General features: G+C 45.6%; 1 protein-coding gene across 1 annotated transcript; it reads right to left on the bottom strand.

Annotated features, from left to right (window-relative positions):
• Positions 1-30,948: 30,948 nt before the first annotated feature.
• Positions 30,949-66,710, bottom strand: LOC124009658 (serine/threonine-protein kinase STK11-like). Its single transcript, XM_046321681.1, has 11 exons — positions 66,556-66,710; positions 64,201-65,171; positions 56,280-56,363; positions 52,915-53,004; positions 51,634-51,766; positions 50,836-50,972; positions 50,382-50,509; positions 43,375-43,432; positions 41,711-41,904; positions 40,040-40,249; positions 30,949-31,537 (listed from the first exon to the last, which is right to left on the bottom strand). The coding sequence occupies exons 2-10, from the start codon at positions 64,482-64,484 to the stop codon at positions 40,062-40,064; spliced, it is 1,296 nt and encodes a 431-aa protein (XP_046177637.1). The 5' UTR covers positions 64,485-65,171; positions 66,556-66,710; the 3' UTR covers positions 30,949-31,537; positions 40,040-40,061.
• Positions 66,711-70,288: the final 3,578 nt, after the last annotated feature.

Here is a 70,288-nt window from a genome sequence, read left to right as displayed (position 1 = left end):
TTGATGGAGAGGGAGAGATGTGGCTCGCTCATCACAGTAGCACATTGATGGAGAGGGAGAGATGTGGCTCGCTCATCACAGTAGCACATTGATGGAGAGGGAGAGATGTGGCTCGCTCATCACAGTAGCACATTGATGGAGAGGGAGAGATGTGGCTCGCTCATCACAGTAGCACATTGATGGAGAGGGAGAGATGTGGCTCGCTCATCACAGTAGCACATTGATGGAGAGGGAGAGATGTGGCTCGCTCATCACAGTAGCACATTGATGGAGAGGGAGAGATGTGGCTCATCACAGTAGCACATTGATGGAGAGGGAGAGATGTGGCTCATCACAGTAGCACATTGATGGAGAGGGAGAGATGTGGCTCGCTCATCACAGTAGCACATTGATGGAGAGGGAGAGATGTGGCTCGCTCATCACAGTAGCACATTGATGGAGAGGGAGAGATGTGGCTCATCACAGTAGCACATTGATGGAGAGGGAGAGATGTGGCTCGCTCATCACAGTAGCACATTGATGGAGAGGGAGAGATGTGGCTCGCTCATCACAGTAGCACATTGATGGAGAGGGAGAGATGTGGCTCGCTCATCACAGTAGCACATTGATGGAGAGGGAGAGATGTGGCTCGCTCATCACAGTAGCACATTGATGGAGAGGGAGAGATGTGGCTCGCTCATCACAGTAGCACATTGATGGAGAGGGAGAGATGCTCATCACAGTAGCACATTGATGGAGGGAGAGATGTGGCTCGCTCATCACAGTAGCACATTGATGGAGAGGGAGAGATGTGGCTCGCTCATCACAGTAGCACATTGATGGATGGAGGGAGAGATGTGGCTCGCTCATCACAGTAGCACATTGATGGAGAGGGAGAGATGTGGCTCGCTCATCACAGTAGCACATTGATGGAGAGGGAGAGATGTGGCTCGCTCATCACAGTAGCTCATCACAGTAGCACATTGATGGAGAGGGAGAGATGTGGCTCGCTCACACAGTAGCACATTGATGGAGAGGGAGAGATGTGGCTCGCTCATCACAGTAGCACATTGATGGAGAGATGGCTCATCACAGTAGATTGATGGAGAGGGAGAGATGTGGCTCGCTCATCACAGTAGCACATTGATGGAGAGGGAGAGATGTGGCTCGCTCATCACAGTAGCACATTGATGGAGAGGGAGAGATGTGGCTCGCTCATCACAGTAGCACATTGATGGAGAGGGAGAGATGTGGCTCGCTCATCACAGTAGAGATGGGAGGGAGAGATGTGGCTCGCTCATCACAGTAGCACATTGATGGAGAGGGAGAGATGTGGCTCGCTCATCACAGTAGCACATTGATGGAGAGGGAGAGATGTGGCTCGCTCATCACAGTAGCACATTGATGGAGATGTGGGCTCATCACAGTAGCACATTGATGGAGAGGGAGAGATGGCTCGCTCATCACAGTAGCACATTGATGGAGAGGGAGAGATGTGGCTCGCTCATCACAGTAGCACATTGATGGAGAGGGAGAGATGTGGCTCGCTCATCACAGTAGCACATTGATGGAGAGGGAGAGATGTGGCTCGCTCATCACAGTAGCACATTGATGGAGAGGGAGAGATGTGGCTCATCACAGTAGCACATTGATGGAGAGGGAGAGATGTGGCTCGCTCATCACAGTAGCACATTGATGGAGAGGGAGAGACATCACAGTAGCACATTGATGATCGCTCATCACAGTAGCACATTGATGGAGAGGGAGAGATGTGGCTCGCTCATCACAGTAGCACATTGATGGAGAGGGAGAGATGTGGCTCGCTCATCACAGTAGCACATTGATGGAGAGGGAGAGATGTGGCTCGCTCATCACAGTAGCACATTGATGGAGAGGGAGAGATGTGGCTCGCTCATCACAGTAGCACATTGATGGAGAGGGAGAGATGTGGCTCGCTCATCACAGTAGCACATTGATGGAGAGGGAGAGATGTGGGCTCATCACAGTAGCACATTGATGGAGATGGGAGGGAGATGTGGCTCGCTCATCACAGTAGCACATTGATGGAGAGGGAGAGATGTGGCTCGCTCATCACAGTAGCACATTGATGGAGAGGGAGAGATGGAGAGGGAGAGAGATGTGGCTCATCACAGTAGCACGCTCATCACAGTAGCACATTGATGGAGAGGGAGAGATGTGGCTCGCTCATCACAGTAGCACATTGATGGAGAGGGAGAGATGTGGGCTCATCACAGTAGCACATTGATGGAGAGGGAGAGATGTGGCTCGCTCATCACAGTAGCACATTGATGGAGAGGGAGAGATGTGGCTCGCTCATCACAGTAGCACATTGATGGAGAGGGAGAGATGTGGCTCGCTCATCACTCATCACAGTAGCACATTGATGGAGATGGGGAGAGATGTGGCTCGCTCATCACAGTAGCACATTGATGGAGAGGGAGAGATGTGGCTCGCTCATCACAGTAGCACATTGATGGAGAGGGAGAGAGCTCATCACAGTAGCACATTGATGGAGAGGGAGAGATGTGGCTCGCTCATCACAGTAGCACATTGATGGAGAGGGAGAGATGTGGCTCGCTCATCACAGTAGCACATTGATGGAGAGGCTCATCACAGTAGATTGATGGCTCGCTCATCACAGTAGCACATTGATGGAGAGGGAGAGATGTGGCTCGCTCATCACAGTAGCACATTGATGGAGAGGGAGAGATGCTCATCACAGTAGTGGCTCGCTCATCACAGTAGCACATTGATGGAGAGGGAGAGATGTGGCTCGCTCATCACAGTAGCACATTGATGGAGAGGGAGAGATGTGGCTCGCTCATCACAGTAGCACATTGATGGAGAGGAGAGATTGCTCATCACAGTAGCACATTGATGGAGAGGGGAGATGTGGCTCGCTCATCACAGTAGCACATTGATGGAGAGGGAGAGATGTGGCTCGCTCATCACAGTAGCACATTGATGGAGAGGGAGAGATGTGGCTCGCTCATCACAGTAGCACATTGATGGAGAGGGAGAGATGTGGCTCATCACAGTAGCACATTGATGGAGAGGGAGAGATGTGGCTCATCACAGTAGCACATTGATGGAGAGGGAGAGATTGAGTAGGATGGAGAGGAGAGATGTGGCTCGCTCATCACAGTAGCACATTGATGGAGAGGGAGAGATGTGGCTCGCTCATCACAGTAGCACATTGATGGAGAGGGAGAGATGTGGCTCGCTCATCACAGTAGCACATTGATGGAGAGGGAGAGATGTGGCTCGCTCATCACAGTAGCACATTGATGGAGAGGGAGAGATGTGGCTCGCTCATCACAGTAGCACATTGATGGATGGAGAGGGAGAGAGCTCATCACAGTAGCACATTGATGGAGAGGGAGAGATGTGGCTCGCTCATCACAGTAGCACACATTGATGGAGAGGGAGAGAGTGCACATTGATGGAGAGGGAGAGGCTCGCTCATCACAGTAGCACATTGATGGAGAGGGAGAGATGTGGCTCGCTCATCACAGTAGCACATTGATGGAGAGGGAGAGATGTGGCTCGCTCATCACAGTAGCACATTGATGGAGAGGGAGAGATGTGGCTCGCTCATCACAGTAGCACATTGATAGCACATTGATGGAGGGAGGAGAGATGTGGCTCGCTCATCACAGTAGCACATTGATGGAGAGGGAGAGATGTGGCTCGCTCATCACAGTAGCACATTGATGGAGAGGGAGAGATGTGGCTCGCTCACATCACAGTAGCACATTGATGGAGAGGGAGAGATGTGGCAGTCATTGATGGAGAGGGAGAGATGTGGCTCATCACAGTAGCACATTGATGGAGAGGGAGAGATGTGGCTCGCTCATCACAGTAGCAGATGTTGCTCATCACAGTAGAGATTGATGGAGGGAGAGATGTGGCTCGCTCATCACAGTAGCACATTGATGGAGAGGGAGAGATGTGGCTCGCTCATCACAGTAGCACATTGATGGAGAGGGAGAGATGTGGGCTCATCACAGTAGCACATTGATGGAGAGGGAGAGATGTGGCTCGCTCATCACAGTAGCACATTGATGGAGAGGGAGAGATGTGGCTCGCTCATCACAGTAGCACATTGATGGAGAGGGAGAGATGTGGCTCGCTCATCACAGTAGCACATTGATGGAGAGGGAGAGATGTGGCTCGCTCATCACAGTAGCACATTGATGGAGAGGGAGAGAGTAGTGGCTCGCTCATCACAGTAGCACATTGATGGAGAGGGAGAGATGTGGCTCGCATTGATCATCACAGTAGCACATTGATGGAGAGGGAGAGATGTGGCTCGCTCATCACAGTAGCACATTGATGGAGAGGGAGAGAGCTCATCACAGTACATTGATGGAGAGGGAGAGATGTGGCTCGCTCATCACAGTAGCACATTGATGGAGAGGGAGAGATGTGGCTCGCTCATCACAGTAGCACATTGATGGAGAGGGAGAGATGTGGCTCGCTCATCACAGTAGCACATTGATGGAGAGGGAGAGATGTGGCTCGCTCATCACAGTAGCACATTGATGGAGAGGAGAGATGTGGCTCGCTCATCACAGTAGCACATTGATGGAGAGGGAGAGATGTGGCTCGCTCATCACAGTAGCACATTGATGGAGAGGGAGAGATGTGGCACATTGATGGAGAGGAGAGATGCTCGCTCATCACAGTAGCACATTGATGGAGAGGGAGAGATGTGGCTCGCTCATCACAGTAGCACATTGATGGAGAGGGAGAGATGTGGCTCGCTCATCACAGTAGCACATTGATGGAGAGGGAGAGATGTGGCTCGCTCATCACAGTAGCACATTGATGGAGAGGGAGAGATGTGGGCTCATCACAGTAGCACATTGATGGAGAGGGAGAGATGTGGCTCGCTCATCACAGTAGCACATTGATGGAGAGGGAGAGATGTGGGCTCATCACAGTCGCTCATCACAGTAGCACATTGATGGAGAGGGAGAGAGCTCATCACAGTAGCACATTGATGGAGAGGGAGAGATGTGGCTAGCACATTGATGGAGAGGGAGAGATGTGGCTCATCACAGTAGCACATTGATGGAGAGGGAGAGATTGGCTCGCTCATCACAGTAGCACATTGATGGAGAGGGAGAGATGTGGCTCGCTCATCACAGTAGCACATTGATGGAGATTGATGGAGAGATGTGGCTCGCTCATCACAGTAGCACATTGATGGAGAGAGGAGAGATGTGGCTCGCTCATCACAGTAGCACATTGATGGAGAGGGAGAGGGAGAGATGTGGCTCGCTCATCACAGTAGCACATTGATGGAGAGGGAGAGATGTGGCTCGCTCATCACAGTAGCACATTGCTCATCACAGTAGCACATTGATGGAGAGGGAGAGATGTGGCTGCTCATCACAGTAGCACATTGATGGAGAGGGAGAGATGTGGCTCGCTCATCACAGTAGCACATTGATGGAGAGGGAGAGATGTGGCTCGCTCATCACAGTAGCACATTGATGGAGAGGGAGAGATGTGGCTCGCTCATCACAGTAGCACATTGATGGAGAGGGAGAGATGTGGCTCGCTCATCACAGTAGCACATTGATGGAGAGGGAGAGATGTGGCTCGCTCATCACAGTAGCAGGCCCCATCGAAAGATAAGTAAATTGGCTCCAAACGTTGCCCCCTTTTCTACCGGGAGCTTCTACCACCGGAAGATTAAGGTGTGTGCCTAATTTGCATCAAGGTTGTGTTGCTGTCAGATTGGAAACCCTCCAAAAACTCTTGTCCAGTCCATTTACTAGTCAGATATTAGGGACAGATCAAAATGTACTGGGGGAGGGATGGTTCAAAATAGTGGAAGGTTGTCAAAGTTCTCTTTTTGCTTTGGGGAAGGTTGTTGGTTTTTTGAGGGGGCACAGGGGAGGGTAGTCAAACAATGTCTTAACTTCCTTTTGATATTACCCTAATAAAGTTTAGAAATGTTTGTGAAGGTTTGGTATGGTGTGGCTATTATTAAGCTACAGCTACTGCAGGGCTATCATATGGAGGGAACGTGCCCTGGTGCTCCAACTGTTTCTGACAGTTGGAAGAAGATTGTTTTAGGCCCACTAGAGTTACACCTATAATCTAACAATATATCGCTTATCTTCATACCAAATATTCAGGTAGAAAAAGTACGAATTCTGTATGTCTGTATCTGTAGCCACAGTAGCCATTTGACATAAAGAAATGCATGTTGGTGTTGTAGCATGCCAACAGCATATCTCTCTCATATATCTCTCTCTGGGGTAAGCTATATACCAAATATATAGAAAAATATACGTCTGTATAGCCACAGTATATTTGACATAAAGAAATGCATGTTGGTGTTGTAGCATGCCAACAGCATATATATATATATATATATATATATATATATATATATATATATATATATATATATATATATATATATATATATATATATATATATATATGCACTACCATTCAACAGTTTGGGGTCACTTAGAAATTTCCTTGTTTATGAAAGAAAAGCACATTTGTTTTCCATTAAAATAAAAATGTTGAAAATGACTATTGTAGCTGGAAACGGCTGATTTTAAATGGAATATCTACATAGGCGTAGAGGCCCATTATCAGCAACCGTCACTCCTGTGTTCCAAAGGCACGTTGTGTTAGCTAATCTAAGTTTATCATTAGAAAACCCTCTTTCAATTATGTTAGCACAGCTGAAAACTGTCGTTCTGATTAAAGAAGCAATAAAACGGTCCTTCTTTAGACTAGTTGAGTATCTGGAGCATCAGCATTTGTGGGTTCAATTACAGGCTCAAAATGGCCAGAAACAAAGACCTTGCTTCTGAAACTCTTCATTCTATTCTTGTTCTGAGAAATGAAGGCTATTCCATGCGAGAAATTGCTAAGAAACTGAAGATCTGGTACAACGCTGTGTACTACTCCCTTCACAGAACAGAGCAAAAAATAAAAAGTGGGAGGCCCCGGTGCACAACTGAGCAAGAGGACAAGAACATTAGAGTTTCTGTTTGAGAAACAGATGCCTCACAAGTCCTCAAGTGGTAGTTTTATTAAATAGTACCCATAAACACCAGTCTCAACGTCAACAGTAAAGAGGCGACTCCGGGATGCTGGCCTTATAGGCAGAGTTCCTCTGTCCAGTGTCTGTGTTCTTTTGCCCATCTTAATCTTTTATTTTTATTGGCCAGTCTGAGATGTGGCTTTTTCTTTGCAATCCTGACTAGAAGGCCAGCATCCCAGAGTCGCCTCTTCGCTGTTGATGTTGAGACTGGTGTTTTGCGGGTTCAAAAAGTGTTGTAATTTCTGAACGGTTCACCCAATATGGATGACAATATCCTCAAATTAAAGCTGACAGTCTGCAATTTAACCTCATAATCATTATATAATTTCAAATCTAAAGTGCTGGAGTACAGAGCCAAAACAACAACAAAAATAATCATGTCCCAAAACTTTTGGAGCTCACTGTATATCAAATCAGGTAATGCCAAATTCCAGTCTGAAGGAAGTATGCTTTGAAATAATTTCCCTCAATCATCATCTGCATTTTTGTCACCCTCCCTTCTAACAAGTCCTCGTGAGCATAAGAGAGGGAAACGGAAGGCAAGTATGTGTTCCTGAGAGTCGTAGCTTTCAAGAATGGGGTCATAATATTTTGTAGAATAAACCGTTCAAACGCTAGAGCCAAAGTAATCAACATGCCACATGCGCGCTAAAAACCACAAAAAACACACCAGAAACCACACAATAGACAACCATCATATTGCTTGTCATTTCAGCACTGAATGCAGATCTTTTATTCATGTTCAGAATTTATCAAAGGACCAGTCTAAAGGAATAAACGGGCCGGATTTGACCCGCGGGCCACCAGTTGAATAGCCCTGATTTAGTCAGTTAATGTCTCGTGAATTGCCACTGAAAAATAGGTGACTGACTAATATTTTTGTTACTATTTTTATTGACGAAATTAACACTGCCCTGAGGTCAACATAGAAATGCCATTCACTTTTCAATCCATGATGATATTATCAAGATGATTTATATTTCATAATATGTATGCTGCTCCTTAGGTCTTACATGTTCACAAAAAAACATAGTATATATGTGTGTGTAAAACATCACAGGAACTTATTACATATGTGGCTAATGAGGGTTTTATGTGTGTCTAAGGGTAACATGAGCTGGTACAGTACCAATCAAAAGTTTGGACACACCTACTCATTTAAGGGTTTTTATTTATTTTTACTATTTTATACGTTGTAGAATAAAAATCCAAGACTTTTGGAAAAGCATTCCAGGTGAAGCTGGTTCAGAGAATACATCAAAGCGGGGTGGCTACTTTGAAGAATCTCAAATATAAAATATATTTTTATTGTTTAACACTCTTTTGCAACCTACATGATTCCATATGTGTTATTTCATAGTTGTGATGCATTCACTATTATTCTATAATGTAGAATATAGTACAAATAAAGAAAAACCCTTGAATAAATAGGTGTATCCAAACTTTTGACTGGTACTATATGTCACGACAATTTACAAGTAATGGGCTTTATGTTTTATGGTTTAACTGAAACATTTGAACTGGGCTGGTGTTTATAGAAAGCTCTTCGCTCTACCAAAGGACTGGACAGGTTGGATGAGGTTTTGCGTAAAATAAGGTGCTCATATGGTGTGGGGATGTGACAAAGTTTTTCTGAGCATGAATCAGAATTTTGCACACACACACACATTCATGCCAAAGAGATTATGTGGTAGTCTCTGATGAGAGTAGCGTATAGAGCAGATTATTGTATTGTAATACAATCAGAAGAACAAGAGAGACGTGGGATTAGCCATCGCACGCACCCGCATGCACACCTGATACACAATTTATACTGTATATGAGGTCAGTGCTGTCGCACTACTAATGCATTCCACTTAAATGTAATACACTAGTACTTTGGGTGGCAGGTAGCCTAGTGGTTAGAGCATTGGGCCAGTAACTGGAAAGGTTGCTGGATCGAATCCATGAGCTGACACGGTAAAAATCTGTCATTCTGCCCCTGAGCAAGGCAGTTTCCTAGGTGCTGTGGATGTTGATTTAAGGCAGCCCCTGCAACTCTCTGATTCAGCGGAGTTGGGTTAAATGCAGAAGACACATTTCAGTTGAAGGCATTCAGTTGTACGACTGACTAGGTATTTCCCTTCACTTTGTTGTTGTAGGAGATTATTGTGAACATGTAAGACCTAAGGAGCAGCAAGGGGAACTGCCCCCTGCCTACCTTCAGACTGTGCTCAAATCCCACACCCCAACCCGAGCACTCCGTTCTGCCACCTCTGGTCTCTTGGCCGTCCCACCCCTACGGAGGTTCAGCTCCCACTCAGCCCAGACAAATCTTATATCTGTCCTGGCACTTTGATGGTGGAATGAGCTTCCCCATGCCCATCTTCTGAGTCCATGCCCATCTTCTGAAAACATCTGAAACCCTACCCCTTCAAAGAGTATTTAAATAAGACATTGCAGTCTTACTCCCATCTCATAAAAATAAATACTTGCACTTGTCTATTCCTATTAGCCCTGACTTTGCTGATAACGTCTGTACTGAGGAAAAATGTGCTTACTACGACTGTGGTTTTCTCACCTAGCTATGTTAAGATGAATGCACTGACTGCAAGTCCTTTAGATAAGTGGAGCACATGTGAAATCAGGCTCCAGACAGTATCAGGGCAGCCTGCGCGCAAGAAAGAACTAGACTGGATAGTGTATGAGTATCTAAGCTCTCCTCTCCTCTCTTCTGTTTATCGTCCTCAGGGTTCACTCTCTCTGACCTGGACCATGAGCAATGACTCGCCTGTACTGACAAGCCTGACGGAGAACTCCACCGTAAGTACTGCAGCTCTCTACCTACTGTCCTCTCTCCATCCATCTTGTGCTCTCCTACTCTCTCTATCATCTCTCCACCTTCTCTCCATCCATCTTGTGCTCTCCTACTCTCTCTATCATCTCTCCACCTTCTCTCCATCCATCTTGTGCTCTCCTACTCTCTCTCTCTATCATCTCTCCACCTTCTCTCCATCCATCTTGTGCTCTCCTACTCTCTCTATCATCTCTCCACCTTCTCTCCATCCATCTTGTGCTCTCCTACTCTCTCTATCATCTCTCCACTTTCTCTCCATCCATCTTGTGCTCTCCATCCTCCTACTCTCTCTATCATCTCTCCACCTTCTCTCCATCCATCTTGTGCTCTCTCTATCATCTCTCCACTTTCTCTCCATCCATCATCTCTCCACATCTTCTCTCCATCCATCTTGTGCTCCACCTTCCTCCATCCTCTTGTGCTCTCTCCTCTCTATCATCTCATCTCCACCTTCTCTCCATCCATCTTGTGCTCTCCTACTCTCTCTCTCTATCATCTCTCCACCTTCTCTCCATCCATCTTGTGCTCTCCTACTCTCTCTCTCTATCATCTCTCCACCTTCTCTCCATCCATCTTGTGCTCCTACTCTCTCTATCTATCTATCATCTCTCCACCTTCTCTCCATCCATCTTGTGCTCTCCTACTCTCTCTCTCTACCATCTCTCCACCTTCTCTCCATCCATCTTGTGCTCTCCTACTCTCTCATCTCTCCACCTTCTCTCCATCCATCTTGTGCTCTCCTACTCTCTCTCTCTATCATCTCTCCACCTTCTCTCCATCCATCTTGTGCTCTCCTACTCTCTCTCTCTATCATCTCTCCACCTTCTCTCCATCCATCTTGTGCTCTCCTACTCTCTCTCTCTATCATCTCTCCACCTTCTCTCCATCCATCTTGTGCTCTCCTACTCTCTCTCTCTATCATCTCTCCACCTTCTCTCCATCCATCTTGTGCTCTCCTACTCTCTCTATCATCTCTCCACCTTCTCTCCATCCATCTTGTGCTCTCCTACTCTCTCTCTATCATCTCTCCACCTTCTCTCCATCCATCTTGTGCTCTCCTACACTCTCTATCATCTCTCCACCTTCTCTCCATCCATCTTGTGCTCTCCTAATCTCTCTATCATCTCTCCACCTTCTTTTCATCCATCTTGTGCTCCTACTCTCTCTATCTATCATCTCTCCACCTTCTCTCCATCCATCTTGTGCTCCTACTCTCTCTATCATCTCTCCACCTTCTCTCCATCCATCTTGTGCTCTCCTACTCTCTCTATCATCTCTCCACCTTCTCTCCATCCATCTTGTGCTCTCCTACTCTCTCAATCATCTCTCCACCTTCTCTTCATCCACCTCTCTCCATGCTATCTTCATCCTCTCTCCTACCTCTTTTCTCACACTTCTCCCTCTCTCTTTATCTCCCCACAATCTCCCTTCGGTCTCTTCCCTCCATCCTGTTTTTTCTTTTCATTAAGCCCCCAGTCTTTGTGTCCGTAACCCAGAAGCAGACATTGGGTTCAGTGGCTGGCTACAGCCTGTCATTTCAGATGAGCCCATTGGGTTACAGTGGGTTTGAGTGGGTTAGTGATATGGTCTGCAGGTAGCCGGCCAGGGTTTCAGTGGGTTAGTAATATGGTCTGCAGGTAGCCGGCCAGGGTTTCAGTGGGTTAGTAATATGGTCTGCAGGTAGCCGGCCAGGGTTTCAGTGGGTTAGTAATGTGGTCTGCAGGTAGCCGGCCAGGGTTTCAGTAATATGGTCTGCAGGTAGCCGGCCAGGGTTTCAGTGGGTTAGTAATATGGTCTGCAGGTAGCCGGCCAGGGATTTAGCTGCTCCCACTGATTGATTGTGTTGTTCTTACTGTTGAGCTGAGTTTGTAAAAACAGCAGATTGCATTATTACACTACAGTCACTCTGGCAGTGGAGAAGTTGTGTGTGTGTGTGTGTGTGTGTGTGTGATGTTTCCTGTAATGATAACTGAGACCCATCAGGTAATTGTGCTGCCTGTGAGGCTTTCCCTGAAGGAGCCGAGCCGAGCCCTGAGCAAGACAGTTAACCCCCAACAACAGATCCCGAGCGCCAATGATGACAAATTAAGGTAGCCCCAAGCACCTATCTGATTCAGAGGGGTTGGGTCAAATGCAGAAGACACATTTCAGTTGTACAACTGACTAGGTACCCCCCTTTCCCTGTTACTACGCCATAACACACTGTACTCCATCCCCACCTCACTTGTCTAGACCTCCACACAGTCTTTACATGAGTCCCCCTCCTGCTGAACCTATATACCAATGGATGAACCCTGTGTGATATGTTATTCACTAATACACTTCTGTAGTCCAGTAACAGAAAGAGGATGGAGGCAGAGTAAAATGAATATGCTGATGATCACTTATTTAAATGTGTTCACGCTTTCTAAGGTCAAACAATAGGCACACAATTATTTTTGTTTCATTAGTGAATCTAGCGATGCTTTGATCCGAGGCCTGGTTATGCTAGCAGCTAACCTGATGCCAGCTGTTTTCATTCTCAGAAGGGCATTCAATTGGAAACCATGGCCACCTCTCCCTCCCAGTCATTCCTCGTAGAATATTCTCTCAGTTGCTGGATTGTGTGTGTGATTGGAGTTAACAGGTTGACAATGTTTGATTGATGGGTGGTGTTCTGGAACTTTCCCCAGAAGCTAATTCTGAGGGTTCCAAACTCCTCTGTGGAAAATGTAGAGTTGCAGACTCAGATCGTTCCCATATCTCTACATTCGTTCTTTGTCTGTCTCTCACTCTTGTCTCACTCTCTCCATCTCGCTCTCTCTCTCTCATTCCATCCCCCCCTTCTCTCTCTCTCTCTCTCTCTCATTCTATCCCCCTCTCTCTCTCTCTCTCTCTCTCTCTCATTCTATCCCCCTCTCTCTCTCTCTCTCTCTCTCTCTCTCTCTCTCTCTCTCTCTCTCTCTCTCTCTCTCTCTCTCTCTCTCTCTCTCTCTCTCTCTCTCTCTCTCTCTCTCTCTCTCTCTCTCTCATTCTATCCCCCCTTCTCTCTCTCTCAAGGGTGCATTAGTTATTCACTCCGTATACAGTAATACTGTGTGGAAGGTTGACCTTGTTGTTCCCTCAGACAAGGTTATGAATCACTGTAGACTCTTGTGATCTAGAGGGCTTCCCCATCCATAGTATGGAGTGTTCGGTCTTTCACTCAAACACCAATCTTAGCATGACTCATAGCACATTTGATATCACAGCCAATCCCGTACTGTCCTCTCTGTCTTAATCATAGTGTAATTAGAGTAGAGGGGTGTGTTAAATGAAATTCAATATAGAACTGCTTTGTCATTGGCTTTTAATGGCCCTCCATTATCAGAATCAGTCCATAATACAACATCAGCAGAAAAGTCTGGTTCTCACTGCTTACCACCGTCTGACTGTCTCCTCCTGATGATGCCGCCCTGTCGCCCCTCCTCTCTCCTCTTCTCTCTCTCTCCTCTCCCCCCTCTCCCCCTCCTCTCCCCCTCCCTCCCTCTCTCCATCTCCTCCGTCTCACCGTCTCCCTCTCTCCCCCGTCTCTCCCTCTCTCCCCCTCTACCCCTCTCTCCTCATCTCCCTCTCTCCTCCTCTCTCCCTCTCTCCTCTCTCCTCCTCCTCTCTCCTTCTCTTCTCCTCTCCCACTCTCCCCCTCTCTCTCCATATCCTCCTCTCCCCCGTCTCTCCCCCTCTCTCTCTCTCTCTCTCTCTCTCTCTCTCTCTCTCTCTCTCTCTCTCTCTCTCTCTCCCCCTCTCCCCCTCTCCTCCTATCTCCCTCTCTCCCCCTCTCCCCCTCTCCTCCTCTCCCCCTCTCCCCCTCTCTCCCCCTCTCCTCTACATCTTCCCTCCTTTTCTCCATGCATTTCCATTTTTAGCATGCAGAGTCTTCACTTTCCCCTCAGTCAGATGAGCAGGGAAATTGAATTAAAGGTCTCATTGACGTTTGGATTCTAATCCTGAGGATCACTTAGGGAAGACAGAGCACGTTAATCACAAAGTACAGAGAAAAGCAGTTGTGCAACATTATTGTATGTGTGTATGTGTGGCTTACATCTTTCTGTATTAATACATCCATATTAAATATTACACTGCTGAGCTGACACAGTAATGGGACAAAAATATTTCTTCTAACTTCAAAAGGAAAATGATCTTTTTCACTAGTCATGTAGCTGAGATGTTGGCTCGCCACAGTAGATTCACACACGCATTCACACAAACATGGTGTGAAAACATAATGCATTTCAAAATAATACTGTATTGCAGGCTATCTATTCAATCATTGATTGACAATACAATACATTATGACGCACAACCGTAATGCAAGGCAAAACCCTTTAATGGGATGCAAAGTATGAAATACAATAGATTTTCTATCATATTTCTGTCACCTATCCAGTCATTTCAGATCTGTGTACACTGAAAGTGTTTGCCACGAGGGTAAACTGCTAGGCTAAATTAAACCTGAAGAGTCACACCCCGTTTCTCCAGATAGATGTTCCCTTAACCAAAGATCTATTTGGGAAACGTTTACAGACTGCCATTGGTTGATAGGGGTTGTGTCTAGGGTACGGTACTATGCCCTCTGACCCTTATGGTCCTTCCCTCTATACAGGAGGTGCCAGTGTCGGTAGGACGGGTTGAGAACTATGTGATCCTGCTGGTCCTGCTGTGTGTGTTCGCTGGAGGTTCACTGATCCTTCTCTCCGTGCTGTTTCTATACTGTCACCGCTGCTCTGTGGGCAGCCGCCGTTACTCCAGGTACCACACACTTCTCACCTCTACAGTAACCCAACCTACAGCATTATAGGTCATGTCCCTGGCTCTAACTCTGATTAACCCTAAGTGTATTATGTATTAGCACAACTGTGGCACGTCTGCACAGAGAGATTAGGAGACACAGTGTTGAAGTGATTAGGATATAAATGGATTAGTGCTCAGAGTGAAATCAAAATGAGCATTAAATCTCTGATGCCTGGAGACAGTTCTATTTGTGACCGCAAAGGGCAAAGAGACAGTACCAATAACACTCCCTTTCTCCCTCCTTTCTCCCTCTTTTCTCCCTCTTTTCTCCCTCCTTTCTCCCTCTTTTCTCCCTCTTTTCTCCCTCCTTTCTCCCTCTTTTCTCCTTCCTTTCTCCCTCCTTTCTCCCTCTTTTCTCCCTCTTTTCTCCTTCCTTTCTCCCTCCTTTCTCCCTCTTTTCTCCCTCCTTTCTCCCTCTTTTCTCCCTCTTTTCTCCTTCCTTTCTCCCTCCTTTCTCCCTCTTTTCTCCCTCCTTTCTCCCTCTTTTCTCCCTCTTTTCTCCCTCTTTTCTCCTTCCTTTCTCCCTCTTTTCTCCCTCCTTTCTCCCTCTTTTCTCCTTCCTTTCTCCCTCTTTTCTCCCTCTTTTCTCCCTCCTTTCTCCCTCTTTTCTCCTTCCTTTCTCCCTCCTTTCTCCCTATTTTCTCCCTCTTTTCTCCCTCCCTTCTCCCTCCTTTCTCCCTCCTTTCTCCCTCCTTTCTCCCTCTTTTCTCCCTCCTTTCTCCCTCCTTTCTCCCTCTTTTCTCCCTCTTTTCTCCTCTTTTCTCCCTCTTTTCTCCTTCCTTTCTCCCTCCTTTCTCCCTCTTTTCTCCCTCCTTTCTCCCTCTTTTCTCCCTCTTTTCTCCCTCTTTTCTCCTTCCTTTCTCCCTCTTTTCTCCCTCCTTTCTCCCTCTTTTCTCCTTCCTTTCTCCCTCTTTTCTCCTTCCTTTCTCCCTCCTTTCTCCCTCTTTTCTCCCTCTTTTCTCCTTCCTTTCTCCCTCCTTTCTCCCTCTTTTCTCCCTCCTTTCTCCCTCTTTTCTCCCTCTTTTCTCCTTCCTTTCTCCCTCCTTTCTCCCTCTTTTCTCCCTCCTTTCTCCCTCTTTTCTCCCTCTTTTCTCCCTCTTTTCTCCTTCCTTTCTCCCTCTTTTCTCCCTCCTTTCTCCCTCTTTTCTCCTTCCTTTCTCCCTCTTTTCTCCCTCTTTTCTCCCTCCTTTCTCCCTCTTTTCTCCTTCCTTTCTCCCTCCTTTCTCCCTATTTTCTCCCTCCCTTCTCCCTCCTTTCTCCCTCCTTTCTCCCTCCTTTCTCCCTCTTTTCTCCCTCTTTTCTCCCTCCTTTCTCCCTCCTTTCTCCCTCTTTTCTCCCTCTTTTCTCCCTCTTTTCTCCCTCTTTTCTCCTTCCTTTCTCCCTCCTTTCTCCCTCTTTTCTCCCTCCTTTCTCCCTCTTTTCTCCCTCTTTTCTCCCTCTTTTCTCCTTCCTTTCTCCCTCTTTTCTCCCTCCTTTCTCCCTCTTTTCTCCTTCCTTTCTCCCTCTTTTCTCCCTCTTTTCTCCCTCCTTTCTCCCTCTTTTCTCCTTCCTTTCTCCCTCTTTTCTCCCTCTTTTCTCCCTCCTTTCTCCCTCTTTTCTCCTTCCTTTCTCCCTCCTTTCTCCCTATTTTCTCCCTCTTTTCTCCCTCCCTTCTCCCTCCTTTCTCCCTCTTTTCTCCCTCCTTTCTCCCTCCTTTCTCCCTCTTCTTTTCTCCCTCCTTTCTCCCTCCTTTCTCCCTCTTTTCTCCTTCCTTTCTCCCTCTTTTCTCCCTCCTTTCTCCCTCTTTTCTCCCTCTTTTCTCCCTCTTTTCTCCCTCTTTTCTCCCTCTTTTCTCCCTCTTTTCTCCCTCTTTTCTCCCTCTTTTCTCCCTCCTTTCTCCCTCTTTTCTCCCTCTTTTCTCCCTCCTTTCTCCCTCTTTTCTCCCTCCTTTCTCCCTCTTTTCTCCCTCTTTTCTCCCTCTTTTCTCCCTCCTTTCTCCCTCTTTTCTCCTTCCTTTCTCCCTCTTTTCTCCCTCCTTTCTCCCTCCTTTCTCCCTCTTTTCTCCCTCTTTTCTCCCTCCTTTCTCCCTCTTTTCTCCCTCTTTTTCTGTCCTCTGTATGCAGGGCCAGTGATGATCCAGAGAAGACTAATACCACCTATGTGGAGGATTCACAGCCCACACAAGGTAAGGAGGATGTACATTCTACTTCCGTTTAGACACAGAATATTTTTATTAAAACCATAAAAACTGACACCTTCTCCTTACATTTTTTCTCTCCTCTTGTCTCGTCTCGTCTCCTCTCCTTTCCTCTCCTCTTCTTACATCTCCTCTCTTCTCCGCTCCGCTCCCTCTCACATCACCTCTCCCATCACCTCTCCTCCTCTCCTCTCCTCCCCTCTCTCCAGACATCACTATAAGGCTAGATGAATCAGATGCTCTCTCACCGTCTACCTGCCATGATGAAGAGACAGACAGGTTCATGTCCACCTGCTCTACTGGCCGCCGTGTCTCCTTCAATGAGTCAGCTCTTTACGAAAAGGAGAGCAAGACTCAGGACAAAGGACGCAGGTACAGGACAATGTTATTTACAAAATGGCTGCCGTGTATCACTCAGGTTGATGTTGCAACACAAGTACAGATTGGTGGTGGAAGTGGAGAGTCGTCTCCATACATTAAGTCTTTTGAAGCAAGGTCTTCCTTGGAAAACAATCTCTTTATCTCAATGGAAACTTGGGACTGAATTAAATTTAGATACCATTTCCTTCCTCTCCTCCTACTCAGATACACCCTCACAGAAGGGGACTTCCATCATCTGAAGAAGGCCCGTCTGACCCACCTCCCCCTGGCCCCCCCTCCCTCTACCCTGAAGATACTCACCATCATGGAGTGTGAATCTACAGAGAGCAGCAGCCTCAACGTCAACGAACCGCCCACTCCCAAACCCCCACTGTACCCCCTCTACCAGGTAAACATCCACATTTTACATTTAGCATGATTTACTTTTTCATGGTAAAAAACCATAGCATTTATTGGTTAAGGGCATTAGAACTTCAGGTGTCAGGGAAGGTAGATAACAATCTAGCTGACTCAATTACTCAACCAGAGGTGGTTGGTAGGATGGTTGGAGGATCTATTGTAATGGCTAGAAGGGAATCGATAGAACAAAGTCAATATGTTTGATGTGTTTGATACGGTTCCATTGATTCCATTCCAACCATGACAATGAGCCCATCCTCCTATAGCTCCTCCCACCAGGATCCTCTGTACTCAACCTACTATACAACCTTGCGATTGCTTTTCCCTGATCATCCTAACTGAACCTCGTGTGTTGTGTAGTCTTCTGAGAGGGCTGGGCCCGCCTGGTTGGGCCAGAGCTCTGGTAGTGCCCTCCCTGGAGACATCCACCACTACATCCTACTGGACTCCAGACTCAGCTACAGTCCACCAATCCTGTGCCCCCCAACCCCCCGCTCCAGAACCGTGAGTATTATACATGACTTTATACACACACCACTACAGACTCTGATGAAGAGATATCACTCTCTATTTTGGAACCCTGCATGCCCCTTGGTGACAGGGGTTCAAGCCCCCACTTGTCTGTCCTTAAAACCCTTTCCTTGACCCTCTCTATATGCACATTATCTCTATAGCTACGTTATCTACCGATCTCTACTTCTACTCTATCTGCTTTGACAGGCGGAGGCCGTAGGGGACGGGCCATGGGTTAGGACAGAAGGAGAGGGGGAGATTACAGGGACGAGAGGAGTGAGGGGAATGTCTCCGGCCCCCGTCCACCGGGGTTCCGTTCTGCACTTCTTCTGCAAACTGAGACGGCATGCCAGCTTGGAGGGGGCCGGGCCTTACTTCAGGAAGTGGAAGTTTGACAGCAGCCATCGTGCCGCCAGTCTAGACACCAAAGGTGAGAGGTCATGTTGCTAGGCTAGAGGCATATGTCTGGTTTTATTAAGTTAAAGTTTTTGGACTAATGTGAAATTTAAAGGTAATTTCCAATTGAGCCAACATACGGTGCATTTGAAAAGTATTCAGACCAATTGCCTTTTTCCACATTTTGTAACGTTACAGCCTTATTATAAAATGTATTAAATTGTTTACCATAAAGGCCTGATTGGTGGAGTGCTGAGTGCAGAGATGGTTGCCTTCTGGAAGGTTGTCCCATCTCCACAGAGGAACTCTGGAGCTCTGTCAGAGTGACCATTAGGTTCTTGGTCACCTCCCTGACCAAGGCCCTTCTCCCCAGATTGCTCAGTTTGGCCAGGCGGCCAGCTCTAGGATAAGTCTTGGTGGTTCCAAACTTCTTCCATTTAAGAATGATGGAGGCCACTGTGTTCTTGGGGACCTTCAATGCTGCAGAAATGTTTTTGTACCCTTCCTCAGATTCGTGCCTCGACACAATCCTGTCTCAGAGCTCTACGGCCAATTCCTTCGACCTCATGGCTTGGTTTTTGCTCAGACATGCACTGTCAACTGTGGGACCTTATATAGACAGGTGTGTGTCTTTAGAAATCATGTCGAATCAATTGAATTTACCACAGGTGGACTCTGACCTCAGTTAAGTTGTAGAAACATCTCAAGGATGATCAATGGAAACAGGATGCACCTGAGCTCAATTTGGTGTGTCTTAGCAAAGGGTTTGAATACTGATGTAAATAAAGTATTTCTTAAAACCTGTTTTTGCTTTGTCACTATGGGGTATTGTGTGTAGATTGATGAGAAAAAATGTTTTATTTAATCGATTTTAGAATAAAGGCCGTAACGTAACAAAATGTGGAAAAAGTCAAGGGGTCTGAATACTTTCTGAATGCAGTGTTTACCGTGAATGCCGTCTCCGAGAATGCGGAAACAATGTCAGTGGCACCATAACGCAGATTTTCTGCACTACTGATTGAATCGAGTCCTAAACTGCATTGGAATCGATATGAAGATAGAGGAGAGGAGAACACTGTGTGTGTGTGTGTGTGTGTTTCCCCCAGGCTCTCCTAAGAGACGTCCATTCCAGAGACAGAGAGCAGCCAGTGATAACACAGACCCAACTGAAGAGGACTCACCCCCTTCTCCCCCTCTCCGCCGTGACATCATCCAGCCCCTCCCCTCTGCACACAGCCAGAGCAGCGGCCTACAGCATCTCTCTGCAGGGTCGCTATCGCCCCCCACCTGCCCACCCTCACCCTGTCTCAGCAGGTACCATTCACAGACTCTTACTTCTAACAAACAGTATTGTACTCATATCGGTTATAGGGGTACCCATTGAATCTGAATAAATGATCGATTCTGTAACTTAACTACTTTTGATAAGTGCAGTGTGTTAAGACAGATAAGAGACAGGCAGGTGAGAAATAAAACACGTGGGTGTTGTTTGATGGTGAATCTACCTGATGTCTCTCTGTCTCTCTGCAGGTTAGAGGTGGAGGCGGTGGTAGAGGCTGCCAGCAGCAGCAGGACAGAGAGAAACGCAACTCACCCACCACCAGAGCCCCCTGAGACCCAAGAGAGAGGGCAAGAGCCTGGGGAGGAAGCGACGGGAACAGGAACAGGGTTATGGAGAGAAGCTGGGGCAGTGACAAGAAAAGAAGCAAGAGAGGAGGTCAATGAATGGGTTGGGCCAGGAGAAGAGTCAGATGAAGATGAAGAGGAAGAGACAGATGTTTTAGGGACAGAACAAAGGGTGGGTATGGGATCAGAGATAATGGAAGGTCTGTGTACAGACGAAGCCCAAGAGGGAGGAGAAAGTTTCCAGGCAGAGCTAGGAGCTGAGGCAAGGATAAGGGCAAGGACTGCGGTTGGGTTGGGGGCCACTTCAAATACAGAAGCAGGGATGGGGTTAAGAGCCAAGACAGGGGTAGGGGCTGTTCTGGGAACAGAAAGAGAGGTCGAGACAGAAGACAGGTTTGAGTCAACGTTAGAGGTGGGGGCAATAACAGGGGCAGAATTAGAAATTGAGGCAGGGCTAGGGGCATCAGGGGTGAGGATAAAGGCAGATTCTGGATCAGGGTTAGAAGGGGTGCTAAGTGCTGGAGCAGGGCCAGGGTTATGGGAAGATCCAGGGCCTCGATCAAGGTCTGGGTCTGGGGTGTGTATCAGTCGACAGGAGAGCTCTGAGACCCAGCCCTCCCTGTACAGAGACATCTGGAGCCTGCGAGCTTCTCTGGAGCAGTATGCCTCCTCGGACCAGAGCAGCACGGACAGGGAGTCCATACGCAGCGACGCCGACAGCGTGTGTTCACTAGGAGGCGCTGCAGCCCGGTCCGGCTTTGCTGCCTGTCTCTCCCAGGACCTTGGCGACGAACTGGAGGAAGAATGGGAGTATGGGGACACGGGAAGGGAGAGGGGAGACAGAGGACAGAGGGAGACAGAGGGGGAGGGGGAATACAGGGACACTGGAAGAAAGATTGGGCACAGGGGGGTCCAAAGGAGAGATAGTGAGGGTGGAGGAGGAGAAGGGGGAACCCGGGTAGGAGGAGGAGGCGAAGGGGAGGTGTGCAGCCGGAAGCTCCTGCAGATGGACAGTGGGTACACGTCCATTGAGGCTCCGATAAGGGCCCCTGAGGAGCTGAGGCTGTTCGGGGCCCCTGTAGGCCCTCGTGGGAAGACGGCATCGGAGAGAAGGCTGTTCTTCACCAGCTCTGGTAGGAAGGGCACCGTGTGTGAGAGCTTCGAGGCCAAGGTGTTCCAGGAGGAGTTGGAGGATGAGATGGGAAAGAGTACTGAGGTGGAAGAGAAACCTTTGAAGAGGTCCCCAAGGTCTACTAATGGAGGAAAGACGCTTGTTCTGAAAGATCTGTCACAATCGGTATCACCACTAAAATCGCTACAACTGCAACAACCGCCGCTGCAGTCGCCCCAAGCCCAACCCCAACCCATTCCCTCGCCACGGCCCGTACGCCTCCGTCGGCGTGACTACAGCATAGACGAGAAGACGGACGCACTGTTCAACGAGTTCCTGCGTCACGATCCCCGCTTCGACCAGCAGGAGTCGCCACTGCGCTCCCGGCACCGCTCGCGCATCCACCTTCGCAAGCAGTGGCAGCGCCACAAGCAGTACAGCGACCCGGGGTCTGGTGCTGGGGGGCGCTACTCGCCCTCTCTAGAGAGGCAGAGTTTCAGACCCTTACGGAGGGGCGACAGTGCGGGATACCCTCTAGACACACGCTATCACAGCACGCTGTCTCGTATCGCCAGCGCAGCCGACGAGGAGACCAGTGAGGGGGCGGCTAGTGAGGGAGCAACCAATGAGGGTGCGGCCTGTGAGGGTGCGGTGCATGAGAACACAGACGTTAAGGAGTCAACCAATCAGGGCACAGGGAATGAGACTGTAGCCAATCAGGACATAGCTAGTCTGTCATCTGACACACTGAGGGCTGAGGCCAGTGGGATGGACCCGAGGGTAGACAATTACAACAACAACAGTAGCCAATCTTTGACACTATCAGAGAGTTACTCCTCTGTCCCCACACAGAACCCTCCTGTGGCTCTCCCTAAGTCCCTGAAAGACTCCCACATCGATCCCCCTATTCTCCACATTGAAGACCCTGAATCCCCAGGCTTAAATCCCCATCCTCAGCCCCAGGCTCAGGCTCCATCCCCTTGCCTGTCTGATAAGCTTTCTGTGACCCTGGAGGACAGGCTCTACACTGGGCTGTGGAGGACAGGGCAGGGTCAGGGAGGACCAGAGTATGTGGTTGGAGCCATCTCCCTCTCCTCTTCCCCTGAGCCCTCCAGCCCTGTGTAGCCGGCTGACTTTTCACGCCTCCAGTTAGGACCATGTCATCTCACTTCAGTTCATTCAATGGATGATTTTTTCTATTTCTACTATATAGCATTAAATAAACAAAAGACCTTCCCACATGTAAGTGACCCCCCCTTTTCTCTGGCTTTGAACACTTCCTCATGACTTACATCTCTTCCTGTACAGGTATAGGCATCTGCATTGCTTGCTGTTTGGGGTTTTAGGCTGGGATTCTGTACAGCACTTTGTGACATTGGCTGATATAAAAAGGGCTTTATAAATACATTTGATTGATTGATAGTTCGTGCTATCTGGGGTCCTTGGGGTGTCCCAATCCTAAACCTAACCTCTACCCTAACCAAAACCCTAACCCTTAAATAACCTTAACCGTTTTAAATTTCAACTTCAATTGGGTGATGTCAGAGTTGACACGTCCCAAGGATATCGTTTAGATGTTTAGACTAGGCTCTGATACAGGTTTCTTGACTGATACTTTACCCAATTCATATGATATGACAATATGGCTATTGGCTGCACTCTCTATTCTCTTCCAGTGTGATTCCCTACAACCTTATGTTACCATGAAACTAGGTGCTGTGGCATCTTTTCTGGTAGACTATGAAAGATAGAAATCTGCGACCTTAGATTTCCATAGTTACCGGTATATTCTTGCTTTAGATAGATATTCATCTCGGTTAACCCACAACTAAAACCTTGCGTAAATTGGTCAACATATTCGAGCAACAGTAGTTGTCACGACGGGATTTCTATGTCAGTATTCAAGTTTTCAAGATATATAACTTTCAAAATGTAGAAATTACAGCTGGTGTGATGCATTTTGAAAGTTTTATATATCTTGAAAACTTGATTACTGACATGCAAAATATGTTTGGACTATATCAACAATGGAATTAAATGGAATGAAACAAATACCAAAATATCATTTTTGGGTGGAATTGTCCTTTAAGCACTGCCTTCGCCCCAATCCTGATGCTCCAAATAACCAGTGATGAAAACCCAAAGACCAGAACTTAGTCCCATGCAGCTCACCACTTCGTGACAGATTATACAGTTCTATGAAAGATTAGATAGCTATCCTTGCTAGGAGATTAGATATCCAATTCCTAGCTAGATTATTGCTAGCATTTAAACACGCCCCTATCCATATTGACGGGACGGCAGTGGAGAAGGTGGAAAGCTTCAAGTTCCTCGGTGTACACATCACTGACAATCTGAAATGGCCCACCCAGACAGACAGTGTTGTGAAGAAGGCGCAACAGCACCTCTTCAACCTCAGGAGGCTGAAGAAATTGGGCTAGGCCCCTAAAATCCTCACAAACTTTTACAGATGCACAATTGAGGACATCCTGTCAGGCTGTATCACTGCCTGGTATGGAAACTGCTCCGCCCACAACCACAGGGCTCTCCAGAGGGTGGTGCGGTCTGCCCAACACATCACCAGGGGAAACTACCTGTCCTCCAGGACACCTACAGCACCCAATGTCACAGGAAGGCCAATAAGATCATCAAGGACATCAACCACCCGAGCCACGGCCTGTTCACCCCGCTGTCACCCAGAAGGCGAGGTCAGTACAGGTGTATCCAAGCTGGGACCAAGAGACTGAAAAACAGATTCTATCTCAAGGCCATCAGACTGCTAAATGACCATCACTAGCTGGCTTCCACCCGGTTAAGCAACCCTACACCTTAGAGGCTGCTGCCCTATGTACATAGACTTGAAATCACTGGCCACTTTAATAATGAAACACTAGTCACTTTAATAATGTTTACATACTGCTTTACTCATCTCATATGTATATACTGTATTCTATTCCACTGTATTTTAGTCAATGCCACTCCAACATTGCTCAAGCTATTATTTATATATTTCTTAATTCCATTCTTTTACTTTTAGATTTGTGTGTATTGTTAGATACTACTGCGCTGTTGGAGCTAGGAACACAAGCATTTCGCTACATCCGCAATAACATCTGCTAAATATGTGTATGTGACCGATAAAATTTGATTTGACTTCCCTGCTCACATCCTTTTTCTGTCATACTAGTGTAATTTACAGCATGATATGTGTGTAAACAATGTGAAAATGAATACTGTACAGTTTTACATAATAGGAAATGCACTTTGATGGGAAGATAATATGGTATGTTTGTCATTTTCCTCATTCCAAAACGTCTTGTCTTCAAATGTCCTTCTCATCCTGATTATCATTGAGTATGGGTAATGTCATCCTGAGTCTCATTGAGTATGGGTAATGTCATCCTGAGTATCATTGAGTATGGGTAATGTCATCCCGAGTCTCATTGAGTATGGGTAATGTCATCCTGAGTCTCATTGAGTATGGGTAATGTCATCCTGAGTATCATTGAGTATGGGTAATGTCATCCTGAGTCTCATTGAGTATGGGTCATGTCATCCTGAGTCTCATTGAGTATGGGTAATGTCATCCTGAGTCTCATTGAGTATGGGTAATGTCATCCTGAGTCTCATTGAGTATGGGTAATGTCATCCTGAGTCTCATTGAGTATGGGTCATGTCATCCTGAGTCTCATTGAGTATGGGTAATGTCATCCTGAGTCTCATTGAGTATGGGTAATGTCATCCTGAGTCTTATTGAGTATGGGTAATGTCATCCTGAGTCTCATTGAGTATGGGTAATGTCATCCCGATTATCATTGAGTATGGGTCATGTCATCCTGAGTATCATTGAGTATGGGTCATGTCATCCTGATTATCATTGAGTATGGGTCATGTCATCCTGAGTATCATTGAATATGGGTAATGTCATCCTGTATGGGTAATGTCATCCTGATTATCATTGAGTATGGGTCATGTCATCCTGAGTATCATTGAGTATGGGTAATGTCATCCTGTATGGGTCATGTCATCCTGAGTATCATTGAGTATGGGTCATGTCATCCTGAGTATCATTGAGTATGGGTCATGTCATCCTGATTATCATTGAGTATGGGTCATGTCATCCTGAGTATTATTGAGTATGGGTAATGTCATCCTGTATGGGTAATGTCATCCTGATTATCATTGAGTATGGGTCATGTAATATAATAATATAATATAATAATATATATAATATAATATAATATATAATAATAATATATGCCATTTAGCAGACGCTTTTATCCAAAGCGACTTACAGTCATGTGTGCATACATTCTACGTATGGGTGGTCCCGGGGATAGAACCCACTACCCTGGCGTTACAAGCGCCATGCTCTACCAACTGAGCTACACAGGACCCATCCTGAGTATCATTGAGTATGGGTAATGTCATCCTGTATGGGTCATGTCATCCTGAGTATCATTGAGTATGGGTCATGTCATCCTGATTATCATTGAGTATGGGTCATGTCATCCTGATTATCATTGAGTATGGGTCATGTCATCCTGAGTATCATTGAGTATGGGTCATGTCATCCTGATTATCATTGAGTATGGGTAATGTCATCCTGTATGGGTAATGGGTGTCTGTCCATAGAGTTGACTGGATTCTAGTCTGGTAGTTTGCTCCATTTATGCATTCAAAACAAATGAGCACCCAGATTACTTGAGTAACACATGATGACAAGATTTGATTCATATTGATTCTCTATTCATTGTTATTTATCTATTTGCTCATTGTATGTGCTCTCCTGTATTGCATCTTCAATGGCATCATATTAAAGTTTTAAAAAACAGTTAATGAAACAACCCCTAGAAAATGGGCATATTTTGTGTAAAGTTCTACCATATCTAGAAAACAAATGGTTGTCTATGCTCTTCCTCTTTTGTCTCCCCTCTCCAATTTCCCAGACCCCTATCAGCACTAGAAACCAGAAGTTATAACTACAACTCATTCCAATTCCATGACTTCGACCTTCCATCCTCTCATGTTGTGTCTGTAAATTGATTATAGTAGGGGAATCCATTTCCCCCTGGAGGCCTGAGCTGAGGGAACAGGGACGTGTCGCAGGCAGGCATCTAGCTGTCTGCTGGATGAAGGGCACTTACCATAAGCCTGACTGACACAATACTCTAAGTCTACGTTTACACAGGCCAATCAAATCAGCTCTGAAAAAGATCTCATGTGAAAATGTCTGATGAGGGGAGAGAAAGAGGACAGAGAGCGATAGAGGGTGAGGGAAGAGAAAGAGGACAGACAGAGCGATAGAGGGTGAGTTGAGAGAAAGAGGACACAGAGCGATAGAGGGTGAGGGGAGAGAAAGAGGACAGAGAGCGATAGAGGGTGAGGGGAGAGAAAGAGGACAGACAGAGCGATAGAGGGTGAGGGGAGAGAAAGAGGACACAGAGCGATAGAGGGTGAGGGGAGAGAAAGAGGACAGACAGAGCGATAGAGGGTGAGGGGAGAGAAAGAGGACAGACAGAGCGATAGAGGGTGAGTTGAGAGAAAGAGGACACAGAGCGATAGAGGGTGAGGGGAGAGAAAGAGGACAGAGAGCGATAGAGGGTGAGGGAAGAGAAAGAGGACAGACAGAGCGATAGAGGGTGAGTTGAGAGAAAGAGGACACAGAGCGATAGAGGGTGAGGGGAGAGAAAGAGGACAGACAGAGCGATAGAGGGTGAGGGGAGAGAAAGAGGACAGACAGAGCGATAGAGGGTGAGGGGAGAGAAAGAGGACAGAGAGCGATAGAGGGTGAGGGGAGAGAAAGAGGACAGACAGAGCGATAGAGGGTGAGGGGAGAGAAAGAGGACACAGAGCGATAGAGGGTGAGGGGAGAGAAAGAGGACAGACAGAGCGATAGAGGGTGAGGGGAGAGAAAGAGGACACAGAGCGATAGAGGGTGAGGGGAGAGAAAGAGGACAGAGAGCGATAGAGGGTGAGGGGAGAGAAAGAGGACAGACAGAGCGATAGAGGGTGAGGGGAGAGAAAGAGGACAGAGAGCGATAGAGGGTGAGGGGAGAGAAAGAGGACAGGGAAAGAGGAGAAAGAGAGAGCAGGGGACTGGGAGGGGAGACCTGGGGGATGTAGCTCTCATAGGACTATGAAATCAGAGTTGCAATTAGGATCATTGACTGACTGATCAAAACGCTAAATGTTAAATGCTTCCAGTACAGTGGTTTGACCCTGCATACGCTGAGTGACTTCTCAGCACCCAATACCACTGGAAGGGATATTTAATAACCCCTAACCCCACTGGAAGGGCTATTTAATGACCCCTAACCCCACTGGAAGGGCAATTTAATGACCCCTAACCCCACTGGAAGGGCAATTTAATGACCCCTAATACCACTGGAAGGGATATTTAATGACCTCTAACCCCCCTGGAAGGGATATGTAATGACCCCTAACCCCACTGGAAGGGATATTTAATGACCCCTAACCCCCCTGGAAGGGATATGTAATGACCCCTAACCCCCTGGAAGGGATATGTAATGACCCCTAACCCCACTGGAAGGGATATTTAATGACCCCTAACCCCCCTCGAAGGGATATTTAAAGATCCCTAATACCACTGGAAGGGATATTTAAAGACCCCTAACCCCACTGGAAGGGATATTTAATGACCCCTAACCCCCCTCGAAGGGATATTTAATGATCCCTAATACCACTGGAAGGGATATTTAAAGACCCCTAACCCCACTGGAAGGGATATTTAATGATCCCTAATACCACTGGAAGGGATATTTAAAGACCCCTAACCCCACTGGAAGGGATATTTAATGATCCCTAATACCACTGGAAGGGATATTTAATGACCCCTAACCCCCCTCGAAGGGATATTTAATGATCCCTAATACCACTGGAAGGGATATTTAAAGACCCCTAACCCCACTGGAAGGGATATTTAATGATCCCTAATACCACTGGAAGGGATATTTAAAGACCCCTAACCCCACTGGAAGGGATATTTAATGATCCCTAATACCACTGGAAGGGATATTTAAAGACCCCTAACCCCACTGGAAGGGATATTTAATGATCCCTAATACCACTGGAAGGGATATTTAAAGACCCCTAACCCCACTGGAAGGGATATTTAATGATCCCTAATACCACTGGAAGGGATATTTAAAGACCCCTAACCCCACTGGAAGGGATATTTAAAGACCCCTAACCCCACTGGAAGGGATATTTAAAGACCCCTAACCCCACTGGAAGGGATATTTAATGATCCCTAATACCACTGGAAGGGATATTTAAAGACCCTTAATGACCCTTTTGCTTAAGCAATGTTGTACCTTCTGAAAACTTGAGTTAATCCTTGAAACACTGAGTACTTGTACATATCACATTGTTTTTGAGAATGATGAAGTGAACAGTGTAAATCCATTGGTACCCCTACTGGAACCAGGGGGCGAGTTGTGTTGTACCTTGAATAAAGGGTCCCTGTCCATGTATCTGGTCATTTAGTGGAGAGGAAAAAGATCTGTACACTTTCAAAGTCCCAGATGTTTTGTAATGCCTTGATACCTACTGTAGATGTCGAGGGACCAACCAATGTATATATTCATTTAGGATTTTTCCTAAAAAAATCAAATGAGGCAAAGAGGCAAAGAAAGAAGAAACGAGATGTGTTCACTTCACTTCCTGAACAGTAGAATAAAATAACCATGATGGCAGAGATGACTAGGGAACAACAGAGGATGCAATGCAGACATCCACATCACACAACAGTCAGTATCATCACCAGAATGGTGGAGAAATAGGGGTGGGCTAATTACAACAGCTAAGAAAAGAGACTTTGGGTCCAATCTACAGTAGGTATCAAGGCATTCTAAAACATCTGGGATTTTGAAAGTGTACAGACCTTTAAAAAGAAAAAGAAATACCAGTATCATGTATTATTGTAAAGAAATAAAAAAATATTTCTTAACATGGTATTTATTTAATAAGAATAAGGTCAGAAAAGCTGGAATTCTTCATTAATCAAAGGTACATTTGAGGTTTCTCATCCAGTTTTGCTGGCCTGGCCTCTGCATAGATCCTCTCAGTGCCTGGCTGACGTGGGCAGCATTCGTCTCCATTTTATGCAACCCCGCCACTCCATCAAGCCCAGCACTGAGAATAGATCACAGAGCGAGTGAGTCAGAGCATAGGGAGGGAGGGGAGCAGATGAGTCAGAGCATAGAGACAGGAAGGGGAAGGAGGGGATAGAGAGCGGGGGAAAGAGAGAGGGCAAGGACAACAGAGGAGAGAGTAGGTGAGTCAGACCAGAGAGCGAAAGAGAGAAATGAAAAGGTGAAAGAGAAGTGAGTGACAGGGTGAAAAAAGGCTACCGGTGTATCTTCAATCATACAGATGTCTGACGCCATATTATCCCGGTTTTCCTGAGGGCTGATTGAAACCCATTTCACGTTTTCTGAGCCCCTCATTTCAGTTTCATAGTCAAGAATCCCCCTCAATCCCCCGTCCCACTCAGGGGCAAGTGTTTACTCCAACGCCAGTGTAGGTGTGAAATAAACTGAAAAAGCGCATGGTCGTTAAACACCTGCATTTTAATAACCATACATGGTGTACAAAACATTAGGAACACCTTCCTAATATTGAGTTGCACTGATGAATTGAGGCTATTCTGGGGGCGAAAGGGGGTGCATGGACTCTACAAGGTGTGGAAAGCATTCCACAGGGATGCTGGCCCATACTGACTCCAATGCTTCCCACAGCATTTCAATAGTACTTTAAAGTATTTTTACTTAAGTAGTTGCTTTGGGTATCTGTACATTACTATTCATATATTTGACTACTTTTACTTTACTTTACTATATTCCTTAAAGATAATGTACTTTTCTCACCAGTTTCCCAGACACCTAAAAGTATTAATTACATTTGAAATGTTTAGCAGGACAGGAAAATAGTCCAATTCACACTTATCAAGAGAACATCCCTGGTCACCCTGCTGCCTAAACATACATGCTTCGTTAGTAAATAATGTCCGAGTGTTGGTGTACCCCTGGCTCTCCATACATTTAAAAACAAGAAAATCAGGCCATCTGGTTTCCTTAATATATGGAATATGAAATTATTTTTACTCTTACTTTTGATACTAAGGTATATTTTAATCCAAATACTTGGACTTTTTAAGTAGTATTTTACTTTTACTCAAGTACAACAATTGGATACTTTTTTCACCACTGCAGTTGTGCCAAGTTGGCTTGATGTCTGATACAAACAGGAAACTGCTGAGTGTGGAAAAACTCCGTTGCAGTTCTTGACACACTCAACCCAGTGTGCCTGGCACCTACTATCATACCCCATTCAAAGGCACCGAAATATTTCGTCTTGCCCATTCACCCTCTGAACGGCACACATACACAATCCATGTCTCAAGGCTTAAAAATAATGATTTAACCCATCCCCTCCCTTTCATCTACACTGATTGAAGTGGATTTAACAAGTGACATTTATAAAGGGATCATAGCCTTCACCTTGATAGTCTAAAAGAAAGAGCCGGTGTTCTTAATGATTTGTCCACTCAGTGTATGTTCAGAATATAAAATAAAATGGGAGACAGACAACAAGGATTTGGTTCAGACGTGTTTTATATAAATAATAATAAAAAAAGATTAATTGGAAAAAATAAACAAAACCTAATGAACACAATAAAGCCCCTCCCAACACACCAGTGGTGGAGGCCAATGTTTCAGTCTGTTTGTCTGTTCTTAACTCAGCAGTTTCCCTTTCTCAAAGTTTAATCCAGCATGCAGTTTTTATATCAGTATCACTATCCTCAGTTAAAATGAAGAGCTATTCTTTATCAACCGAATTCCTTTTACAATGTGTATCTTTAGGTTCTGTCAAATAAAAGGTTGTCTAAGAACTAAAACCAATGGGGTCAGAGTTCACGAAGGTGGGACTTGCACGGCCAGCCATGCCTCCTCTGGGACAGCCTGAGAGGGGAGGACGGAGGGAGCAAAAGAACAGAGGGGGAACGGAAACACAAAGAGCCACTTCACACAAAGACCCTTGAGGGTACAGTCTGTTTCTCTGCTGCTCTCTGTCCATCTCTCCGCTGTGCGCATGACATCCTTGAAGAGTTTGTAGCCAAATGGTTCAGGAGGAACAACATCAGCAGTTCTCTCTCACCCTTTGCCAAGGATGGGAAAGATAAACCTAAGAGGAGAGAGAGGCAAGCTTTATTCTAGTTCATTTCATTGTACAACTATTGCATGACAAATAGGATGATTTATGACGTACAGACTTGAAGTCTATTTAAAGGGCTTTGCACCCTTCGCATTATTTGAGCATCAAAGGCTTATTTGTCCCTCTGCCTCCGGCAAAACACACAGCGTGTCCCTCTGCCTCCGGCAAAACACACAGCGTGTCCCTCTGCCTCCGGCAAAACACACAGCGTGTCCCTCTGCCTCCGGCAAAACACACAGCGTGTCCCTCTGCCTCCGGCAAAACACACAGCGTGTCCCTCTGCCTCCGGCAAAACACACAGCGTGTCCCTCTGCCTCCGGCAAAACACACAGCGTGTCCCTCTGCCTCCGGCAAAACACACAGCGTGTCCCTCTGCCTCCGGCAAAACACACAGCGTCCTCTGTCCCTCTGCCTCCGGCAAAACACACAGCGTGTCCCTCTGCCTCCGGCAAAACACACAGCGTGTCCCTCTGCCTCCGGCAAAACACACAGCGTGTCCCTCTGCCTCCGGCAAAACACACAGCGTGTCCCTCTGCCTCCGGCAAAACACACAGCGTGTCCCTCTGCCTCCGGCAAAACACACAGCGTGTCCCTCTGCCTCCGGCAAAACACACAGCGTGTCCCTCTGCCTCCGGCAAAACACACAGCGTGTCCCTCTGCCTCCGGCAAAACACACAGCGTGTCCCTCTGCCTCCGGCAAAACACACAGCGTGTCCCTCTGCCTCCGGCAAAAACACAGCGTGTCCCTCTGCCTCCGGAAAGCAGCTGAATAAAGGGGGGAGGCAGCGAGAGGGGCAGCGAGAGAGAGAGAGAGGCAGCGAGAGAGGGAGCGAGGCAGCGAGAGAGGGAGCGAGGCAGCGAGAGAGGGAGCGAGGCAGCGAGAGAGGGAGCGAGGCAGCGAGAGAGGGAGCGAGGCAGCGAGAGAGAGGGGGAGTCAGCGAGAGAGAGGGGGAGTCAGCGAGAGAGAGGGGGAGTCAGCGAGAGAGAGGGGGAGTCAGCGAGAGAGAGGGGGGAGTCAGCGAGGGAGGGGCAGCGGCAACGAGAGGGAGGGGCAGCGGCAACGAGAGGGAAGGGCAGCGGCAACGAGAGGGAGGGGCAGCGGCAACGAGAGGGAGGGGCAGCGGCAACGAGAGGGAGGGGCAGCGGCAACGAGAGGGAGGGGCAGCGGCAACGAGAGGGAGGGGCAGCGGCAACGAGAGGGAGGGGCAGCGGCAACGAGAGGGAGGGGCAGCGGCAACGAGAGGGAGGGGCAGCGGCAACGAGAGGGAGGGGCAGCGCGAGCACAGGCAGGAGTGAGCGCAAGACAATATCCTGCCTGCAGCCCACTCCATCTAGACCAGTGTGAGTCATCCCTATAACACATGAATACAGAGACTGCTGCATATCCGACCAAGTAGCTCTGCAGTGTGTGCGTGTGTTTTATGATTGCCAGTGGAAAGACCGTGTGTGTGAGTGTGTGTGTGAACCTCAGTCCCTAGGAGGATGCCTGAGGAGCAGTGATGCGGTAGATGACTCAGAGAAGCCTAGAATCAGTTTCTCTCATCTCCTCCCTTCCCCAGTCTCCCTGCCTTCCCCAGTCTCCCTGCCTTCCCCAGTCTCCCTGCCTTCCCACACAGGTGGACCGATGAGAGTAAATATTTTTGCAAGAGTGCTTAAAATATCACACCTACAGTCGTGGCCAACAGTTTTGAGAATGACACAAATCTTAATTTCCACAAAGTTTGCTGCTTCAGTGACTTTAGAGATTTGTCAGATGTTACTACGGAATACTGAATTATAATTACAAGCATTTCATAAGTGTCAAAGGCTTTTATTGACAATTACATGAAATTGATGCAAAGAGTCAATATTTGCAGTGTTGACCATTCTTTTTCAAGACCTCTGCAATCCGCCCTGGCATGCTGTCAATTAACTTCTGGGCCACATCCTGACTGATGGCAGCCCATTCTTGCATAATCAATGCTTGGAGTTTGTCAGAATTTGTGGGTTTTTGTTTGTCTACCCGCCTTTTGAGGATTGACCACAAGTTGTCAATGTGATTAAGATCTGGGGAGTTTTCTGCCATGGACCCAAAATATCAATGTTTTTTCCCCCGAGCCACTTAGTTATCACTTTTGCCTTATGGCAAGGTGCTCAATCTTGCTGGAAAAGGCATTGTACATCACCAAACTGTTCCTGGATGGTTGGGAGAACTTGGTCTAGGAGGATGTGTTGGTACCATTCTTTACCATTCTTTCATGGATGTGTTCTTAGGCTAAATGGTGAGTGAGCCCACTCCCTTGGCTGAGAAGCAACCCCACACATGAATGGGGCTCAAGATGCTTTACTGTTGGCATGACACAGGACTGAAGGTAGCGCTCACCTAGTCTTCTCCGGACAAGCTTTTTTACGGATGCCCCAAACAGATCGGAAAGGGGTTTCAGAGAAAATATGACTTTACCCTAGTCCTCAGCAGTCCAATCCCTGTACCCTTTGCAGAATATCAGTCTGTCCCTGATGTTTTTCCTGGAGGAAGTGGCTTCTTTGCTGCCCTTCTTGACACCAGGCCATCCTCCAAAAGTCTTCACCTCACTGTGCGTGCAGATGCGCACACACCTGCCTGCTGCCATTCCTGAGCAAGCTCTGTACTGGTGGTGCCCCGATCCCGCAGCTGAATCAACTTTAGGAGACGATCCTAGCGCTTGCTGGACTTTCTTGGCCGCCCTGAAGCCTTCTTCACAACAATTGAACCGCTCTCCTTGAAGTTCTTGATGATCCGACAAATGGTTGATTTAGGTGCAATCTTACTGGCAGCAAAATCCTTGCCTGTGAAGCCCTTTTTGTGCAAAGCAATGATGACGGCACGTGTTTCCTTGCAGGTAACCATGGATGACAGAGGAAGAACAATGATTCAAGCGCCACCCTCCTTTTGAAGCTTCCAGTCTGTTATTCGAACTCAATCAGCATGACAGAGTGATCTCCAGCCTTGTCAACACTCACACCTGTGTTATCGAGAGAATCACTGACATGTCAGCTGGTCCTTTTGTGGCAGGGCTGAAATGCAGTGGACATGTTTTTTGGGGATTCAGATCATTTGCATGGCAAAGAGGGACTTTGCAATTAATTGCAATTCATCTGATCACTCTTCATAACAATCTGGAGTATATGCAAATTGCCATCATACAAACTGAGGCAGCAGACTGAAAATGAATATGTGTGTCATTCTCAACTTTTGGCCACGACTGTACACACACATGGTTATTATAGTTGATATATATATATATATATTTTTTTTAAATGGTTTAGTTTGCTTTCAGACCTGAATTACTAGTTTATTTACTTTGAGAGAAACATTCTTATTTCATTTGTTTCTATTATTTTGTTTATTTTTAGTGTTAAGGACAGAAAGTAGCATATACATGGGAGGCTAGCAACCATTTATGTGATGAATAGTTGTTTTTTGGGATGTCACTTCTTGCCACTGGTGGGCAGTAATGTTTTTTTATTTTTAAATTAGGTCTGTCAAACGATTAAATCGAGTTAATGGCATTAGTTCACCTTAAACAAAGGTTACGAACAGAAAGCCATTGATGCGCCCAATGTTGAGTAGGCCTTCTCCCTCTTATGAATGTTCTTGAAGTTTAATGCACGCACACACACACACTTAAAGCATTCTAAATGAGCGACTAGGGGGGGAATAAAACTTGTCCAACCAATGTTAGGAATGACTGTAAAATCATATGTACTGTTCAGATAACTTTACACATACAGTCCTACACATTCTCCCACCCAAACCCTTTAACTGGGTGAGTTCGTTTTGCATGGACTGGTGCACTGGGTAGGCAGAGTTAACACATTTTAGACCTTCCAATAAGTCCTTAAGTAAAATCTCCACCCACCCGGGGCACCGGGCCATGCAAAACGAACTCGCCCACTTACTGGCGCTCTCACACCCCCCACTCTTTAAACGGATCTCTGAGTAGCCCATTGCCTTTGCAGTTCTTCCTTTGCCATCTAAATTAGTCAGTGATCAAGTTCTCAGTTTGTTAGCTAGGTAGGTAACATGACTAGCTAGCTAAACCAATGTAGTTTTATGAAACACCAAAAACAGCGTCTCGTGAGTAGTTTAAAACGGCCAGCGACGTGCGCACGAATCCGCAGCAGAAAGAAAGCGCCCCGGTAATATTGGCCTTAACTTTCACATGATTTTGGCTAGAGGCACACGGTCTTTAGCGCTGTAAAATCATCATGCCTGTTCGCCCCGCTATCATCCAGAAGGCGAGGTCAGTACAGGTGCATCAAAGCGGGGACCGAGAGACTGAAAAGCAGCGTCTATCTCAAGGCCATCAGACTGTTAGACAGCCATCACTAACATAGAGAGGCTGCTGCCAACATACAGACTCAAATCTCTGGCCACTTAAATAAACGGACTTAATAAAGGCATCAGTCATTTTAATAATGTTCACATAGAGGTATCACTAGTCACTTTAAATAATGCCACTTTTAATCATGTCCTACATTACTCATCTCATGTACAGTTGAAGTCGGAAGTTCACATACACTTAGGTTGGAGTCATTAAAACTCCTTTATCAACCACTCCACAAATTTCTTGTTAACAAACTATATTTATTTTTGGCAAGTCGGTTAGGACATCTACTTTGTACATGAGGCAAGTCATTTTTCCAACAATTGTTTAGACAGATCATCTCCCTGAATCACAATTCCAGTTGGTCAGAAGTTTACATACACGAAGTTGACTGTGCCTTTAAACAGCTTGGAAAATTCCAGAAAATTATGTCATGGATTTATTTAGAAGCTTCTGATATCGTTCGTCTGACATCGTTTGAGTCAATTGGAGGTGTACTTGTATTTCAAGGCCTACCTTAAAACCCAGTGCCTCGTTGCTTGACATCATGGGAAAATCAAATCAAAAGAAATCAGCCAAGACTTCAGATAAAACATTGGAGACCTCCACAAGTCTGGTACATCCTTGGGAGCAATTTCCAAACACCTGAAGGTACCACGTTCATCTGTACAAACAATAGTACGCAAGTATAAACACCATGGGACCATGCAGCCGTCATACCGCTCAGGAAGGAGATGCGTTATGTCTCCTAGAGGTGAACGTACATTGGTGAGAAAAGTGCAAATCAATCCCAGAACAACAGCAAAGGACCATGTGAAGATGCTGGAGGAAACTGGTACAAAAGCATCAATATCCACAGTAAAACAAGTCCTATATCGACATAACCTGAAAGGCTGCGCAGCAAGGAAGAAGCCACTGCTCCAAAACCACCATAAAAAAAGCCAGACCATGGTTTGCAACTGCACATGGGGACAAAGATCATACTTTTGAGAAATATCCTCTGGTCTGATGAAACAAAAAGAGAACTGTTTGGCCATAATGACCATTGTTATGTTTGGAGGAGAAAGGGGGAGGCTTGCAAGCCGAAGAACACCATCCCAACCGTGAAGCACAGGGGTGGCAGCATCATGTTATGGTGGTGCTTTGCTGCAGGAGGGACTGGTGCACTTCACAAAATAGATGGCATCATGAGGGGGAAGATTATGTGGATATATTGAAGCTACATCTCAAGACATCAGTCAGGAAGTTAAAACTTGGTCGCAATTGGGTCTTCCAAATGGACAAGCATACTTCTAAATTGTGGCAAAATGGCTTAAGGACAACAAAGTCAAGGTATTGGAGAGTCCATCACAAAGCCCTGACCTCAATCCCATAGAAAATGTGTGGGCAGAACTGAAAAAGCGTGTGCGAGCAAGGAGGCCTTCAAACCTGACTCAGTTACACCAGCTCTGTCAGGAGGAATGGCCCCAATTCACTCTACTTATTGTGGGAAGCTTGTGGAAGGCTACCCGAAACGTTTGACCCAAGTTAACCTCTTGGAACACTAGGGGCAGTATTTCATTTTTGGATGAAAAAATGTTCCCGTTTTAAACAAGATATTTTGTCACGAAAAGATGCTTGACTATGCATATAATTGACAGCTTTGGAAAGAAAACACTCTGATGTTTCCAAAACTGCAAAGACATCTGTGAGTGACACAGAACTGATGCCACAGGCGAAACCAAGATGAAACTTCAAACAGGAAATGAGCAAAATTTGAGGCGCTGTTTTCCATTGTCTCCTTATATGGCTGTGAATGCGCCCTGAACGAGCCTACACTTACTGCCGTTTCCCCAAGGTGTCTGCAGCATTGTGACGTGTTTGTAGGCATATCATTGGAAGATTGGCCATAAGAGACTACATTTACCAGGTGTCCGCCCGGTGTCCCTTGTCGAAATTGGTGCGTAATCTCCAGCTGCAAGCATTCTTCCATGTGATTCAGAGGAGAGACCAGACTTGAATTTGTTAGATTACTAGTTAGAGATTACTGCATAGTCAAAACTAGAAGCACAAGCATTTCGCTACACTCGCATTAACATCTGCTAACCATGTGTATGTGACCAATAAAATTGGATTTTTAAAGACACAAGCATTGACTGAAGCCAAATGTTTAATACTAGCCCAAGGTACACTACATGATCAAAAGTAAGTGGACACCTGTTCACCGAACAACTCATTCCAAAATTATGGACATTAATATGGAGTTGGTCCCCCTTTTTCTGCTACAACTCTTCTGGGAAGGCTTCCCACGAGATGTTGGAACATTGCTGTGGGGACTTGCTTCCATTCAGCCACAAGAGCATTAGTGAGGTCGGGCAATGATGTTGGGTGATTAGGCCTGGCTCACAGTCAACGTTCCAATTCATCCCAAAAGGTGTTTGATGGGGTTGAGGCGAGCGCTCTGCAGGCCAGTTAAGTTCTTCCACACCAATCTTCACAAACCATTTCTGTATGGACCTCGCTTTGTACACAGGGGCATTGTCATGCTGAAACAGGAAAGGACTTCCCCAAACTGTTGCCACAAGGTTGGAAACACAGAATTGTCTAGAATTTTATTGTATGATATAACTTTAAGATTCCCCTTCACTGGAACTAAGGGGCTTAGCCCGAACTATGAAAAACAGCCCCAGACCATTATTCCTCCTCCACCGAACTTTACAGTTGGCACTATGCATTGGGGCAGGTAGCATTGTCCTGGCATCCGTCAAACCCAGATATGTCTGTTGGACTGCCAGATGGTGAAGCGTGATTCATCAGTCTAGAGAACGTGTTTCCATTGCTCTAGAGTCCAATGGCGGCGAGCTTTACACCACTACAGCCGACGCTTGGCATTTGCGCATGGTAATCTTAGGCCTGTGTGCGGCTGCTCGGCCATGGAAACCCATTTCATTAAGCTCCCGACAAAACAGTTCTTGTGCTGACGCATCTTTCAGAGGCAGTTTGAAACTCGGTAGTGAGTGTTGCAACCGAGGACAGACGAATCCAATAACTTGAAGGGGGTGTCCCAATACTTTTGGATGTATAGTGTAGATCACAGCCAGTCATTTTCAATGGGAGACAATGAATCATAGTAGGCAGACCCAAGCAAGAGGTAGCGAGGTCCTATTGGTGCGTTCTAGCATGCATTTGCATATTTCCGTTAGGGAACGCCAATAACTAAAATTCGCCCTTGCATTCCTAAAGAAAGCCATTTTTTAAAATTACTTTGGCAAAGGGTAAAATCTACAAAACTTAGTCCACTCAGATTCTAGTTTTGGAAACAGAAAACTGTATTGAGATGTTTAATCGATGAGAAAATTCACAGAATGTCGGCCAAAATCCATCTCCTTCCATCTTCTCCCACTGGGATTCCTTTTATTACCATATTTGGCAGTGAGTGGAAACGCCAACTAGATGCTTCACATTTATACATCCGGTGAAATATCTGGCTCATTGTTCCATCTGTGCTGAAGCTGTGATCCGTTCTGCGCTTAAAAGGGTCAGTGCGGAAACATGTGCGCTTAAAAAAGGTTCCGTGCATTGAAGAAAAAAGTTTCCGCTGATAAGCCGGTCACGTGTTAATGTGGTAACTTTGACAGCCCTAGTTTAAATGAGAAAGTCAATCTCAATGGGACTTTAAAAGGATTAGCGCTGAGACTGGTAATAGAAATATGGTCAACTGACCACCGGTGGTTTAGGGTTTGCTGTCGCCATTGTTCACGCTCCACGCCTGCCCTTTGGCTAGCAGATTACTTCCCCGTTAGCACGCAACAGCTAGTGAGTGATGCACAAGATAGGCCTATTTGAAACATCCCTATCACCTGGCAGCATTTACCCACCAGATTCAGAATCTTTAAAAAATATATATGTTTTTAATAGCTTGAAAACCCCATTGGATGTTTCCCAGAAGTTCAGGGGAAACTTCAACTGAACATAATTCATGATGGTTTTTATTTTAGTTAGTTGGAGTCAAAGTAGTCCAGTAGGTTTTTCCAAACAGGTTTGTTAATGATTTTATTTCAGTTTACGAAATATTTTTTCTCAGGATTCGTTTTAATTTCCAACAATAACCTTGCGACACACAAACCTACACACACACCCTTCTCACCAGATGGGTTGTTGAGGTGGGGTCATTGCTGTTTGCAGGTGGAGAACTTGCGTATCTTGCTGGCTGTGGAGACTCCTTTGCGGGAGGGATTGGATGAGGAGGAGGACCTGCGCTCTGGCTTGGCCTTGCTCTCTGTCCCGTTTACACACACAGGCTTGGCCTGGGCCCGGCTCAGATCCACCTCAGCCTCATCCTCCTCTGGTACCTGCCCTGGAGGACAGAGAGAGAGAATATAGGCCGGTCAACACAAACACAGAGACAAACACCATGAACATCTGCAGAGGCAATCACACATCACCTTCAGATAATCTACTGCTTTCATCATGTAGAAAGCGCATTTATAAAAACATGTTTTGAGAGAGACGAGACCTTTAGAATAAAACTCTTCCTCCTCAATAGCACTAAAATATCAAAGCAGATAGAGACTGGGGGACAAAACATTGTCAAAAGAAAACCCCACCAGAAAATCCATTGAGTGACTGACTGCTTCATCAGATTTCATCTATTGATCTTTCTGACCAGTCGGGTCAAAAGATCAATGGCGATTGGGCCAGTGAGAGCAGACAGTAAGAAGAGACAACCAATCAGAGTGGTAATGGAGTTGTGTCTGCACAGTAGTACCCTTTTAAAAGTTGTTTTTCTCTCAATACATTTACAGATACTAAATGACATTAAGTGACATTATTAAAAAGGCCAAAGCTGTGTGCCAACTAATCCGTTTGAAATGTCACCTTATTTAAGGTGTGTTTAGCAGACAGAGAAGATTGTGGCTCTGAGGTAATGTTATGAGTTAGTGTTGACTGTTGAGTGAGTGCGTGTGTGTGGGTGGGAGAGTGGTGCCTGGAATCACCATTCATACTCCCACACTGTAAGCTATTATTAGATGCATTCACCCACTGCCATTCAAGCTCTCTGTGGTGCCATTGAAAATGTTTTTTTTTTGTAGGTCATCAAGCTTCAAAGCGACAAGGACTACTGCCATTATGTTATCATTTCCCTTGTTGCCTAGCAACACATTTATGAAAGAAGGAAAGACTCGCTAACGAGTTCAGAATTCTGCACGGATGGCGGTCCCGTGTGGCTCAATTGGTAGAGCATGACGTTTGCAACGCCAGGGTTGTGGGTTCGATTCTCACGGGGGACCAGTACGAAAATGTATGCACTCACTACTAAGTCGCTCTGGATAAGAGCCTCTGCTAAATGACTAAAATGTTAAATGTTTAAATCCTCGTAAGCCATTATAACCAACTGACTCAGCAAAGAGGATTATTTATTGATTTAGAAGTGCAACTGTCGACAAAAATGTCTACAGTGCAACAACTGAGGGAAAAGGTTGCATTTCCATTAGAAGGGTTTTCCCAGAGCTATATGATATACAACACTTAACAGTCTAGACTGGTTACGTCATCTACAAGTGGAATACAGTATTAGAAGGACAACTGAATCCTGTCAAGACTGCAACACTCCGTCCGCAAGCCTTTTAAATGGAACTCACTAAACACTTCTCATCTATCCTTCTGGCTGTAGTCTATCCTCCCTCCATCTGAACTCCTCTCTCTGACCCCATATGTATGTAATGTATATATATATATCCCTCTCTCTCTCTTTCACTCCCACTCATATTTTAGTGTGTGTATGTGTCACAAACACAGTATTTCTCTCTGTGCCTACCTGGCACAGTGAAGTCCTGAGTGTAGATGATGTCATCCTCCTGGTCATAGAACTCCTGGTCCTCTTCCTCGGTGTAGCCGTGCAGGTCTTCCAGGTAGGGCACCACCGTCATGCTGCGCCACACGTCCCGGCTCTCCGCGCTGGCTGGGATGGGCACCGGGGGCTCCGTTGGTGGGTGTTTTTTACGTACCCAGCTGGGGAAGAATGGAAGGGAGGGGGTATTGTATTAGTAGTTACTAAACTAGTCTTGGCACAAAATCTTACTTAGGTAAGCCAGTTGGTTAGCCTTATACCGAGCCAATACGCTGACCCACATAGTGGTTTGTATCATGACTGAAGTCAGTATTCATATGGCGTCACCTAGCTACATTTTAATGCAACCCAACCAGATATGGAAACGGAGTGTGTATTTCAGAGCGTGACGAATGGGGTTGGTTTACTTCTGCCTTCCTGCTTTTCTTTCCTTCACGGCACCGTGCTGCTATAAAGAGTTTAAATGAGGCAGCAGAGACAGCTGTGGAGGGTCTTTCAGTAGAAGGGCTGCCGAGGAGGGTGATTAAGGTTATTTTTCTCCCGCTCTCTATCCCTCAACTTCATTTCTTTCCCTTTCACCCTCTTTTCTCTCATTCACTCCACAAATTGCAGGAGGGCCAAGAACCCCTTTGTAGCACAAGGATGCCTCTGTCATTAGTAACCATGGAAACAAAGTCTCATCGCAGCCGTTGGAGCTCGTTTTAGTTAAGAGGGTTAAAACCCAGAGAGTCCTCTCAAACTGCAGTCTCCTTCTCCTTGAACACACAGAAAGGGAGAAAATGGATTTCAGCATGCTTTGAACAGCTTCTCTCCCCCTCCCCCTCCATTCTTCCTCTCCCTCTAATCCACTGACGTCATCGGAGCACCACGTCAGTATCAGTGAGCCTCAGAAATGGACAGTGTAACTAATAATAATATTAAGCCTATGATGGGACGTGTTGGGGTTTAGTAATTAAGGCTTTTAATGTCACAATGGATAATGAAATAGACAATATCGCATACCAATAAAAAAAAAACAATATGGTTCCTCCGTTTCCAGTGTACCATTTCATTTTGAAGCAGCTAGACTGCACCACAAGGTATGCTAAATTACCCATTTTCTGAAGAACACACACACAGATCAGTAATTTGAAGCCTCTCCAAGGCAGAATGACATTGTCTGAGGTTGAAGGCTGCTGGTGGCACCTTCGGGCTCATAGTAGGGCTCATAGTAGGGCTCATAGTAGGGCTCATAGTAGGGCTCATAGTAATAGCTGGAACTTTATCAAACGCATCATAAACATAATTTCCATGTGTTCGATCCCATTACATTCACTCTCAGCCATTAATATGAACACAGTGTTGCTACATCTGCTGCCTCATGTCTCAGTCGGTCTGTCCCCGATTCTGGAAGAGCAGTGGAACCAGAGAATCACGACAGTCATTCTAACTCTGTGTGGAACTCTCGATCAGTCTGATATTAACAGTGACAGGGTTAACAGCATCGCTAAGGGCAAAGAGAGCACAGCCTTCTGTATGGACTGTGGCACGGTCAGGGTGACAGCCATTTTAGTTCAATCGAATCAGAAGATGAAAGAAATTGAAGTAAAGACTTTGGTCTATTTTCAACATGGATGACTTCAGTCACTTACTTGTGTTGCCTGATGTGCTGTATGGAAAACCTCTTGACGGGGTCATATTCAAGCATTCCTGGTAAAGACAAACAAGCAATGTAAGAACAGAGGAACGGTGGAGAAAATAAGAAATGGGGGGAATAAATGTATTCTATAGAGGAAGAGAAAACATTTCACTGTATACCACATCTGTTAGGAGACGCCAACAAACAGGGAACCTATCACCTACGCCGAATCAAAGCACTAACAGCCCTATAAGGATCTGCATTTCCCCATCCTTACTACAGCCCATCTTTCTCTCCATACTTACTACGCCGTAGCCAGCTGCAAAGACAAGGTGGAGGCTATCCCAGGACAGATAATGGAGACATGAACTGCCCACAATACAAATACAATAACAAAATGTCACTAGAGCATCGTAAAATGCCACAGTAAGGTTCCCACAGTGCTTCAGCAAAGAAATAATAAATCTGATCTCTCTCATATATTGATTAGCCTACACTAGGGCTGAAAGGGCTGAAAGGGCTGAAAGGCGGGAACCCTTTTACTGAGATTAACCACCCACAACCTTTTTCCCGGGTTAAATAACTGTGAGAAAATAAATAATCATCTATTATTTCTATGAACAGCATGGTGTGAAATGGAACTGTTAAATGAAATGTGATGTGTAAATCTGGCTTCTCTACAGCCTCTGTATGGTGAATCAACGCTCAGGGTGGGGAGACAGCTCATTTCACTATGGAGCGCAGTTCACAATGCATGTAGACCTATCATGGTCTCTTTTCCCTTTTTTTTGACAGGTAGGCCTACATTTGCTGCAGCGTAGCTGGTGCTACAATACTATGGAGACCGAATGTGTGTCTAATTTACCAATCTCCATCTGGATGTCGGGGGTCACCTTGTTTTTTTAAATTGTAAAGAATCATTTTAATTGCAGCTGCAGAGTTAAAATAAAAAAAACTGAAAGTATTCAGACCCTTTGCTATGAGACTCAACATTGAGTTGATCCTTGAGATGTTTCTACAACTTGGTACCGGAACGCCAAGTGTAGGACCAAAAGGCTCCTTATAACAGCTTCTACCCCCAAGCCTGCTGAATAATTCATAAAAATCGCCATCTGAACAATTTACATTGACACACATTTCCCCCCCCCCTTGTACAATGCTGCTACTCACTGTTTGTTTGTTACCTACGCAGTCACTTCGCCCCCACCTACATGTACAGATTACCTTAACTAGGCTGTACCCCCGCACACCAACTCTGTATCGGTGCCCCCTGTATATCGCCTCAATGTTATTCTTATTGTGTTGCTTTTTATTTTAGCCTACTTGGTAAATATTTTCTTCTTGAACTTCACAGTAAAGTCTACACTTGTGGCAAATAAAGTTTGATTTGGAAAGGCACACACCAGTTTATATAAAAAGGGTCCAAACAGCTGACAGTGCATGTCTGAGCAAAAACCAGGCCATGAGGTCAAAGGAATTGTCTGTAGAGCTCCAAGACAGGATTGGGTCGAGGCACAGATCTGGGGAAGGGTACCAAAACATTTCTGCAGTATTAAAAAAAGGTTCCCAAGAACACAGTGGTCTCCATCATTCTTAAACGGAAGATGTTTAGGACCACCAAGACTCTTCCTAGAGCTGGACGCCCTGCCAAACTGAGCAATCAGGGGAGAAGGGCCTTGTTCAGGGATGTGACCAAGAACCCGATGGTTACTCTGACAGAGCCCTAGAGTTCCTCTGTGGAGATCGGAGAACCGTCTCTCTCTTCACCACTCCACCAATATGTCCTTTATAGTAGAGTGGCCAGATGGATGTCACTCCTCAGTAAAAAGGCACATGGTAGCCGGCTTGGACTTTGCCAAAAATGTCACTTCTGGAGGAAACCAGACACCGCTCATCACCAGGCCAAAACTATCCCTAGGATGAAGCATGGTGGTGGCAGAATCATGCTGTGGGGATATTTTTCAGCAGCAGGGACTGAGAGACTAGTCAGGATTGAGGGCAAGAACAAAGTAACCTACTCCAGAGCACTCAGGACCTCAGACTGTGGGCAAAGGTTCACCTTCCAACAGGACAACGACCCTAAGCACAAAGCCAACACAACGCAGGAGTGCCTTCGGGACAAGTCTCTGAATGTCCTTGAGTGGCCAACCCAGAGACCGGACTTAAACCCGATCGAACATCTCTGGAGAGACCTGAAAATGGCTGTGCAGCGACACTTCCCATCCATCCTGACAGCGCTTGAGGGGACCTGCAGAGAAGAATAGGAGAAACTCCCAAAATACGTGTGCCAAGCTTGTAGCATCATACCCAATTGCTGCCAAAATGTGCTTCGATACAATAATGAGTAAAGGGTCTGAATACTTATGTAAATCTATTGGTATTTTATTTTGAATAAATTTGCCAAAAAAAATCTAAAACCCATTTGGGGTATTGTGTTGATTGATGAGGAAATAAAACAAGTTAATAAAACACTTTAGAATAAGGCAAATGTGGAAAAAGTGAAGGCGTCTGAAAGCACACAGACAGTACCAGTCAAAAGATGACTACTCATTCAAGAGTTTATTTTTTACTATTTTCTACATTGTAGAATAGTGAAGACATCAAAACTATGAAATAACACATATGAAATCCTGTAGTAACCAAAAATAGTAGCCATCCTTTGCCTTGACAGCTTTACACACTCGTGGCATGCTCTCAACCAGCTTCATGAGGTAGTCACCTGGAATGCTTTCCCAACAGTCTTGAAGGAGTTCCCACATATGATGAGCACTTGTTGGCTGTTTGTCCTTCACTCTGTGGTCCAACTAATCCCAATTGGGTTGAGGTCGGGTCACCTGATCAGGCACTCCATCACTCTCCTTGGTCAAGTAGCCCTTACACAGCCTGGAGGTGTGTTTTGGGTCATTGTCCTGTTGAAAAACTAATGATAGTGGGACTAAGCGCAAACCAGATGTGATGGCATATCGCTGCAGAATGCTGTGGTAGTCATGCCTTGAATTCCAAATAAACAGACAGTGTCTTCAGCAAAGCACCCCCACCTCCATGCTTCACGGTGGGACCTATTCATATGAAGATCATCCGTTCATCTACTTTTCGTCTCACAAAGACACAGCGGTTGGAACCAAAAATCTCAAATTTGGTCTCAGACCAAAAGGACAGACTTCCACCAGTCTAATGTTCATTGCTAGTGTTTCTTGGCCCAAGCAAGTCTTCTTATTGGCGTCCTTTAGTAGTGGTTTCTTTGCAACAATTCAACCATGAAGGCCTGATTCACGCAGTCTCCTCTGAACAGTTGATGTTGAGATGTGTCTTACTTGAACTCTGTGAAGCATTTATTTGGGCTGCAATCTGAGGTGCAGTTAACTCTACTGAATTTTGGGTCTTCCTTTCCTGTGGCGGTCCTCATGAGAGCCAGTTTCATCATAGCGCATGATGGTTTTTGCGACTGCACTTGAAGAAACTTTCAAAGTTCTTGAAATTTTCCGGATTGACTAACCTTCATGTCTTAAAGTAATGATGGACTGTCGGTTCTCTTTGCTTATTTGAGCTGTTCTTGCCATAATATGGACTCGGTCTTTTACCAAATAGGGCTATCTTCTGTACACCACCCCTACCTTGTCACAACAACTGATTGGCTCAAACGCAATAAGGAAACAAATTCCACAAATTAACTTAACAAGGCACACCTGTTAATTGAAATGCATTCCAGGTGACTACCTCATGAAGCTGGTTGAGAGAATGCCAAGAGTGTGCAAAGCTGTCAAGGCAAAGGGTGCCTACTTTGAAGAATCTCAAATATATTTTGATTTGTTTAACTCTTTTTTGGTTACTACATGATTCCATGTGTGTTATTTCATAGTTTAGGTCTTCACTATTATTCTACAATGTTAAATCAAATAAAAACTTAGGTGTGTCCAAACTTGTGACTGTGTGTAGGAGCGTGAGAGATCCTAGCCTACCCATTTCAGGTAATACATTCTATGCAGCATTAACCTTATATTTAGCTAATTAATAATGGGCTATGAATAATATGCTTCTAACTTGTAGCCTGTGTCTCTCACGCAACATGCATGTTCTCCCATGGCCTCTCCTTAGCTCTTGCAGTCCCATGTAAGAAAAGCTAGACTAGAATAGGTTGCTTGACTTTGTTGTTGTTGCATATCTTACACCAAGACTATTTGAACGGGGACGCAAGTTATTTTTCGCTGAATGTTGAATACAGCAGCCAATAGAACTCACGGGTAGTTTGAAAGAAGAGCGGACGTGTGATGGTATAGGCTATAGCAGTTATTTGTTCAGACCCATAACCATTCAATCAATCTTCGTGATGAGAAGTGAAAGCCTTCTGCATCTAATTCTATTGTTCATTGATGTCATTAGAATAATTAAGATAAGGACGACAAAACATATTTAATTTAAATTGTTGAAAGTGAGGAAGGAATGAACAGAGGACGAGGTAGCTAATAACATTGGGGGAAATATGGGTCAGCCTACTAATTATACAAATAGGCCATATATTTCCAAATCTAAATCAAATTTGCTAGCCTAATACTTGGAACTTTGTTGCACCAGAATCACATGTTCTCTCCCTACTTTATTATGGTTTGAATGATGGGTCTAATTTCAGTCCATAGAATACAGTTTCATTTATTTCCCCAAGAGAACATATAACCAGCTACATCTATGGGCTTTTCTGTCATGTGTAATGTGCAGCAGCCTATATCATATATGTATTTGATAACTGCACAATCTTTTGGGCTTGGGCTGATTCAGAAGTAATTTAATGAAGGGCTCATAAAATGTATTTAATATATGGTTCATTAGGCTCAGCTAGCACCCGGCTTGAATGTTCATGTTGATCAACACTCTAATCAAATTCAGATTTATTTATATGCTTTATAATGCTTTTGAATGACACATTCGGTTTTGTCTGGAAATACTCGGAGGAAATTTGTTCTCGGGATGGAACATTTCTTAAAATACCGGGAAAATATTCAACCTTAGCCTACACTAAAGCAGTAATTCACATCTTCAAAAATGACTTTTGCTCCTGGTTCGATAACAGGCTGTGTCGCAGCCGGATGCAACCCGGGAGACCCATGAGGCAACGCACAATTGGCCCAGCGTCATCCGGGTTAGGGAAGGCTTTGGCCGGCTGTGATGTCCTTGTCCCATCACGCACTAGCGATTCCTTTGGCGATCCCTGTGGCGGGCCAGGCGCATGCACACGGCCGCCAGGTGTATGGAGTTTCCTCCGGCACATTGATACAACTGGCCTCCAGGTTAAGCGAGCAGTGTGTCAAGAAGCAGTGCGTCTTGGCAGGGACGTGTTTTGGAGGACGATCGGCTCTCGACCTTCAGCCTCTCCAGAATCCGTACGGGAGTTGCAGCGATGGGACAAGACTATCTACCAATTGGATATCACAAAACTGGGGAGAAAAAGGGGCAAAATAAATAAACACTTTTGCGTCATCAGTGATGCAGCGCTTAATGCAATGTACATTTGAAGTATGCCATGTGTGCCGATGGTATTCATGGGTGCTGAAGGACACCTTTTGTGCCAGGCAGGGAGCTTATTTTAGAGACGGTAATTGCAGGCTAGCTCTCAGACCTGGGCTGCGTCACCAGACACATCTATACGTCACACATCAAGAGGAAATGGACCGCCGCAGTCAATGACAGAGCTGCCTAAAGCAACAGAAACCAGTTTTCTACGACTATTGATAAGCTTTCATTGTAGATAAAGCATTGCTTTGACTACAAAGAAGTTTTGACGATGAAAACGATTCCATTCTGAATCTGGTCTTGTTCACAAGATGTGTGTGGGTCTTATTGGAAAGCTATGATGGGCGTTGCAGGCAAGGCTCTACTGCATCAGAGGAAAACCTTTGCCCTGTCCTACGCTACCCATTGCTATTAACCTAATGCCCTAATCCCTTCCAATACCAATCAGATCAACTGTGCCTTTGAGGTTAGAAAGTGATTCAGTACTTTCTAGAATGCCTAGATAATCACTACTTTGAGGCTTTTAATGTAATACAAATACTACTGTGTACACACACCTCCACATGTCACAAGGATGAAAAAAAACCTTACTGAACACCAATAAATAATAATAATATGATTTCTCGGTTTCCAGCATACCATTTCTAGTTTATTTCATTTTGAAGCATCTAGACTGCACCACAAGGTGTCCTTACATTCCTCTTCTCTGAATAAAATATATCCTTTTTATCACTGAAGTCCCCAAGGCCAAATCTCACTGTCTGTGGTTGTACAGTATGCCCATGCATAGTCACAACTTTCAGTGCAGAGCTGCAAGCAGTGGAGCTAGTTTAGTGACTGCAGAGGTTAGGTGAATACACAGCCGTCCTCTGCCGAGGCCGTTTTAATAGTGCACTGCTGTTCCTATATCAATGGGAAAGTGTGCAGAATAATTTCATTAGAGTGCAGGTTATGGAGTATCGTGTTATTCTGAACACACTTCTCAGGGCAGGCAACCCGGTTTAGACTAGCAGAAGTAACTCTTTGCAGCAGGTTAGGAGAACTCACATGGCAGGTTAGGAGAACTCACATGGCAGGTTAGGAGAACTCACATGGCAGGTTAGGAGAATTAGGTCAAGAAAAGCGTTAGGCTACCTAAAACGTGAACATATCTAGCTGTAACCAAGCCTGCCCTGAGAACACCCTATTCTTCCACTAATGCATTCTGCATAGATTACAGGCCTCCGATTATGACAGAGTCAACGTCATGGTGCCATCTACTGGACAAGCTCAGGCAACGCCACAGGGCATTTCTCAGTCTAGTCCAGTGACTCCCCTGTCTAACGCAAAAGGATGGATAAATAGCAGTGTGCAGTGTTTTTCCCCTCCCATCTAGACCATGAGGAACTGCATTGGGTCATTGAAGTTGACCTGGAAGAAAGCTCTCCATGACCGGAGTGATCCACTTTGACAAGAGTGCAGTATAAAGTGATGAGCTGAATGAACAGCCAAGTCAGTCATCATGGTCAGCCTCACCTTTCAATAGGTCTGACAGGGAGGGGCCACACTCCTCAGGAACACTGTAGTCTCCCTTCCCAATGTTCTCAAATAGCTTATAGATGTTGTCCCCTTCAAACGGATATAGACTCGTTGTAATGTTGTATCTACGGCAGGGAAAAGTGAAAACAGGCACGATATTACACACCATGAGTTTGAGACTTCATGTTATCTTATATGGACCACAAGCTATATATAACTAATTATCATAATGAAAATAGCAAAAGCCATTTGAAGACTGAATGTTCAGGTTTCCATGAGTAAGAACACAAAGATGATGTTAAATGGTAGATCAAAAGCACTAGATGACACTAGGCTGTTATCATTTGTCATCCTTTCAGATCAACACAAAGTCTTTGGGGCTGGGGGTCATGTCAGGGGGGTGGGGGTCATGGTCAGAGGGGGTGTGGACAGTGCAATAGCCATTACGCACAGTGTGACACCTGCGGACCAGATGTCCACTTTGAACCCTGAAAACGTATCCAGGCCGTTGGCGATCTCGGGGGGCTGAAACGCTGGCGAGCCCTGACTTGTACGGCACGTGTCATCCTTTGCAAACGGGTGCAGAGCCTGGCGGAGAGAGGGGGAAGAATATATATAAGAGCGAGGTAGGGAGAAAAAACAAGCTCACAATCAGCATGACCACTCAGAGAGAGTGAAGAATGCTGTCTGCACACATTAGTTAAGAACATGTACAGGTAACTGCCAAAATAAAAGGAAACACCTAAAAAGTGTCAACAGGGCATTGAGCCAACAAGATCCAGAACAGCTTCAATGTGCCTTGGGCATAGATTCTACAAGTGTCTGGAACTCTATTGGAGGGATGCGACGCAGTTATTCCACGAGAAATTCCATCATTTGTTGATGGAAAACGCCGTCTCAGGCGCCGCTCCAGAATCTCCTAGAAGTGTTTATATCTGGTGCCTGAGACGGCCATGGCATATGGTTTACATGCTCATCAAACCATTCAGTGACCACTTGTGCCCTGTAGGGGCATTGTCATCCTAGAAGAAACCACTCATCAGGATAGAAACTAATCACCATAGGGCTTAAGGTGATCACTCAGAATGGCTGTGTATGTATTAGTGTTTACCTTGCCCTCTAAGGGGTTGAGTGGACCTTAACCATGCCAGGAAAACAGACCCCACACCTGAACAGAGCCTTTAGTTTGGCAGTTATCTGTATGTCCCTAATAGTTGGTAATACAGGTTAATTATATTTGACCTCTCACCTCTGCCACGCCCAGGTCTGAGATCTTGAGCGTGCCGTCGGTGGTCAGCAGCAGATTCCCTGGTTTAATGTCTTTGTGAACGATTCCCTGGCTGTGCAAATATTCAAGACCATCTAACAGCTGTAAAAAGTACCTGAGAGAGACACACACAGACAGAAAGACAGAGACACGACAGACAGGATTCACCATAGAGCTAATGTAGTCTAACTTGAGATCTGTGCATACGTTTCTATTTTGCATAAATCCCTCAACATCAGTGAGAAGAGTGTGAATTCAGCCATACATGACGTATCAATCCAAGCAATTTAATGTGTTTTATTCAAATGTGTGGCTATAAATCAGTGTAAACACCCTATCTGCACCAGTCATCTAACAGCTGGGGATTTGTCCATTGACCAGGTATTCCTGCAATGGAGAGCTTTGCAGTCCTGTTAGATACTGGCCCTAAACTTAGTCTGGGAGTAGGCTCTGCATAGAAGCACACACTAATAATAGCAGTGGGAAGAGAGAGAAGCGATAGGGCAAGAGAGCAGGGGGACAGAGCGAGAGAGGGGCGAGAGGACAGAGCGAGAGAGGAGCGAGAGCGGGGCGAGGGGACAGAGCGAGAGCCGGGCGAGGGGAAAGAGCGAGAGCCGGGCGAGGGGACAGAGCGAGAGCGGGGCGAGGGGACAGAGCGAGAGCGGGGCGAGGGGACAGAGCGAGAGAGGGGCGAGGGGACAGAGCGAGAGAGGGGCGAGGGGACAGAGCGAGAGAGGGGCGAGGGGACAGAGCGAGGGGCGAGGGGACAGAGCGAGAGAGGGGCGAGGGGACAGAGCGAGAGGACAGAGCGAGAGAGGGGCGAGAGGACAGAGCGAGAGAGGGGCGAGAGGACAGAGCGAGAGAGGGGCGAGAGGACAGAGCGAGAGGACAGAGCGAGAGGACAGAGCGAGAGAGGGGCGAGAGGACAGAGCGAGAGAGGGGCGAGAGGACAGAGCGAGAGAGGGGCGAGAGGACAGAGCGAGAGAGGGGCGAGAGGACAGAGCGAGAGAGGGGCGAGAGGACAGAGCGAGAGAGGGGCGAGAGGACAGAGCGAGAGAGGGGCGAGAGGACAGAGCGAGAGAGGGGCGAGAGGACAGAGCGAGAGAGGGGCGAGAGGACAGAGCGAGAGAGGGGCGAGAGGACAGAGCGAGAGAGGGGCAAGAGGACAGAGCGAGAGAGGGGCAAGAGGACAGAGCGAGAGAGGGGCAAGAGGATAGAGCGAGAGCGGGGCGAGAGGATAGAGCGAGCTGGCGAGAAACTTACCCGTGAGCTTGAAATACTGGAAATCTTTTCTCTGGGACGCTGTCCAGCATTTCTTGCATCCCACATACGCAATACTCCATCACCATATACGTGAGACAGGGAGTCAAGGGAATACTCAAAACAACACACTATTGAAAAGCATTTACACACTAAACAAACAAACTGCCATATTAAAACACAACAGAAAAGGAAATATATTTTCCTTGTACATAATGCATTTAAAGTTACTGGCTCAGTGGGACATCAACTAAATATGTCTCGTTTTATTTGTTTAGGTGGGTTTCTCCAAGGCTTTAAGCAAGTATCAATTTGAGTTCTTTGAACAAGAAAGATGTATAAAAAGGCAAAAACAAGATACAGTTACGGACAAAAACATTGGCGCTTTTCTGGAGTGGCCAGTGAAAGTCCAGATCTCAATCCTGTCCATAACCTGTGGAGATCTGGAAACAGCAGTCGGAGGGCAGCCTCAAACGTTGAAGAACTCGAGCAGAGCAATCTGCTGCTGAAGAGTAGAAAAGCTACACAGCAAGCTCATTGACAGCTACAAGAAGCATTTGTTGGCAGCTATATGTTGGCAAAAGGCTGTGCAACCAAGTACTATCTCTGGGGTGCCAATCAAAGTTTAGAAAAATGTGGTTCTGCCATGTTGAAAATCTGTTAACAAGGTGTGGTGACCATATTATCACAAGGAATACTTCTGGATTGTGGCATTGAAGCTTATTTACTTCCCCAGAGGAACTCTTGGATACCACTTTCATGTCACTTGCAGTTTGAAAGAAGTCGCTATCTAGCTTTAGCTCAAATTTGAACTAGCATTAGAGAAATGACTGGAAGTCGATAGCCTTTCAGTAATTACACTAAAGAGCCTCTGGGGAAGTATATAATTACTTGCCAAAATCCCGAAGTATCCCTTTAAGAAAAGTGCAAGGGTGCCAATATATTTGGCCGCAGCTGTATAATCGTTTGGCTCATAATCAATGTGACATCATCTTAGCAAGAAAACCTCTAGGTAGATATGGTAGGGGAAGAGAAGTGTGATGAATCAGTCACTCTATTCTGAAGTGGTTGTCTTGCCTAGCCACCTTAAGATGAATGCACTAAGTAAATCACTCTGGATAAGAGCATCTGTTAAAAGACTAACATGTATCCTATACAAGATGCCAGCGTTTGTGTCGGTATACTGAGCTCTGTGTAAAATATGCAGGCTATTACTCCCAAGAAAACCAAACATGGGTGGAAGGGCTCAATTGTTTACTGGTTACTGGTTATGACCCATGTAAGATAGGGAGGAGCAGCAAGAGTGTGTGCAGACAGAGAGAGGAGGAGGAGCAGCAAGAGTGTGTGCAGACAGAGAGAGGAGGAGGAGCAGCAAGAGTGTGTGCAGACGGAGAGAGGAGGAGGAGCAGCAAGAGTGTGTGCAGACAGAGAGAGGAGGAGGAGCAGCAAGAGTGTGTGCAGACAGAGAGAGGAGGAGGAGCAGCAAGAGTGTGTGCAGACAGAGAGAGGAGAGGAGCAGCAAGAGAGGAGACGGAGAGAGGAGGAGGAGCAGCAAGAGTGTGTGCAGACAGAGAGGAGGAGGAGCAGCAAGAGTGTGTGCAGACAGAGAGAGGAGGAGGAGCAGCAAGAGTGTGTGCAGACAGAGAGAGGAGGAGGAGCAGCAAGAGTGTGTGCAGACAGAGAGAGGAGGAGGAGCAGCAAGAGTGTGTGCAGACAGAGAGGAGGAGCAGCAAGAGCACAAGAGTGTGTGCAGAGAGAGGAGGAGGAGCAGCAAGAGTGTGTGCAGACAGAGAGAGGAGGAGGAGCAGCAAGAGTGTGTGCAGACAGAGAGAGGAGGAGGAGCAGCAAGAGTGTGTGCAGACAGCAGTGTGTGCAGACAGAGAGGAGGAGGAGCAGCAAGAGTGTGTGCAGACAGAGAGAGGAGGAGGAGCAGCAAGAGTGTGTGCAGACAGAGAGAGGAGGAGGAGCAGCAAGAGTGTGTGCAGACAGAGAGAGGAGGAGGAGCAGCAAGAGTGTGTGCAGACAGAGAGAGGAGGAGGAGCAGCAAGAGTGTGTGCAGACAGAGAGAGGAGGAGGAGCAGCAAGAGTGTGTGCAGACAGAGAGAGGAGGAGGAGCAGCAAGAGTGTGTGCAGACAGAGAGAGGAGGAGGAGCAGCAAGAGTGTGTGCAGACAGAGAGAGGAGGAGGAGCAGCAAGAGTGTGTGCAGACAGAGAGGAGGAGGAGCAGCAAGAGCAGACAGAGAGAGGAGGAGGAGCAGCAAGAGTGTGTGCAGACAGAGAGAGGAGGAGGAGCAGCAAGAGTGTGTGCAGACAGAGAGAGGAGGAGGAGCAGCAAGAGTGTGTGCAGACAGAGAGAGGAGGAGGAGCAGCAAGAGTGTGTGCAGACAGAGAGAGGAGGAGGAGCAGCAAGAGTGTGTGCAGACAGAGAGAGGAGGAGGAGCAGCAAGAGTGTGCAGACAGAGAGAGGAGACAGAGAGAGGAGAGGAGGAGCAGCAAGAGTGTGTGCAGACAGAGAGGAGGAGGAGCAGCAAGAGTGTGTGCAGACAGAGAGAGGAGGAGGAGCAGCAAGAGTGTGTGCAGACAGAGAGAGGAGGAGGAGCAGCAAGAGTGTGTGCAGACAGAGAGAGGAGGAGGAGCAGCAAGAGTGTGTGCAGACAGACAGTGTGTGCAGAGAGAGAGGAGGAGGAGCAGCAAGAGTGTGTGCAGACAGAGAGAGGAGGAGGAGCAGCAGAGTGTGTGCAGACAGAGAGAGGAGGAGGAGCAGCAAGAGTGTGTGCAGACAGACAGAGTGTGTGCAGACAGAGAGAGGAGGAGCAGCAAGAGTGTGTGCAGACAGAGAGAGGAGGAGGAGCAGCAGACAGACAGAGACAGAGGAGGAGGAGCAAGAGTGTGTGCAGACAGAGAGAGGAGGAGGAGCAGCAAGAGTGTGTGCAGACAGAGAGAGGAGGAGGAGCAGCAAGAGTGTGTGCAGACAGAGAGAGGAGGAGGAGCAGCAAGAGTGTGTGCAGACAGAGAGAGGAGGAGGAGCAGCAAGAGTGTGTGCAGACAGAGAGAGGAGGAGGAGCAGCAAGAGTGTGTGCAGACAGTGAGAGGAGGAGAAAGAGCATTTGCAGACAGGCAATGCCTGGGCATGACAGTATTAGTTGCTTCGTTATGTCTGCATCAAGATTCTCTCCACTGCTGCAGGATAGAGGGGCACACACACAGCTAGGAGAGTCTGCAGTGTCAGAGTTCACTTTAACAGAGAGGAAGTAGGGGAGTAGACAATTCATAAGGAAATCTTTCCACCCTCATCAATTTACAAACATTCCACACACACACTAATGGTGCTTAAAATGTACACACACACACACACGAAGAAAGAATATATTTTCTGCTTCTCTTCATTGTACAACACGTCCACCAAATGGATCACATTTTTGTTCTGAAGTCTCCGGAGCAGCTGGATCTCCCTGAAACACAAAAGTTACAAATTCAACCATCCATCACAACTAAAACATTGGTGAAATAAAACTAATTCAAATCACTTTGTATGATAAAGAGTGTGACTTTGGTCTTTGCCTAAATATCACAAATCTGAAAAATAAATGAGAAAGGAACTGGGAATGACACATTAGTGTGGCTATAGCAACAAGCTCAGTATAGACACATCTCTGTGAACTGACCTTGGAAAGGGAGTTTAGAGTCACCCCCCAGCACCACCACGACAAACCCCCAGGAGACTCCACATTCATCTGAGAGCTGCTACAGAGTTGCCTGCCTGCCTGCCACTAATGAATACAGCCAGTGCATGAAGGGCGCACACACACACGGCAGTGTGTATATGTTTTAGTCTAGATCACAGAGAACATCCCCATAGCGGCCTGGTTTTTAAAACCAATCCTCTAGGTGTTTAAATTCACCATGCCATTCAAATGGGAAGGAAGGAAATGTCAGCTACATTTGAAAGGGAATTTTCATGAGTACAATTTCTCCTCTTAGGGTAATCTTAGGTGTCGTAATAAGTGAATTAAGCCAGCGTGCCACAGCACAGCATGGGGATGCCCACGGTGTATTGAAGCACCATGTAGGGCAAGGATTCACTAACTTTCCCACTCGAGGCCCCCTTCCAGCATTAGGGAACACCCCCTGTACGCACCACATCTATTTCTATGGGCACGAGCACCCGTTCATGACTCACTGTTCACACCCTTGTTGTTGGTGGAGAGAATTTAGCAGGTTTAAAGCTTATTTCCTGCAATTCTACACAAATAAAATGTTGCAGTTTTAAAGCTAGTTTCTTGCAATTCTATACATATTGCCATGTCTAATGTGTATTCAGGGTGTATTTCAGTGACTAAAATTACAACTATATCTATGGGCTAAAAAAAACGAAATAATTAAAATGTCAGCTAACATGAGCTAGTTGATGTGCACCTTTCGGATTAGAAATCTCTCTCTGAGGTCTGTAATGATGGACATGACAAGAGGAACTGGTGATATGACAATTTCTATATTGCACTTAAACATTCTACTATTACAACTTTCAAGAGTAAGTTTAAAGCCGGACTGAGTTCCATTAAAATAATAATGAGGAGGACAAACACACACACCCTCTTTCTCTAGTCTGAACTGTCAGTCTCTATACACTGTACTGTAGATCACTCTGTATGGTGCCCGTTTATGTCATCTTAGCCTGCAGTCACAGGCTGGCCCAGTCCTCTGCTTTACACACTACTACTGCATCACTACCGAGAGAGTCAGAGAGACATCCCACATGCACACTGCCACACACATCAAAATGGACTAACACTATTGCAAAATAAAATGTATTGCACACGTCGTGGAGAACATGGAAAAGAAAACGAACTTTAGTCATACTAGTAAAGAGCAGCACGACCAATCAAAATGAGTTATTGTGTTGCTTTACCATCGGTGCTGTAAATATAAGCCTATGTGTATGAGAATTGTGGTCACTTCACTTCCTAGTACTAAAAAGGCAATTGATAAACCTTTGCAGTATCATCTATCCCATTCAAGGTTAAAAACATTCCGCATTCAACGAGTGAGCAGCAATGCTGTTTTCTAAGAAAATACAGAAATCAGAGTGTCAGCTTTTTGCTCTCTAAAAGCACCGTGTCTGCTGCATAGAGAGAGTCTATCTGCAGTGGATCCAATATCCCTCTGTGGGATGGTCCAGGAGGACGGAAACTTGCAATTTTACAAAACTTGTTTACTATTTATCGACTGACTACAAAAATAGCGTCGACATGGCTTCGGCTACATTACCTTTTCGGTTAATTCATTATGACAACAAACTTGTTGAATCTTACATGCTTGTCGTCCAATGAAATCACTCAATGAACACACCTCCCCCGCTCAGGAGTTCTAGTCCAGAGGGATGTGTGTGTGTGTGTGTGTGTGTGTGTGTGTGTGTGTGTGTGTGGGGCATTCCAAACCAGGGCTCAGCCTTCCGGAGGCGTTGCCCAAGCAACAGGAGTGGTCATAGTGTGAGTGTACCTATCCCCGTGGCAACCCCGGGCAGTGTAAGAAGGAAGTGTTTGGCAAACAGGAATGCTAAGTGATGGCTGCTGTGAGTGTAGAGAGAGAGGAGAGGGGCTAAGGGTAGTACTGTTGTGGCATCCAGAGCCTTATAAGGCTTGGGAAGGCTCTCACACAGGCTCAAACTCATAGGATAGGGCCCACCTACACAGACATGCACAAACATATTACAGGCGTACTAGTCTGTTTCCACCAAAACAGTGTGAGAAACTCGAGTATGTCGGCTACACAACAACTCCAACCCTGACGCACAGGAGGAGGCTTAGTTTTAGGGGAAGCTTTGTTTAGATAAAGAGGGTGTGAGTATGATGCAAGACAAGAGAATTGCATTCTCCATAACACTGGCAGTGGGTAGCCTAGACAACATTTTAACATAATCAAGTCAGTGTAATCACATTCAAAAGAGTAATTGAATCAAACCAAACCAGAACTTGCAACCCAAACCAATAAAACGTGCACTGTTACAGCAACCCAAACCAATAAAACGTGCACTGTTACAGCAACCCAAACCAATAAAACGTGCACTGTTACAGCAACCCAAACCAATAAAACGTGCACTGTTACAGCAACCCAAACCAATAAAACGTGCACTGTTACAGCAACCCAAACCAATAAAACGCGCACTGTTACAGCAAAGGTTTTCTACAAAAGCCTCAAATATGTACTGAGACCCTGCGATTTACAGTAAAGCAACCTAAACTAAGTTGTTCATCCATCTCTAAACACTTCCCCTCAGTGGGAAATCATTTCACAGTAAGCTCGCACATCACAGAAGAATATTAAATAAACTCCATTGTGTGATTAAAACCTTGGCTGCCCATGTGAAAGGGAGGATGGAGGAAAACTATTTATAGAAAGAGACTGACGAGAGAGAGAATATGAAATGTCTATTCCTTTGGAACTTTTGTGAGAGTAGTGTTTGTTTATTTCACTTTTGTTAATTATTTATTTCACTTGCTTTGACAATGTTTCCCATGCCAATAAAGCCATTTGAATTGAGAAAGAAGAGAGAAAGAGAATCAAGGAAATAAACAACGGCCGTACAACTTCAGTCTCCATTAGAGGGGAAAGTATGTGGCTCTGGGTCACGATGATGCTGGGAATAAAACCAGTGGAGGGTTGAGGGTTAAGCCCATAGCAAAACCATTTTTTTAAACACATGGATCTGTCCTACACTGTAAGAATGAAATCCCAATATGAATGAGCAACGTGTGAGTTTGGATCAACAAAACAAACATGAGACGAATGAACAGTAATGGAGAACATTACTGCGTTTTCATCATGGGAAGAAGGGCTGCACTGATGCAGGCCTTTAAATAGTCAACTATGGCTCTGCCATGTATTGGAAGAGGAGAGGGCTATATTGAAGAGGAGAGGGCTATATTGGAAGAGGAGAGGGCTATATTGGAAGAGGAGAGGGCTATATTGGAAGAGGAGAGGGCTATATTGGAAGAGGAGAGGGCTATATTGGAAGAGGAGAGGGCTATATTGGAAGAGGAGAGTACTTTGTCTTTTAATATGTCCTAGAACTAATGTTAGGGGTTAGAGAAAAACTAATTGAGCACTGCAACAAATTAAACAACCTAGGCCAGATTAGGGACACAAATATGCACATATCAAGTCACCACAAATAAAACCTCCCAATGAAATTGAGTGTGTCTGCAAGGGTGTAATCTATTTCTTCTAAACATACTACAAATAAAAGATAGCACTTCATTGTAAAATAATAGGTGCTGGAGTGGAGCAGGTCGAGAGTTACAAGTTCCTTGGTGTATTGGAAGAAAACCATAGGGAGACACTGTAGGGGAAAAACCATAGGGAGACACTGTAGGGGAAAACCCATAGGGAGACACTGTAGGGGAAAACCCATAGGGAGACACTGTAGGGGAAAACCCATAGGGAGACACTGTAGGGAAAACCCATAGGGAGACACTGTAGGGAAAACCCATAGGGAGACACTGTAGGGAAAACCCATAGGGAGACACTGTAGGGAAAACCATAGGGAGACACTGTAGGGAAAACCATAGGGAGACACTGTAGGGAAAACCATAGGGAGACACTGTAGGGAAAACCATAGGGAGACACTGTAGGGAAAACCATAGGGAGACACTGTAGGGAAAACCCATAGGGAGACACTGTAGGGAAAACCATAGGGAGACACTGTAGGGAAAACCATAGGGAGACACTGTAGGGAAAACCAGGGAGACACTGGAGAAACCATAGGGAGACACTGTAGGGAAAACCATAGGGAGACACTGTAGGGAAAACCATAGGGAGACACTGTAGGGAAAACCATAGGGAGACACTGTAGGGAAAACCATAGGGAGACACTGTAGGGAAAACCATAGGGAGACACTGTAGGGGAAAACCATAGGGAGACACTGTAGGGGAAAACCATAGGGAGACACTGTAGGGGAAAACCTGTAGGGGAAAAGGGAGACACTGTAGGGGAAAACCATAGGGAGACACTGTAGGGGAAAACCATAGGGAGACACTGTAGGGGAAAACCGTAGGGAGACACTGTAGGGGAAAACCGTAGGGAGACACTGTAGGGGAAAACCGTAGGGAGACACTGTAGGGGAAAAACCGTAGGGAGACACTGTAGGGGAAAAACCGTAGGGAGACACTGTAGGGGAAAAAAAACACTGTAGGGAGGGAGACACTGTAGGGAAAACCGTAGGGAGACACTGTAGGGGAAAACCGTAGGGAGACACTGTAGGGAAAACCGTAGGGAGACACTGTAGGGAAAACCGTAGGGAGACACTGTAGGGAAAACCGTAGGGAGACACTGTAGGGAAAACCGTAGGGAGACACTGTAGGGAAAACCGTAGGGAGACACTGTAGGGAAAACCGTAGGGAGACACTGTAGGGAAAACCTGTAGGGAAAACCATAGGGAGACACTGTAGGGAAAACCGTAGGGAGACACTGTAGGGAAAACCGTAGGGAGACACTGTAGGGAAAACCGTAGGGAGACACTGTAGGGAAAACCGTAGGGAGACACTGTAGGGAAAACCGTAGGGAGACACTGTAGGGAGACACTGTAGGGAGACACTGTAGGGAGACACTGTAGGGAAAACCGGAGGGAGACACTGTAGGGAAAACCGGAGGGAGACACTGTAGGGAAAACCATAGGGAGACACTGTAGGGAAAACCATAGGGAGACACTGTAGGGAAAACCATAGGGAGACACTGTAGGGAAAACCATAGGGAGACACTGTAGGGAAAACCATAGGGAGACACTGTAGGGAAAACCATAGGGAGACACTGTAGGGAAAACCATAGGGAGACACTGTAGGGAAAACCATAGGGAGACACTGTAGGGAAAACCATAGGGAGACACTGTAGGGAAAACCATAGGGAGACACTGTAGGGAAAACCATAGGGAGACACTGTAGGGAAAACCATAGGGAGACACTGTAGGGAAAACCATAGGGAGACACTGTAGGGAAAACCATAGGGAGACACTGTAGGGAGACACTGTAGGGAAAACCATAGGGAGACACTGTAGGGAAAACCATAGGGAGACACTGTAGGGAAAACCATAGGGAGACACTGTAGGGAAAACCATAGGGAGACACTGTAGGAAAACCATAGGGAGACACTGTAGGGAAAACCATAGGGAGACACTGTAGGGAAAACCATAGGGAGACACTGTAGGGAAAACCATAGGGAGACACTGTAGGGAAAACCATAGGGAGACACTGTAGGGAAAACCATAGGGAGACACTGTAGGGGGAGACACTGTAGGGAAAACCATAGGGAGACACTGTAGGGAAAACCATAGGGAGACACTGTAGGGAAAACCATAGGGAGACACTGTAGGGAAAACCATAGGGAGACACTGTAGGGAAAACCATAGGGAGACACTGTAGGGAAAACCATAGGGAGACACTGTAGGAAAACCATAGGGAGACACTGTAGGGAAAACCATAGGGAGACACTGTAGGGAAAACCATAGGGAGACACTGTAGGGAAAACCAAAACACTGTAGGGAAAACCATAGGGAGACACTGTAGGGAAAACCATAGGGAGACACTGTAGGGAAAACCATAGGGAGACACTGTAGGGAAAACCATAGGGAGACACTGTAGGGAAAACCATAGGGAGACACTGTAGGGAAAACCATAGGGAGACACTGTAGGAAAAACCATAGGGAGACACTGTAGGGAAAAACCATAGGGAGACACTGTAGGGAAAAACCATAGGGAGACACTGTAGGGAAAAACCATAGGGAGACACTGTAGGGAAAACCATAGGGAGACACTGTAGGGAAAAACCATAGGGAGACACTGTAGGGAAAAACCATAGGGAGACACTGTAGGGAAAACCATAGGGAGACACTGTAGGGAAAACCATAGGGAGACACTGTAGGGAAAACCATAGGGAGACACTGTAGGGAAAACCATAGGGAGACACTGTAGGGAAAAACCTAGGGAGACACTGTAGGGAAAACCATAGGGAGACACTGTAGGGAAAACCATAGGGAGACACTGTAGGGAAAACCATAGGGAGACACTGTAGGGAAAACCGGAGGGAGACACTGTAGGGAAAACCGGAGGGAGACACTGTAGGGAAAACCATAGGGAGACACTGTAGGGAAAACCTACACTGTAGGGAAAACCATAGGGAGGAGACACTGTAGGGAAAACCATAGGGAGACACTGTAGGGAAAACCATAGGGAGACACTGTAGGGAAAACCATAGGGAGACACTGTAGGGAAAACCATAGGGAGACACTGTAGGGAAAACCATAGGGAGACACTGTAGGGAAAACCATAGGGAGACACCGTAGGGGAAAACCTACACTGTAGGGAAAACCATAGTGAGACACTGTAGGAAAACCATAGGGAGACACTGTAGGGAAAAACCACTGTAGGAAAAGACACTGTAGGGAAAACCATAGGGAGACACTGTAGGGGAAACCATAGGGAGACACTGTAGGGAAAAACCATAGGGAGACACTGTAGGGAAAACCTACACTGTAGGGAAAAACCATAGGGAGACACTGTAGGGAAAAACCATAGGGAGACACTGTAGGGAAAAACCATAGGGAGACACTGTAGGGAAAACCATAGGGAGACACTGTAGGGGAAAACCATAGGGAGACACTGTAGGGAAAAACCATAGGGAGACACTGTAGGGAAAAACCATAGGGAGGAGGGAAACTGAGACACTGTAGGGAAAAACCATAGGGAGACACTGTAGGGAAAAACCATAGGGAGACACTGTAGGAAAAACCATAGGGAGACACTGTAGGGAAAACCATAGGGAGACACTGTAGGGAAAACCATAGGGAGACACTGTAGGGAAAAACCATAGGGAGACACTGTAGGGAAAAACCATAGGGAGACACTGAAGGGAAAAACCATAGGGAGACACTGTAGGGAAAAACCATAGGGAGACACTGTAGGGAAAACCATAGGGAGACACTGTAGGGAACCGACACTGTTGGCGTGAATACAGCACTAGGCTATGCAAGCCGCTTAAATCAGAGACCATCTAAAGCAGTACACCCAGACAATCATCCAATAGCAGTGACATTAGTCGTTAATCAATTGTGCTTGACGATGCATGACCAAGAGTGCAAATCAGAGGGAAGAAGAGAGAGGGAGCTCGAAAGAGACAAATGAAGACTGAGTGAAAAATCACACATTGACACGAGAGCAACCCACCACATCACCACCCCCATTCCATCCCTCCCACCATCCCTCTTTCCAGTCCCTCCCTCCCAAAACCCCACTACTTACTTCTTCACGTTGGCCTCTCCATTGGGGATCCTTCTGAGCTTCTTCTTCTTGAGGATCTTGACAGCCCTGCGACACAGCGTGTCAGAGTCCAGCATCTCCTTCACCTTACCGTAGGAGCCCTCCCCCAACAGGTCTCCCATCAGGTACTTCCCGATCAGCTTGGCCCTCTTCCTGCGCGGCTGGTAGATCACCTCTGTGGAGTCGATGCGGTGGATGAACGTGTCCATGCCCATCAGCTCATTCTCAGTCAGATAGTCCAGGTGCTGCAGCTCCCCGACACTCATGGTTAAATCAACTTAGTTACTGTAGTGTGTAGTGTCCAGACAGTCCAATATAGTAGACTGTGACCTCAAGCCTTTGGCTTGGGCTGTGTATGCTGGTGGCTCAGGGACACAGTTCAATTAGAAAACACTAAGTGACATTGGAGGTGTAGCCCGGCATGGGCATTGAGAGAAACAGTTTACCTTGTAATAGAGTAGGTCTGTAAACACAGAGGTTAGTTTAAGTTCGTGGGAACAAGATGTAGGCTCGCTGTAAACGTTTCCAGAGTGGTGTGGGGTAGTTAACTAAGACCCAGCGATGCCAAGGTTCCAGGGTGAAAAGATTTGTGGAGAGTTCAGGCTGTGGGACAGGTGCTACTGAGCAGAGTGGGATGTCTGGCTGAGTTTACATTCCGCTGCTTAGCTCCATGTCACCTCCATCTGTGATCTGATATGAGATGGCGACATGCAGACGGAGAGGTAACCAGTCCTGTTTCAAAGCCAAGCAAAGCATGACGGCCATAGAACCTTGTAGCGATCCATGGTCACCATTGGTTTGCCTTGATCTAAGTGCAGATGCAATAAATACTCAATCACACCTAAATGAGTTATTTCAGTCTTTAGTATGGTTATGCTCTGGGTCCTAGATTTCTTGTCAGCTCTTCTATGGAGTTCACTAGTCTTTCCCAGTTGGCAACTGCTCCAGAGAACCTGTGGGTCAAAAATGTAGCTTATCAACAGTCACATTTTTCAGCAATCAAGGAATATTTGCCTACTAACATTTTAAATTTTAATTTTGTAGGAAATGAGTGACAGCTACAGGTCCACAAGGCTGGTTATGCATTTTAGGATACTTTTCTGGTCTGGTGTCAAAATACTAAAACCATAAGATCCATATTTCCCGACGCAAGTAAACAAGGACGAATCGAGAATGTCACAGCCGATTCTGTTGCACGACTCAGTCAGTGAATGCCTGTCGCACATAAAAAAGAAGAAGCTTGCAACCAAGCTGAGTTAGCTAGCTAGCCTCCGGTATTTTGCCATTTGCCGATTATTTCAGTAGCAAGCTTGCTACCTTCCCCAACTCACTGTAGCTCGTTAACCGGCTAACACGCTTTTGACACCTCAACGTTAGGAGAGGTAAAATGTGTTTTATATTGGATATTCGAGTCTCTCGTAAATAGATATTGAACCAAGCATGAATGATATATTCTGAATCAGGGATGGATTGAGAACAATCCACAGCTCTATTTTCTTGTTAGACTATTTCAGATTTCAATAGGTCTCCCCCTATGAGTCGGGGGACAATGGACAGTTTTATTTTATCTTCAGGCTTTCAATCCTCCCCCAAATCAATAAATAAAAAAGTTAAATAGGAAAGTCAGTTAAGAACAAATTCTTATTTACAATGACAGCATACCCCGGGCGATGCTGGACCAATTGTGCGCCGCCCTATGGGACTCCCAATCACAGCCGGATGTGATACAGCCTGGATTCAAACCAGGGACTGTAGTGACACCTCTTGCACTGAGATGCAATGCCTTAGACCACTGCACCACTCAGGAGCCCAAAAAGCTGTGGATTTTTGACCATCCTCCCATGATTCAGAATATATCTTTAATAGTCATGGCACGCTTTGTGGAATAGCTATTGAAGATTGAAATCCAAAGTCATACTATTATTTTTTAAAGATGTGAATTGTTCTCATCCATCCCGATTCAGAATATACCATCTTCATAGTCATGGCATGTTTGGGTTTAATAGCTATCAACAAGAGAAAACCCCGAATATCCTATATAAAACTAATTTCATCTAGGTGTCAAACTCCAATCTTCCCGAAACTCGCACGAATTTACAATTTCATTCTAGCTAACCAGATAACTCGTCTAACTGTATGCAATGGGTGTTTCGTTAGCTAGCTATGTAGTTAGGCTATGTTCAAAATCGGATAAAGTTACTAGCAAGTAAGAAGTACAGTAACGACGTTATATCCTTTCTACCTAGCTACCCGGCAGGAGCTAACGGCTAAATACAGATTCAAGTGAATGGTAGATATGCTAGCCAAATGTCAGCATTTTGTGGTAAAGGGTCTCACCTTAACATCCAGACTCTATCGACAGATGTTATGTAGTGTTTTATTTGTCTCTGTCTGCATAAATATGAGGTTTGCTATTATTGATGCAGCTGCTATCAGGTTGCCGCCATCTTGTTTACCTCTCTCCTCTCTCCAGGCCATTGACTATCAATAGGTACTGAATATATGCTCCAGTTGAATGAAAGCCAACATCTCGTTTACATTGTCCCAGACTATTTTTTAAATGTATTATTATTTCACATTCACAGCCTTCACAAAATGTACTTTGCCTTTTAATATGTCCTAAAACTACTGTTAGGGGTTAGAGAAAAAATAATGTATCACTGCAACAAATTAAACAACCGAGGCCAGATTAGGGACACAAATATGCACATATCAAGTCACCACAAATAAAACCTCCCAAAGAAATTGCACATGTTCATGTGTTCTGCAAGGGTGTAATCTATTCCTTTTAAACATATCACAAATAAAAGATAGCGGTACCGGAGCGCCAAGTCTAGGTCCAAAAGACTGCTGAACAATGAATCAAATGGCCACCCGGACTATTTGCACCCAGGGGTGCTTTAATTGCGGTTGATGTCATTCTTAATGTTCAGTTTTAGGTAATCCTGAACACAGCCCTATTTCAGGTCACAGCAGTGCAGTCAGTGGTGTTGACCTGCTTTCCGCACTGACTGCATACTGGCCAACCCTGTCCCACTACACAAGAATCCAGCTACCACAGCCTCAGAGGCCAACCCTTTTTTGCTTAGCTGACCGATCTGGGTTATTTTTAACCGGTGTAAACCCCAGGGAATATCAAACTGAAGCTCTGATTTCACAGATCTGTTACCCTCATTAGAGGACCACCGTGGCTGCCAAAAGCTGGGGCTGATCAATTAGGAGTTCTAGGATAACCCCACATACCGGGATGTAAGGGGTACATATGAGGTCAGGGGTGTCATGCACCCCAAAAATCTGAGGGGGCATAAAGTACTTGAGGAACGCTGGGGGGTGGTCCGGAAGTAGAATCATTTGGCATTTTTAAAACACCTGAAACAGCTTTTTCCTGCAACCTAGATCCATAATCATTATGCTTAATTCTCAGTGGACGAAAAAGTACCAAATTGTCATAGTAAAATTAAAGATACTTAAATAGAAACAACTCAAGTAAAAGTGAAAGTCACCCAGTAAAATAATACTTAAGTAAAAGTTTAAAAGTAATTGGTTTTAAATATACTTAAGTATAATTTAAAAAATGCAATTGCTAAAATATACTTAAGTATCAAAAGTAAAAGTATAAATTGTTTAAAATTCCCTAGTTCATTTTTTTTTAACGGATAGCCAGGGGCACACTCAAACACTCGGACATAATTTACAAACGAAGCATTTGTGTTTCGTGAGTACGCCCGATCAGAAACAGTAGGGATAATGAGGGATGTTCTCTTGATTATTGATGATTTGTAATGAGTACTTTTGGGTGAGAAAATGAATGGAGTAAAAAGTAGAATATTTTCTTTAGGCATGTAGTGAAGTAAAAGTAGTCAAAAATATAAATAGTAAAGTACAGATACCCCAAAAATCTACTTAAGTACTTGACACTAGTGTTAATTCTATGTTTTAAAAAAGTGTATTTTTCAGCATAACTAAGCATACCTCTGGAGCGGTCTGTATCCTCCTGCCTGGTGACTATTACCCTCTGCATCTCTGGGTAATAGACTGTCTTATTCAGTATATTTAGTTGTTGCTTGCTTTTCTAAGGTCTACCAACCTTGCCAGCTAAGATAGACAAGCAAGCTACTCTATTTTTATTTAACTAGGCAAATCAGTTAAGAACAAATTCTTATTTACAATGACAGCCTAACCCAGCCCAACCTGGGCCGATTGTGCGCCACCCTATGGGACTCCCAATCACGGCCAGATGTGATACAGCCTGGATTTGAACCAGGGTCTGTAGTGACACCTCTAGCACTGAGATGCAGTGCCTTGGACTGCTACGCCACTCGGGAGCCCTCTAACTTGATTTATAGCCTTAAATGGCTTCTTGGTAGCTAGTTATAAGGTTGGGAGACTGGGAACCTATACAGGCTAGCAAAAGCAAACTTCATAAAATTGCTAGGTGGCTAGTATTATTACAGAGAAACAACCACCCCAAAAATACATTTAATTATTTAAAAAATAAAATAAATAATATATATATATACACAGTACCATTCAAAAGTTTGGAAACCCCTACATTGTAGAATAGTAGTGAAGACATCAAAACTATAAAATAACACATATGGAATCATGTAGTAACCACAAAAGTGTTAACCTCTTTGGGCTAGGAGGCAGTATTCGGAAGTTTGAATGACTGACGTGCCCAAAGTAAACTGTCTGTTACTCAGGCCCAGAAGCTAAGATATGCATATACTTGGTAGCATTGGATAGAAAACACTCTGAAGTTTCTAAAACTGTTATAAAGAATGTATGTAGTATAACAGAACTGATATGGAAGGCGTAAAACCCAAAGAGAATCCATACAGATATTTTTCTTTAGGTCACAGGCTAGTTCAATGCTAGTCTATGGGATATTCAAATAAATTCCTCACAGATTGCAGTTCCTATGGCTTCCACTAGTTGTCAACAGTCTTTAGAAAGGGTTCCAGGCTTGTGACCAAGTTACCAAGTATTTGTCGTTTTTCTAAGGTGTCCCTCGTTAGGAATCCAGTCTTGATGTGCTCGTGAATGAGTGCGTGCACTTCATTATTTATCTCCGGTATTGAACATACTACATTCCGTCTTAAATTGTATCATTTATTTCCATATTAGGGTACCTGAGGATTGATTAGAAACGTTGTTTGACTTGTTTGGACAAAGTTTAGTTTGGGATTCCTTTGTCTGCATGTTGACCAAGTGGAAAGGGTGGATTACTGAATCAAACGCGCCAACTAAACTGACTTTTTTGGGATATAAAAAAGGACTTTATCAAACAAAACAACCATTTGTTGTGTACATGGAACCCTTGGGATTGCAAACAGAGGAAGATCTTCAAAGGTAAGTGATTTATTTTAACGATATTTCAGATTTTTGTGACGCCTCTGCTGGTTTGAAAAATGTTTTTCATGCTGGTGTATGCAGGGCGCTGTCCTCAGATCATCACATGGTATGCTTTCGCCGTAAAGCCTTTGTGAAATCTGACAATGCAGTTGGATTAACAAGAAGTTAAGCTTTTAAACGATGTAAGAGACTTGTATTTTCATTCATGTTTAATATCACAATTTTTGTATGTTAAGTTTTGCACTCTGCAATTTCATGTTGTCGTAGTGTAATGCTAGCGGTACACCGATCCCAATTAAACAGATCGAAATATATGTATGTGGGAACTCCTTCAAGACTGTTGGAAAAGCATTCCAGGTGAGGGAATGCCAAGAGTGTGTAAAGCTGTCATCAAGGCAAAGGGTGCCAACTTTGAAGAATCTCAAATATATTTAGATCTGTTTAACACTTTTGAGGTTAATACATGATTCCATATGTGTTATTTCATTGTGTTGATTTCTTCACTATTCTTCTACAATGTAAAAAATAAGGAAAAACCCTTGAATGATTAGGTGTCCAAACTTTTGACTGATACTGTATACAGTTGAAGTCGGAAGTTTACATACACTTAGGTTGGAGTCATTGAAACTTGTTTTTCAACCACTCCACAAACTTCTTAACAAACTATAGTTTGGCAAGCCGGTTAGGACATCTACTTTGTGCATAACACAAGTAA

The sequence above is a fragment of the Oncorhynchus gorbuscha genome, linkage group LG22, assembly GCF_021184085.1.
Source record: "Oncorhynchus gorbuscha isolate QuinsamMale2020 ecotype Even-year linkage group LG22, OgorEven_v1.0, whole genome shotgun sequence".
In the NCBI taxonomy this organism is placed as follows: Eukaryota; Metazoa; Chordata; class Actinopteri; order Salmoniformes; family Salmonidae; genus Oncorhynchus; species Oncorhynchus gorbuscha.
This window is presented reverse-complemented; position numbering and strand designations above follow the sequence as displayed.

What these genes read in the sequence shown, in the direction of transcription:
- LOC124009658 (XM_046321681.1), bottom strand. Translation starts at nt 64,484, where the DNA reads ATGAGTGTCGGGGAGCTGCAGCACCTGGACTATCTGACTGAGAATGAG. An exon ending in CAGACCTGGGCGTGGCAGAG is followed by an intron (nt 50,973 to 51,633) that starts GTGAGAGGTCAA and finishes TCTCTCCGCCAG; the next exon opens with GCTCTGCACCCGTTTGCAAA. An exon ending in CAGCACATCAGGCAACACAA is followed by an intron (nt 41,905 to 43,374) that starts GTAAGTGACTGA and finishes ATTCTTCCCCAG; the next exon opens with CTGGGTACGTAAAAAACACC.